General features: G+C 44.7%; 3 protein-coding genes across 3 annotated transcripts; 2 read left to right on the top strand and 1 right to left on the bottom strand.

The window, feature by feature from the left end:
* Positions 1–20,976: 20,976 nt before the first annotated feature.
* On the bottom strand, positions 20,977–31,979 carry LOC149862665 (olfactory receptor 5BS1-like). Its single transcript, XM_090054038.1, has 2 exons — positions 31,969–31,979; positions 20,977–21,949 (listed from the first exon to the last, which is right to left on the bottom strand). Exons 1-2 carry the CDS (start codon positions 31,977–31,979, stop codon positions 20,977–20,979), a joined length of 984 nt encoding a protein of 327 aa, XP_089910164.1.
* A 6,723-nt stretch (positions 31,980–38,702) lies between these two features.
* Positions 38,703–39,656, top strand: LOC149862664 (olfactory receptor 6B1-like). The gene has a single exon (XM_090054037.1). The coding sequence runs from the start codon at positions 38,703–38,705 to the stop codon at positions 39,654–39,656; it is 954 nt and encodes a 317-aa protein (XP_089910163.1).
* A 21,812-nt stretch (positions 39,657–61,468) lies between these two features.
* Positions 61,469–62,726, top strand: LOC149862663 (olfactory receptor 6B1-like). The gene is made up of 2 exons (XM_090054036.1): positions 61,469–62,397; positions 62,525–62,726. The coding sequence occupies exons 1-2, from the start codon at positions 61,469–61,471 to the stop codon at positions 62,724–62,726; spliced, it is 1,131 nt and encodes a 376-aa protein (XP_089910162.1).
* Positions 62,727–72,089: the final 9,363 nt, after the last annotated feature.

The raw sequence follows: 72,089 nt of genomic DNA, 5'->3' as shown, positions 1-72,089 counted from the left end.
CCATAGAAGCCCTTCTGAATTCTATGACCCTGATATAGGTGTTCCTTCAACTTCTGATTAAATGCAATTTTTATGTGATTAGTTACTGTATTGCCTTGTTTAATCTATTTATATACAGTATACTTTAGAAAGCTTTGTACTGTACAGTGTATATAATTTATAGTTGATTAAATAGTTGATTTAAATATGGTGTTTATGGTCATTTCTATAAAAAGTTGGGCATTAGGCCCTTGGTCAGGAGTGTAACCCCCTATTATAACATTGTTTCTATGGGAAAATCAGATTCAACTTGCATCATTTTGACTTACGGCACCTTTTCTAGGATTGTAACCTGCCGTAAGTGTGAGGACTACCTGTAATTGCATTGGCAATGTGGCAACTATTTGAAATCCATGCTTTCAAGGTCCTCTAGAACAGAGAATCTGGGGGGAATAACACCCAAATTCCAGTGACATTCAGACAAAAGCAGAATTTCCAACCCTTCTGTGGACTCTGTGGCACTGCACAGATTAGATTTTAAGGATTATAGGGCCAGAGAGAAGAAAAGGGAACATGACTCACCTGGGAGGAGGGAATCCTTGATTATGGCCTCTTCCCCAAAAAAAGCCTTTCTAGTCTATGTCAAATGTACTTGGGGTGGCAGGGAACAAAGTAACAGAGATGAGAAGCAAATTTGAGGAGACACCTATAAGGTGAATGCCCTTAACAATACGCTTCCGGTTGCTTACTTTGCTGGTTCGGCACTCTCCTAGGATGTGTGAATCTTTGCTGCTTCATGCCCAGGAGGGAATTGAAAATCAGTATCATATAACCTGGATAAATGTTCTAAAAACTGAGCTATTGATTGAAAGAAAAGTGGCATGACCTCCACCACTGGATATGTTTCATAGATTTCATAAACATTAGAGCTGGAAGTGACCTTGTGAGATCATTGGGTCCAGCCCCCCGCCATAGGCAGGAAGTCATCTGGGGTCAAGATGACTTCCTGCAAGATAAGCATCCAAAAATGTCTTGAAGGTATCCAGAGTAGGTGCTTGCACCACTTCTTGGGCGGAGTCTATACCATAGTCTGGAGACTCGGATAGTAAAGATGTTTTTCCTTATGTTCAGTCTAAAATGGTCTTCCAGCAGTTTGTGACTATTAGACCTTGTATTCGCTTGGGATGCCCTAGTGAACAGACAATCTCCAAGATCCTGATGCACACCCCTTATGTACCTCTAATCATGTGTGTGGCTCTCCTCTGGACACTCTCAAGCTTCTTCACATCCTTTCTAAAGGATGTAGTACTCCAGCTGTGGCCTCACCAAGGCCAAGTAAAGTGGGAGGAGAACTTCTTGGGTCTTGCTTGAGATGAATTGGTAGACGCAAGCCAGAATTTTATTTGCTTTGCTGGCTGCACCATTGCATTAGTGGCTATTTGGTGGCGGCTATGTTTAAAAAGATGGGGGACAATATTGCTCATTTTGAGAGACAAAAGTGTGTGTGTGTGTGTGTGTGTGTGTGTGTGTGTGAGTGAATGAAGCAACACTCGGCAAACCACCAGTTGTAGTTCCCCAGAAGCCTTAAGTAGAAAAATACACCATTTATGAATCCTTGCAGGGTTCAGGCATGGGCTAGGTGCAGAGATGATTGTCACTACCGAAGCTGGGGCTGTCAGGGACAGCACATCCTCAAAGTACTCATCATACATCTGTACCAAACATATGGAATTGCATTTTTGTCCCCAGCATAGCTAGACATACAGACAGTCTCAGGAGTTCTTGCTCTTGCTAGGATTCTGCACTACCTAACTTGAAGAGTGAACAAAGTAAACTCTCAAGTAAACTCTCAAGACTGATCATGTGCTCCTCCTAATAACACTTTGTATCTGAGATGGTTTTTAATTTTTCGCTTGAAGACTGGTAACCAGAATTGTACATATTGTTCTACCTGAGGTCTTTTCAATGTGCTAAGCTACATTTTCATAGTTCCATAGTTAGTAGGGTCGGAAGGGACCTGAGCAGATCATCAAGTCCGACCCCCTGCCATGGCAGGAAAGAGTACTGGGGTCAAATGACACCAGCAAGGTGATTGTCTAGCCTTGTCTTAAAGACCCTCAGGGTAGGAGCCCGCACCACTTCGCTTGGAAGCTGGTTCTAGTTCCTAGCTGCCCTGACAGTGAAGTAGCGTCTCCTAATGTCTAGTCTGAATTTACCTTCTGCCAGCTTGTGACTGTTATTTTTAGTCACTCCTGATAGTGCTCGGGGGAACAGGGACCAATGCCTGCTGGTTCCCTCTGACTAGTTTGTAACAGGCCACTAGATCCCCCCTCAGCCTTCTCTTGTGGAGGCTGAACAAGTTCAGGTTCCATGAGCCTCTCCTCGTAGGGGCTGCCCTGATACCCCCTGATCATGCGAGTGACCCGGCTCTGGACCCTCTCTATGTTGTCCACATCCCTCTTGAAGTGTGGCACCCAGAACTGGATGAAGTACTCCAGCTTCGGCCTGACCAGTGCCGTATAGAGGGGGAGGATCACCTCCTTGGATGCATGATAAGCTGCGGTTGGCCTTCCCGACTGCATCCCCACACTGCCGGCCCATGTTCATCTTGGGATCAATGATGACTCAAAGATCCTTTTCTGCCTCTGCACTGACGAGAAGGGAGTTCCCCAGCCTGTAGGTATGCTGCTGGTTCTTCCTCCCCAGGTGCATCATCTTGCACGTGTCAGTGTTGAAGCCCATCCTATTCTCATCTGCCCACTCCTGTTACCTGTCTAGGTCCGATTGTAGCCTATTCCTCCCTTCTAGCGTGCCCACATCCCCCCACATCTTAGTGGCATCAGCAAATTTGAACAGGGTGCTTTTCACCCCCTCGTCCAAGTCACTGATGAAGATGTTGAACAGTGCAGGCACAAGGACCGAGCACTTTGACTACTTTAAATATATTTTTAAATATATCTATTTTTTTTTAAACATACACACACATACTCTTATCATTCCCACAAACATAAAATAAAGAATAAAATAATAATCCACTCACCATGCATCCATACAGAAAACATGGAAATTATGTTTTTGTCCCCAGCATAGACAGAAAGGATTCCTTGCTCTTAGTGGTGTTCTGTACTACCTAATTTCAAGTCTGAACTGCTGATCCTGAGAGAAATGTTAGGATGGAATTTGTCAAAAGGAACAAGAGAATCATGTTATACCTTCAGCAAAACATTGGTCGGATCATCTCTCTGCCTTGCACTCCCTTTCACTTGTAAGCTTCTTTTTTTTCTTTCTGTCTCACTAATAAAGCATATAAAAATATATGCTTGTCTTGTCCCTGAAAAAAAGTCTTTCCATGTGCTGGAGATATCACTTGTAGATACAATATAAATACCTCCCCTGATTGCCCCTCCCCTCTTGGAAACAAAGAATCAGTATCCTTCTGACTGACGCTGAGAGATAATGTGGAAGACCAAATATGTTCCAACTACCTTGGGGATAAGGAGCCCTTCCATAACAAGCTAACAGTGCTGGCTCGACAACAGTTAAAGCATAGACCTAGATTTGCATAGTGAATATCCAGAACTGTATTAGGAGATTTATGTAATATCTTTTTAATGCAGAAGTATCTCTGCATTATGCCTTTTGCCCTTTGATGTCCTTCCAGCAGATGGGAATAAATCTGTTTAGTGTGTAAATGTTCATGTGTGTATTCACAAGTGCACAGATATGCCCCCTCCTGTCCAGGAAATGACTCAATTCAATGTGTGCATGCTTCTTTCCCTCATGCTTTATGTTCATGTACGGGTAATAGAGAATAGAACATGTTATGTGAAGATTTGAGAAAATGTGGACTTATCCCAGCCTTTTCCAGTCAGTTCTACATCTATTGGATGGGATTCAATAATTATTCTAAGCTGAAGGATGGCTAGTAAGGGCCATGCTTAATGTAGTGCTACAGGTTGCTCCCAAAGCTGTCCACAGTCCCTGGAATGGACCAAAACAGTGTTCAAGCCACAACTGTAGTGAATCAGTTCAGGGGCTGGCAGCTTTGTAAGCTGTGAGCTATAACAGCCTGGCACCTGTCTAGTGCAGAGCAATTGGCTTTGTTAGTCTATCAACAGTGATGAGAGGATGGGGGAATGTCTGTGCTCATGGCAGTACTGGAACCTGCCACTGCTTCTCCCAGGGACCTTGTCCCCTGACCACTCCTTGGCTGGGGTGCAGGTATAACTGTGCCCACACAGGAGCTGAGGGAAAGGGGATTATGGAGAAGCTGTGGTGGTTGACTGGCCCAAGCACATCTCCTTGTGGCCCAACCCTTACCATGGGCATTAGCAGCAGGAAAATCCTCCAGATCTCTGAGCCAAACCCAGTGGCTCTGTGGGATGGATCCAGTCACAGGCTGTGTTGCTGACCGCTGTATTAATGCACTGAAAGAGGTGAAGAGGTGTGTGTGTGTGTGTGAATATTGGACATAGTGTGGGCAAGACAGGCTGCAGGTGAAGACATTGGACGTTGCCAGCCCAGGGAAGAGAGGTCGTGAGTAGGCAGTGCAACAGAGTACCTATAGTGTGGAGACCTCTTAGTGCTTTGTTCAGAATAAGACAGCTATGTAGTGACATGGATGACACTCAGAGCACAGGGGCAGCTGAGACTTGCACATAGTTTCATAGTTGTCTCATAGTTGGTCAGGTCAGAAGAGACCTGAGCAGATCATCAAGTCTGACCCCCTGCCATGGGGGGTTGGACTTGATGAACATGCTGCCTCACAGCCATTGACAACTGTTTATTCATCAACCCCCAAACTGGCACCCAATTGTTCCAGTCTCCCCACCTTAGTTCATCCACTGTAGAGCCTTTGTACAGGCCACATTTTTCGCCCTTTCCTGAGCCGCAATTGCATGACTGTTTGCATGAACAGGCTTTCCAGATGCTTTAAAAATCTTTCTGTCCCATTAAACTAAAACTCCTCAGATGTAGTTTAGTATGGCTCACCAGGAATGAAACCATTGCAAGCGCGGATTCATTGCGTGCCATCACAAAGGCACTCAAAGACATGTAATGAGCCCTTTGTCCATTAGATGGTGCTGCAATTTTATTTTATTTGATTTTTTTGTAGTTCATTCCTTCAAATTGCTTTTGCTTTGGAATTGCTTCCACTTTTTTTTCTTCTTCTTCTGTGGTTTGCCTGCTCCCTGCTTCTACAGCTGCATAGCAGGGCACAGGCATGTGGTGGGTGGCGCCCCCTGGCTGCGAGGGCAGTGCTGGACTGTCCTGCATTCCTGTAGCATGAGCCAGGGATACAACTTAATTGATTTGAAAACCTATTGTGTGTAAACACAGATGTGACGTTCCAAAATAAACAAGTTTAAATTTTATAAACCTATTTAATTTAATGAGAATTAAAACCCATGGTGAGTACAGGTGCCCATAGACAGCAATTACAGAGTGATCTGTGTCCCCTGCTACACACTACCTATATTATGATACTGGTAAATGCACAATAAATTTAGACTGGCCACAAGTGCAAAGTAATTATCACATGGTAAAAATGACTGCAGCAATAAAAAGAGCCAAGCAGCTATAAAGTTATTCCTTGAAAGCGTGTAATAGCTCTACACCTGGTTTCTCCCCAGCTTTAGTTTGAACATGTAGGAGGGCCCTCTGACTCATTGCTGCAATATATTGGCACAGCTGGGAAGCAACTGTAGCCAGCAGTGAAGGTATCAGCTAGGCTGGGATGGAAGACAGGCTATAAGAGTAAGAATCTGTGATTTGGGGGGGTAGAGAGGTATCAGCCTGTGAGGCTCCATGACATGACACAGCAGGAAGATGTCATCTAGGATTAACGCATACCAGCAGAGCAGAAAGTACAGGTTGGAAGATCAGGGCTAGGATAACAGGGGGGGCATACATCAGGATCAATTAGCACTAGCCAAACTGTAGGGTAGGGGGGCCATGACTGAGATTTGAAGGCAAACAAAACCTCTGTGTTGGAAACAAGAGATGGCTAAGGGGCTGGAGATGAGGACTTACGACACTGGCAGTGCAGGGAGGCAAGATCATAGGTAGGACAGGAGTGCTTGTCATAAGGAATGGGCACTGGCTGATCTTCATCACTGAGGCCTAGACACCAGGAAAATGCCTGAAGATCACACCATCTCAGCATGAAAACCAGTCTTGTGGGAACCTAGATTTTGTTTGTATGTCAAAGTCACTGCATTCAACCCCTGTACATTCCTTCCTTACATATGAACTAGATGAAATTTATGAAGGAAGGGATGTCCTTTCACAGGTCTAGGAATAACCACTTGCCTTGTGGGAGCCTGGGCTTTTTTTTTTAATGTCAAGGTCACTGCACTGCACCCTTGTACATTTTTTTTTTCCATTACACAAGAGCTGGAAGGAATTTAGGAAGAAAGGTCCCCTTTCACTTCCCACATCAGAAACTCCTTGACATACAAGCCATTCATGTTTTTCCTTTGCCTCATTGTAATCTTTGTTTCTTGACTTTATTGGCAGTCCCAGTGGGACTGCAGTTATACCTTTATTTCACAACCAAGCTTCTAGTCTGATGACCCTCAGTGGGAACCATTAAAATAACAAGTAATTTTCTTTCTATCTCTAACCTTAATCCCTTGAGAGGTGTGTCAAAACTCCCCATAGGGTCAAGTTTTCAAGAACTCGTTCTGATAGTCCTCAGGGTTCTTCTTAGAACTAATGAAGTTGGAATGAGTGATGCGACCTGTTGTAAATCTCTTTAGAGCTACATGTGTTGCATGGATTATTGAAAAGTTTTGTTGTTTTTTTCTTGTAGGTGTGTTGCTAAGCAGTAGGAATTTAATGAGCCCAGAATATAATTTTTTATGTATTAATTTCACTTCTTACTTAAGATAAAATAAATATGAATCAAATGAAATGGGCCTTTCCTGGCACAGCCCTGTCATTCCAATCTTGCACCAGGCATCAGCAGACATAGGGCCAAGCAACTTATGGACAGACCCTTCCTTGCAACTTCTCAAATCAGTCACTAGGGGCAAGGCAACATGGCAGAATTGTAGTGGGGCAGTTAACCAGACAGCTCATTAGAAAGGAATTAAGCAATGGAAAGACAGATAGCAAAATGACTGTTTAAGCAGCTGGGCAGATGATTATACAAATGGATGATTCCAGAAAGGTGGAGAGCCAGGTTATTGAATACAAGCATATGCATGTCTTAAGATGCACAACTTTATGAGCACTCGTGGTGCTCTGGTGAGGTACCGGAGGACTGGAAGAGGGCCAGCGTGGTCCCCATCTTCAAAAAAGGCAGGCAGGAGGACCCAGGAAACTATAGGCCGGTTAGTCTCACCTCGATCCTAGGCAAGCTGTTCGAGAAAATTATGCTGGCACACATCCAGGAGGGGCCAGCAAGAGACTGCATGCTTAGGGGCAACCAACATGGGTTCATCAGTGGAAGGTCCTGTCAGACCAACCTGGTGGCCTTTTATGATCAGATCACCAGATCATTAGACGCAGGGGTAGCAGTGGATATAATCTTCCTGGACTTCTGGAAGGCTTTTGACACTGTCTCTCACCCTGTTCTCATTAAGAAACTGGGGGGCTGTGGTGTAGACATCCACACAGTCAAATGGGTCGCCAACTGGTTGGAGGGCCGCACCCAGAGGGTGGTAGTGGATGGGTCCTTCTCAACCTGGAAGGACGTGGGCAGTGGGGTTCCGCAGGGCTCGGTCCTCGGGCCCGCACTGTTCAACATCTTCATCAGCGATTTGGATGAGGGGGTAAAAACCACCCTGTTCAAATTTGCTGATGACACTAAGATGTGGGGGGACGTGGGTACATTGGAAGGATGCAACAGGCTACAATCAGACCTCGACAGGTTACAAGGGTGGGCAGACGATAATAGGATGGGTTTCAACACGGACAAGTGCAAGGTGATGCACCTCGGGAGAAACAACCGACACCATACCTACAGGTTGGGGAACTCCCCTCTTGTCAGCACGGAGGCGGAAAGGGATCTGGGGGTCATCATTGCCTCTCCACACTGCCGGCCCATGTTCTTGTTGGAGTCAGTCAGGGAGGCCAACCGCACCTTGGCATGCATCCACAGATGCATCTCGAGCAGGTCCAAGGAGGTCATCCTCCCCCTCTATGCGGCACTGGTCAGGCCGCAGCTGGAGTATTGCGTCCAATTCTGGGCACCGCACTTCAAGAGGGATGTCGACAGCATGGAGAGGGTCCAGAGGAGGGCCACTTGTATGATCAGGGGACAACAGAGCAGGCCCTATGAGGACAGGCTGCGGGACCTGAACCTGTTCAGCCTCCAAAAGAGAAGGCTGAGGGGGGATCTTGTGGCCTGTTATAAACTAGTCAGGGGGGATCAGCAGGCATTGGGGAAGTCACTGTTTCCCCGAGCACCGCCAGGAGTGACCAGGAATAACGGTCACAAGCTGGCAGAGGGTAGATTTAGGTTAGATATCAGGAGGCGCTACTTCACAGTCAGGGCGGCTAGGGTCTGGAACCAGCTTCCAAGAGAAGTGGTGCAGGCTCCTACCCTGGGGGTCTTTAAGAGGAGGTTAGATGAACATCTTGCTGGGGTCATTTGACCCCAGTATTCTTTCCTGCCATGGCAGGGGGTCGGACTAGATGATCTGCTCAGGTCTCTTCCGACCCTACAAACTATGAAACTATGCCTGAACATCCACTCCAAACCTTTCACCCACTCTTTCCCAAAAGAGTACATTTTTTGAAATAGGGAGTTGTGGATGTTCTGATTCAGCATTCAGTTCACATCCCCTTCTGCTTATCTTCTGAGAGTACAAAGGGTTTGGGGGTGGGAAAAATGGGGAATAAGGAAGATTCAGTATCCCATATGGCACTGAGGTTTCCATAGAGCTGCCAGTTCACCATTAACTAAGGAGAGGGCGAGAGCACAAAACTCATTTTTGGCTCTGGAGACCTGTAAACATTGCCAGCATGAGCAAGTGATGTACCAATCTCAGCTAGCTTATCCAACCATCAATGCATTTCTTCAGCTGCAGTGACTTCCTTGCAAGCATCAATCTCCCTGAAGTTCATTAGTACAGTGTATGAATCAGGTAAATGCTTGGAGAGAGTGGTCTGATCCTTAGCTGATGGAACCAGAGTTTATTAATTTGCCTTCACTGGAAAGGTAGTAAGTCATCCCAGTTGATGACTAGCCCTAATTTCCCCTATTCTACAAAGGCTCTAAAATGCACAAGTTTCAGCCAATAAGTTACATGCCTTCACCACCAAAGAGTAAGCAATTATTTAGGGCTGTGTGAAATGGCATCATTCCATTTTAACTTGTGTTGTGACGTTTCAATGGAACAGCATTTCATTTTTTAATTTTGTTTCAATTCAAAACTGCTGTTCTGTTTCATTTTATTGAAACAGTTTCGCTGTTTTGAGGCTGTTTCAAAGCTCTCCGTTTCATTTTGATTTCGCTGTTTTGAGTTCAAAACGAGTCAAAACAGCATCAAAATGAAACTGCTGGTGAAATTTTGCACAGCCCTATTGTTCATCACTTAACACACAAACATGGAGAGGACTACAGATGGATATACTCAAAAGAAGGCACATAAATATATGCACACGAGAAAACACAAATGGATGCTGTGACCTACTCCCAACACTCAGGTATAACCCTGTTTATATCACATGTGTTCTGTCATGATAATTTGTATTCTTTCTCTGCATAATCTCATGAGTATGAATATTCACAGTGTTGGGGACTACTTGGACCTGTTTTTAGCCATTTGCAGGAAGTGTTTTAGGATAAAGGGCAGGGCAGCCCAAATCTTTGTAGCCAAAGGCCCTCCTGTTGAAATTGTAAAGTTTATAGAGGTGCAGATACTCTAAGAGAGAATTGGGTAAAGGTCAGGTCACTCAGGGGCCACCACACACTTTGGGCTATAAGGAAGTCTGCAGTGGAGGGGCCTCCAAATCTAGTTACAAATGTGTCATGAAGGGCAGGGGGGATCCCAGGTGAGAGCTGTCCCTTGAAAGGCATTGCAGAGGCTGCCCTCAGCCCTCAAAGAACAAAAAAACCCCAATGTGTAAGCATAAATCTCTATGCTTGGCTCAGACTGAAGCTTGTTATCCATGGGTTATCAAAGGAATAAGTAGAATTACAAAACCTAAGTCTGCTGGTGGGTAGTTCAAGTTCCAAAAGATCTGGGTTGTGTAAGTTCAGGCAGATGCAGGATTCTGGAAAGTGGGGAGTGAGGCAGATACCACAGGCTCCGTAGGAAGGGATGCAATGCCTAACTCCCAGTGATCCCCACACAACTTGCTTCAGGGCACAGCTTCTCCATCTTGAGCTGTTCCAGTAGGCACTTCATGTTGGGCAGTTCAAACTGCAGTTAGAAGACGTGCCACCACTGCACTTCTCCATGGCCCCACACACTCAAATCACTTGCAGAATCTTGGAGGCAGAAACTGAACTTAAACTATGGAGGACATGAGGGTGAGGTGCTGCTAGAGCCCCTCAGCCTGTGAGAGATGCTAAGATTCCTGCTGTGCAACCAGAGTACCCAAATCAGGTTATAAAGCTCAATCAAACTCCTAGCCATTAGATCCATTTAACAACTAATCAAAGCCAGTTGACCCCCTTCCCCACCTCTGCTCTGATTGGTTCTTGGGCTGCTTTTAAGGAACTCCTCCAGCATCAAAGCCTTGATTTGTCCTGGTAAAGTCTCTCTGTATTTTAGCCTTGGTTTTCCCTACAGTTCAGTTTTGAGGCTTTTCGGCTCAGGTTGGCTCTATTCTTTAACCTCACCATGTGCATGACCTCCTAGATTTAGTAACTAGGTCTCTGATTCTTGGATCTTGGCCCAGGCTTTCTATTGGGATCGTGTTTCTGGTCTTTTGTCCCCTACCCCTGCTCTTACTCCAGATTTTCTCTACTATGCTGGACATCCCAGTGGATTGTAAGAGACACCCTGGAGTAGCTAGTTGTTTCTGAACTATAGATAGCAAGCTGGGGTAGGGAAAATCTCTTGCTGAGTGCAGGTGATAGGGGTGGGACAGATTAACAGCATATTAACTGCAGGTCATGGTTTTATAAGGCTTACTTAGGAAGTGGTAGAAGGCTAATGGAATAGGATGTGGCTGTACAGTAGAGGGAAGGGAGGAGGATGAGAGCAATTCTGCCTGGGGCCTGCCCAGATAAAGCTCACCGAGTCTGGGTGAACCTGTGTTGAAAACAGCCCCCTTACCATCACTATGATGCCCCCTTCCCCCATTCTAGCACTTCTGCCCAAGCACAGTGCCCAGGGCTTGTGCTCCAGACACCCACCCCTCACTGTGTTATTATCTGGGGAGCAGGAAGACTGAAGGGAGACACAGGATCCACCATCTGGCCTCAGAGATACCCCTGCACTGCTTTAACTGACAGCTGCATGGAACTGCTATGTCAGATGCCTGGCTGGCCGAGGCTTGTTGCGCCTGTCCCCCTCCTTGCCATGCTACATGGAAGAATCATGTTGTCATTGCACCACTGTCCTCCTTCTCTACCCCTATCTCCAGGATCTCACCTGTGTGTAAGTGTAGTGGAGGAGCTGTGGACCTTGCGGGTGAGAAGTGGTGGTAGTGGTGATCCTTGATGGTGGCAGCAACAGTCCTGGAAGCCAAGAGTAGTTATTACTTCTGTTACAGGCCTTTTTCTCCAGCACTTGCCACTGTGGCTGCTGTAAGTGACAGAGCTATCAGACTGGCCTTTGCTTCCTTCTGGTAGTTGGGCTATAAAGCAGAGTTCCCTAGGAGTCTTGTGTCTGCTGCAGGTCTAGCACCCTTCTCTGAAGGGATATCTGTGCCTTCCCGCAAGGACATGGAAGAGGTCAGGACTAGAAGCTATAGCAGCCTGACTTGTCACCCCCTTCACCCTGTGTGCAGCTAAGAACTATGCCACCCATTTAAACTTAATTTCACTTCAGATTTACTAAGCTAGAATGGCTTTAAACAAAGTGCAACAAGGCATGGAGGCAAACACCTGGAGGCAAGTAAGGATTTAGGTGACCCAGATAAAAGCTATAAAGAAGAACCACATGGGGAATCTTAAAAGTATTCTCAGAAGGAAAATTGAAGGACAGCTGGTTAATCAGTTACGATGATTATACTAACATGAGATGCAAGGGTAATATGCAGGAAGAATTGAATCCTACTACAATTATGGGTGTATCTGGGACAACTGAGACTTGGTTGGATAGTTAAGAAGACTGGAATACCATGATGGATAGTAGGGCTGTACAGAATGGCTGTTTTGGATTCAGCTGTTTTGGAGGACAGCAATTCATTTTGGTGTTTTGGATTACTGTCCTGTTTCATTTCAGCCAACGCTGTTTTGGAAATTTGGCTGTCCTCCAAATCAGTTTTGAATGGGCTGCAATCTTTGTGCAGCCCTACCCAGCCAAGCAGAGCTTGGGGCCAAGGACTGCAGGGCCCCAGAGGGGAGTAGGATGGGGCCCTGGGTGGCTCATTCAGGGGAGGGGGAGGGCCACTGCCCTCCATGCAGGCAAGGAGACCCCTGCACAGATCTCTGATCCCTGTCACACTGGGTCATGAAGCAGGGAAGCCGAGCAGAGCAGGGAGCAAGCCTGCTGGTCCTTACCATGTGACTCGGCTCCACAGGGAGCAGAAATCTGCACCGGGGGTCTCCTGGGGGTCTCCTCACTGCTGCTGCCCTCCCTGTGCTGCCCTGGATCTCTGCTCCTTGTAGAGTCACGTGACAGGAACCATCCCTGCCCTGCTGTGTCACCTGGCTCCACAGGGAGCAGAGATCTGTGCTGGGGTCATCGGGGCAGCGCAAGGTGGGCAGTGGCAGTAAGGAGAACCCCAGCACAAGGATCTCTTCTCCTTGTGGAGCTGAGTCACATGACAGGGCAGAAGTGTACAGCTGTTTCCCTGAAAGCCCAGCTCCGAAACTCTGACATTTTCTGAAAAATTTCCAAAATATTTAGGATGCCTCATTTCATTTCAGAGATGTTTCTGAGCCTTCTGTTTCAATTTGGATTTAGTTTTTCAGGCACCAAAATGGCTTGAAACACCTCTTAAATGAAATAGATGCTGAAATTTTGCATAGCCCTAATGCATGGCTATAATTTAGGGGTGCGCTAATAGAGATTTTGGGGGGCCAATACTGATAGCCAATTTTTAAGGAGGCATACCAGCTGATACCAATCCTATTTCTGATATCAGCCTGGCAACTTGAAGAGCAGTGTCCAACTGGTAGGTCTGGTGTGGTGGAAGGGGAGGGGGGAGGAAAGGGGCATGGGGGGCCAGATCAAGGCCTCCATGATGAGGGAAGAGTGGGACAGAGGCTGGGGCAAGTGCTGCTCAGCCAGGGTGAGGTGGACACAGGACGGACCTGTGGTTCCTCAGAGGGAGGGGATGGGGAAATAGGGCTATGCCAAGCTCTTCCCAGAGGAGGGACTGGAATGAGATGCACTTGGGATAGGTGGTGGCTGTGCTAGGAGAGGGCTGCAGCCACCCCAAAAATTTCCATAGCCTCCCCCACCCCAACCTCCCCTCACAGTGCTGCCGCTTCTGCTGCTGCCACCTACCTGAGCACAGCCTGGACCACCCACCCCCACCCCACCAGGAAGAGCTCAGGTATGGGGGCACCCCACCATGACCTCCCAGATGAGCAGTGGCAGCAGCAGCAGGAGCCGCTGGGTGGGCCTCCAAGTGCTGGATGAGTGGCACATGACAGGGGGAGCTGACCCCCATCCCTGTGTCCTCTGGATAAGTTGTGACTCCATCCTGTGCTACCTTGTCCCAGTGGGGCAGCACTTGCCCCAGCCCCTGCCCCAGCCCTTGACCTCCATCTAACCCAGTGCAGGACCTCCATCTAACCCAGGAGGTGCACAGCCCCACCAGGGGAGATGCCTTGTTGGACCTGGTGCTGGCCACGGGTGACGACCTGGTGAGGGGGCTGCGGGTGATGGGCCACCTGGGAGACAGTGATCATTGCTTGCTGGAATTCACCATCCAGCGTAAGGTGGCAAAGGGCTGCAGCAAGGCAACAGCCCTAGACTTTAGGAGGGCTGATTTCAACAAGCTAAGGAGGATCGTTGGGGAAGCACTGAGGACCCAGAGGGGAAGGGAGCCAGATGTCCAAGGTGAGTGGTTGCTCCTTAAGGAGACGATCATCCATGCCCAAAGGGAGGTAATCCCAACAAGGGTCAAAGGGAGCAGGAGGGCACATAAACCCCCATGGCTCACTAGGAGCATCCGGGAATGTCTCCTTGCTAAAAGGGAGGCATACACCCAATGGAGGGATGGGGTCATCACCAAGAAGGACTATGTTACAGTTGCCCGAGGATGTAGAGGGGCAGTCAGGAAGGCCAAGGCAGAGATGGAGATAGGACTAGCTTCCTGGATTAAGGACAATAAGAAGTCCTTCTTCAAATACATAGGGGGTAAAAAGAGGGTCCCGGGTAATGTGGGGCCCCTGCAGGACACGATGGGCAACTTAGTCGTCATGCCAGATGACAAAGCTAACATATTTAACAATTTCTTTGCCTCTGTCTTCCTAAGTAGGGACCAGTTCAGCCACCTCCCTGCTGGGCCCCCCTCGGGCCCCGGGAGAGACACGCCTGGGCCAGGGGTTAGCGAGGAGTTAGTTAGGGTACTTCTGGAGAGGCTGGACGTGTTCAAGTCCGCTGGTCCGGACGATCTTCACCCTAGGGTTCTACAGGAACTGGCCGAGGTCATTGCGGGACCCCTGGCGCGGCTCTATGAGCACTCGTGGTGCTCTGGTGAGGTGCCGGAGGACTGGAAGAGGGCCAATGTGGTCCCTATCTTCAAAAAGGGAAAAAAAGAGGACCCGGGAAATTACAGGCCAGTTAGTCTTACCTCAATCCCGGGTAAGCTCTTTGAAAAAATTATCCTGGCACACATCCAGGAGGGCCTTGCGGGGGAATGCATGCTCAGGGGCAACCAACATGGGTTCATCAGTGGCAGGTCTTGTCAGACCAACCTGGTGGCCTTTTACAATCAGGTCACCAAATCATTAGACGCAGGGGTTGCTGTGGATGTAGTCTTTCCGGACTTCCAGAAGGCTTTTGACACTGTCTCTCACCCTGTCCTCATCAAAAAGCTGGGAGACTGTGGTGTCAATGCCCACACAGTCAAATGGGTCGCTAACTGGTTGGAGGGCCGCACCCAGAGGGTGGTAGTGGATGGGTTCTTCTCGACCTGGAAGGACGTGGGCAGTGGGGTTCTGCAGGGCTCGGTCCTCGGGCCCGCACTGTTCAACATCTTCATCAGTGACTTGGATGAGGGGGTAGAAAGCACCCTGTTCAAGTTTGCTGATGACACTAAGATGTGGGGGGATGTGGGTGCACTAGAAGGGTGCAATAGGCTACAAGCTGACCTTGACAGGTTGCAACGGTGGGCGGATGAGAATAGGATGGGGTTTAACACTGATAAGTGCACGGTGTTGCACATGGGGAGGAAGAACCGGCACCACACTTACAGGTTGGGGAACTCCCCTCTTGCCAGCACGGAGACAGAAAAGGATCTTGGAGTCGTCATTGACTCCACGATGAACATGGGCCAGCAGTGTGGGGAGGCAGTTAGGAAGGCCAACCGTACCCTGTCATGCATCCACAGATGCATCTCGAGCAGGTCCAGGGAGGTGATCCTCCCCCTCTATGCGGCACTGGTCAGGCCGCAGCTGGAGTACTGCATCCAGTTCTGGGCGCCACACTTCAAGAGGGACGTGGACGATATGGAAAGAGTCCAGAGGAGGGCCACTCGTATGATCAGGGGTCAGCAGGGCAAGCCTTATGAGGAGAGGCTACGGGACCTGAACCTGTTTAGCCTCCACAAGAGAAGGTTAAGGGGGGACCTTGTGGCCTGCTACAAACTGGTCAGGGGGGATCAGCAGGTATTGGGGGAGTCCCTGTTCCCCCGTGTGCTGCCAGGAGTGACCAGGAATAACGGTCACAAGCTGGCGGAGGTTTAGGTTTAGATTAGATATTAGGAGGTGCTACTTCACAGTCAGGCCGGCTAGGGCCTGGAACCGGCTTCCAGGGGAAGTGGTGCAGGCTCCTAGCCTGGGGATTTTTAAAAGGAAGTTAGATGAGCATCTTGCCGGGGTCATCTGACCCCGGTGCTCTTTCCTGCCAAGGCAGGGGGTCGGACTAGATGATCTACCTAGGTCCCTTCCGACTCTAGCTACTATGAAACTATGAAACTATGAAACCCACTCCGCCCTCACCATAGGGGCCTTGATCTGCCCCCCAAGCCCTTTCCCTCCTTCCTCCCTCTCCACCACACCAGACTTACGAGTTGGACAATGCCCTTCAAGCTGCTAGGCTGTGCTCCTCGCTGCCTATGTGCTGCACTGTGGCTGCATGTGCGCCTAGGCCATTTATTACCCAAATTATCGGTCATTTCAGACCAATTTCTAATGCAAACAATTTTCTTCATATCAATGCAGATCCAATATCACAGACGTTCCCAACCACCAAGCCGTGGCCCAGTACCAGGCCATGGTGGGTTGGCTGTGGGGTCGTGGCATGAACCCCCACTCGAAACCTCATCTGTTCACCTGGGCGAGTGGCTTCCCCGGTCACAGCTGAGCTTCTGGGGTTAATACTGGGTGATGAGGGAGCCCCAGGACAGAGGCATCCATTTCTGTGCGTGCCATCCCGCTTCTGATGGGCCACAGTAAAAAAAAAAAGGTTGGGAACCACTGCAGTATCAGACTGATGTATTGGTGCACCTCTACTATAATTTGTTCAAGAATGAAAGGAGGTGGCATTACTTTCTATGTACAAAACTTGTGAAGTTGTTTGGAGGTGTGGTATGAAAAAGCAGTTAGAACAACCAAAAGTCTCAGGGACAAGAAAAAAGGGGACAATATCAGGGACCAATCAGGAGGGAAATAGCACAGCTGTACCCCCATTTCTGACCAGATGGCTGGTGAGGCAGCTGTGGACTTAAATCCCTGAAGAAAGTCTGAATTACCTCCTCTGCTTCCAGTCTGTGCTGTGCCTGTTTCCCCCATATCTGCCATTTTTCTCCACTGTCCTGGGGGTGAAGGCAATTCCTGTCCTCTTTCAGACATGTCACCTGTTGACTGGGTTGGTACAAGGGAGGAAGAGAAAAAAAAAGCAGACCTTTTTTTCTTCTGTCTCTTTCTCTCTCTCTGTCATATATATTTTTTAAATTTAATTTAAATCTATTACCCCATATCCCCGAACATTCACCCCAAAGGCTACTGGTGTCATAGTATCACAATATACCATATATGCCAGGTTCCTGACTTTAGGAAGGCTAACTTCAGTGTGCTTAGGAGTCTAGTCAACGATGCACTGCAGGAGAAGAGTATTGGTGAGATGGCAGTCCAGGAAGAGTGGTCGTTCCTAAAGGAAGCAATCCTTTGGGCACAGAGGGAGACTATTGCAGTATGAGGGAAAAGGGGGAAAGGAGCCAAAAAACTTCCTTGGCTAAACAGGAAAATCCAGGGGAATCTAAGGGCAAAAAAGAAGGCATATATGTGGTGGAAGCAGGGGTAAGCTACCAAGGAGGAGTATACCTACTTGACTTGCACTTGCTGGGAGGCAGTTAGAAAGGACAAAGCAACTACAGAGCTAAGGCTGGAAACAGAAATTAAAGACAACAAGAAGTCTTTTTTTTAGGTATGTAGGGAGTAAAAAGAAGGTGAAGGGCAGCATAGGACCTCTACTGAACAAGGACAAGCAATTAGTAACAGGGAGGGGAGACAAGGCTGAGCTATTCAATGAGTTTTTTGCCTCAGTGTTCCTGAACAAGGGTCAAAACAAGTCTCCTAATGGGTTCTTAGATGGGCATCAGAGGGACACCAGCCTACCAACTGTTGACACTGACTTGGTGCAGTTACTTTGATGGAATGGATGTGATCAAGTCTGCAGGTCCAGGTGAGTTACATCCAAGGGTACTGAAGAAATTGGCCAGTGTCATAGCAAAACCACAGGCATGGTTGTTTGAGCACTTGTGGTGCTCGGGTCAGGTCCCAGAGGACTGGAAAAGGGCCAATGTGGTCCGTATTTTCAAGAAGGGGAGGACAGAGGATCTGAGTAATTGTAGGCCAGTCAGTCTCACTTATATCCTTGGAAAGGTCTTTGAAAAGATTATGAAGGATCGTATTTGTGGGAGTCCAATGGGAAAAATAATGCAGCAGAGAAATCAGCATGGATTTGTAGCAGGTAGATCATGCCTGACCAATCTGGTTTCATTTTATGACAGGGTCACAAAATGTTTAGATGCAGGAGTAGAGGTGGATGTCATTTTCTTGGACTTTAGCAAGGCCTTTCATATGGTATCTCATCCTAATTTAATAAATAAATGAAGAGGCTGTAACATAGATGTTTGCATGGTCCAGGGGTGGAAAATAGACTTAGTGGTCACACCCAAAGAGTGGTAGTAGATGAGTTGGTATCGGCCTGGAAGGTTGTGGGTAGTGGGGTCCCACAGGGTTTGGTCCTTGGACCTGTCCTCTTCAATATCTTCATCAGTGACTTGGATGTGGATGTGGAATGCACTCTGTCCAAGTTTGCAGATGATACTAAATTGTGGGGTGAAGTGCACACTCTGGAGGGTAGGGATCAATTGCAGGCAGACCTGGACAGGTTAGAAAAGTGGGCGGTACACAATAGGATGCAACAACAAGGACAAGTGCAGAGTGCTGCAGCTAGGGAAAAAAATATCCAGCACACCTACTAGCTGGGAAATGACACTCTCAGCAGCACAGAAGCAGAAAGGGATCTCAGAGTCATAGTGGACTCCAAGATGAACATGAGTCATCAGCATGACGAAATCATTAGCAAAGCTAATTGCACTCTATCATGCATCAGTAGATGCATAACAAATAGATCCAAGGAGGTGATACTTCTTGTCTATGCGGCATTGATCAGACCACAGTTGGAGTACTGCATCCAGTTTTGGGCACCGTACTTCAAGAAGGATGTTGATAGACTCAAGAGGGTCCAGAGGAGGGCCACTTGTATGGTAAGGGGCTTACAGGACAAGCCCTATGAGGAGAGACTGAGGGACCTGGACCTCTTCATCCTCTGCAAGCGAAGGCTGAAAGATGATGTTGTGGCTCTCTACAAATTCATTTGGAGGATGCAGAAAGGGACCAGAGATGCTCTGTTCACTCTTGGGGTAACAAGGAACAATGGCCAGAAACTGACAGAGAGCAGATTTAGCCTAGATATCAGGAAAAGCTTCTTCAGAGAAAGGGTGGCCAAAATTTGGAATGGGCTTCCAAGGGAGGTGGTGCTCTCCCCTATCTTGGGGGTATTTAAGAGAAGGCTGGATAGGCATCTGGCTGGGGTTATCTGACCCCAGCACTCTTTCCTGCCTAGGCAGGGGGTCAGACTCAATGATCTGTTGAGGTCTCTATCAACCCTTAGCATCTATGAATCATTGCTTATCTGACAGTGTAAAAGGGGGACAGCAACTCCTGTTACGCACAAGAAGAAGACTCACCAGAATGACTGCTGTGACAGTAAAGCAGCAGCTGAGGTGAGGATTGCAAACCTAAGATTAAGATGCCTCAGTAGGGTGGGGCAACAGATCAGCTTCAAACAAGAAAAAGAAACCCCTGCAGGTGTTGGTGAGTCACTGGAGACAGGTGATAATTAAAGGACCTGAATAAGGGTTTGCACAAGTGTATGGTCAGCTGCCAGGGGGGAAACTGCTCCGAAAAGAACTGTGATGGGAGGAAACTCCATGGGGACCCCAACCCATTACATGGAGGGAGTAACTTCTGGGGGATGCAGGCAATAGAGAGAACCCACTGGAGCAGTGTGAGAGATGCGAGTTCGGTAGTGCCATGACAGATATTAGTTCCCTCCGAGTGAGCAGGATTGTGTGTGTGTGTTAAAGCAATGGCTCTTTTTATTCTTGTCTGTGTCGATGCCCAGGTCAGGCTGCCTCTTTCAAGTGCTGGGCTGACTTCCCATCCCCAGTCTGATCTAGCACTGGGGAGGGGAACTGAGCAATCAGGCTCAGTTCCTTTCCCTAGTCCCAGGTGGCAGCACCAGCTTCCCTCCCTCATCTTGCAGGCAGATCAGGGATCCACAGCCCCAGTCTGCCTGCCAGATGAGAGAGGCTGTTTTGAGTTTCCCCATTATAGCTAATGGGCATAACATCTAAGCAGCTGTTCCATTTTTCTTTGTCAAAACAGTGAGGCTGTTTCAAATCAAAATGAAATTCAAAACGAAACACTGTTCCATTGAAACCTCAGAATGGTGTCATTTCACACAGCCTTACTAGGCACTAGACAAGATGTTCACCGAGGGGTCCTGATCATCCTCCCAACATTTATTCCTCCAAACATAACATCAAAAGTATGGGAGGCAGCAGAAGGAGAAAGACCCTATGACCAAGCAAGCAGGAGTTGATGGGCTCTAGGTGCTGCTATTATGTCTTTTGTCCTCCTTATGCTAGTTGGCTTCCACGTACTGTAGTCTGTGCTACCTCCCATGATATGATATCCAATATGGTTCCTCAAGGATCTCAGGAATGAGGTGCTAAGAATCAATTTTAAGTCAAGAGAATTTCATCTCCTAAATCTCTGAGTCCCATTTAGGGAGGACAGTTTATTACTAAACAACTGCATACATATATTTTGGGGTCTATACTCAGCCAGTTTTACTATGACAGGTGTTTCATATGGTGATACACATTGAATTAATTATTATTTGGACTGCTAGCAAAATAGGCTAATATTCAAAATAAAGTCAGGCTTAACAGAGAGACCTTGATCTACACAAAGTTTTAAAGTCTAGCTAAAACACTTCTGTAGGTTCTCTTCATGTGATATTTTCTGGATTCAATGGGATATATAAACAAGGATATTTCTACAAAAAAATAAAATAAAAAAAGTAATTGCCATTTATGTTCTATCATCATCCAGGTACCTGTTTGCCATACCTCTTTATTTTCAAAAGTATTTTTTGACAATAAAAATGTTGATTATTACTATTTATAATTGCATGTTTTACATAAGAAGGAAACTTGATTTTTTTTTTTTTTAATTCTGCCCAAAGCCATTTTCACATCCTTATTTTTCAAACTATAGATGATGGGATTTAACATTGGGGTCAAGATGCTGTACTGGATGGAGAAAACTTGATCTATGATCACTGAAGAAATGGAACTCGGTTTCATATACTGAAAACCAGCTGTTGCATATAATAAACCCACCACAATGAGGTGGGAGCTGCAGGTGGAGAAGGCTTTACGTCTCCCCTCAGAAGAGCTTATCCTCAGGAGGGCAAAGATGATATGGATGTAGGAAACCAACATAAGGAGGAAATTTCCAAAAGCAATGACCACAAGGGAAGAAAGAAGAGCTATTTTGTTGATCAATGCCCTAGAGCAGGACAGTTTTAGTAGTCGGGGAAGCTCACAGCTAAAATGCCCAATTTCATTGGGCCCACAGAAGTTCACCTTTAATAAAGGAACTGTATTTACCAGTGAATCTATGAAACTCATTGTCCAGGAGACCCCCACTAGCATCCTACACACTCTTATATTCATAGCCCCCGCATAATGCAGGGGGGTACATATGGCAGCATAACGGTCATAAGCCATTGCTGAGAGAATGAATAATTCACATGTACCTGAGAGAAGGAAGAAGAAGATCTGGGTAAAGCAAGCATTGACAGAAATAGTTTTATGCTCTGCTAGTAAATTCACCAGCATCTGGGGGACAGTGACTGAAGAATAGCAGATATCAACAAAGGATAGATGAGACAGGAAGAAATACATGGGGGTATGAAGGTTAGAATCAGCTCTTATCACCAACATGATGACTGCATTCCCCACTAGGGTGATGAGGTATATCACCAAAAACACAAAAAACATAAAAATTTGGAGCTGTGGGTCATTGAAAAGTCCCAAGAGAATGAACTCAGTCACAGTGGTTTGGTTTTCATTCCTAGGTAGTGACCTGTAAGAAGAGCAAAACATTCAGAATTAATATAACAACAGTGAAAGGAATTTCTGAAAGACAGAAAAAAGTATAGACAGAGACAGATTGGCTACATGAAATTTTCAGAGACAGCTCATGGGTTTGAATAACCAAACTGACTGAGAAGCAGGTTTCCAGTTCCTAGGAAATTTCACATTTTAGAAATGTGGTTTTGGTGAAAGTCATAATATTTTTCCATGAAACTTCTCAATACCAACATGATGCCCACCATCCAACATGATGCTAAAGGACCATGGTGCTTCACCTTTGTTTTCCAGAAATCAAGTGTCTTTTCTGTGGCAGGGAACCTAGAAGCTCTAAGTGACATGGCTGTGACCATATATACATTTTGCTTTGGACCAGAGAGCTAAGCTTCATGCAGAACCAGACCCTTCACAGTTATCAGGATTGTGGGTTTATACCAAGGAACATACGAGACATTTCCTGATGATGGTCAAGAAATGGCACCTTAGAATACCTGGACCACAGACAGTTCATCTGATGGCAATTTCTTCACATCAAGGCTTATGTGCAGACCCACTGGGAGTACAGTTCTTGGAGATGGACACAGGTATGCTAATGCCCCCTGGCTCACAAGGAAGCTGCCTATCTCATGGTAGGGAAGCATGGAAATATTTATTTTCCCACACAAGGTCGATTGACCATCTGGAATTTGTCTTGGATCCATGAGGAACTTGTCTTGGATTCCAGAAAGAGAAATCAACCCTGAGATCATCTTTATAAGTGTTGAGCTGCAATGGACAAGGATTTTCCTGTAGAACAGTTTACCAGAAAAATGAAGACAACTCTTTGCCAGTTCATATATTAATTTTTACACTCCAAGTAACTGAACAAAATAGAGCAAATTCATTTCATTCTAGTATTTGCTGCAACTAACCAGGTGCCACAACTTGCCCAATGAGTTTTCACATATTCAACCTCTTGTGAGCAATCCAAAAAGAAAGCTTTTGGAAACATTGCCCACACAACCATTCCCAGAACACAATCCCGTAGTATCTACTCCAAAACCATTGGAAGGGATTGCAAGTGGAGGGTGGGGGGAAGGGGTTATGGAAGAAGCTAGATTCAAAATAATCTTCCAATTAGTGTGATTATACATGAGATGACTTCCTAACCATGGCAGAATCAGTGCCTATGTCTCTTCTCTTTTAGTGGGTGGTATCAATAAATATGGGTCATTGTATCATTACTGCAGCTTTACAGCAGTACAACTCCTGTGATTTGAGTGGAATTATCCCAGAACAAAAGTGGTTTTAAAGCTGAGGTGCATGAAGCTTTGTGTATAAAAGGTCTGCAATTTTCAAAACAAAGAATAACCAATTCACTGTTTTTTTTCTGAATGAATCTCAAGTGACCCTGTATTTATTTATTTATTGGCTATCTCTCCATTCTTTTTTTCTGTAAGCTTAGCAGGCCACATTTGTGATGAATTAAAGTAACTTGGAAGCTTAAATAGCAAATATTTTTTTCATGTGAATACAATTCAGAATGGAACAGCTTTAAAAAGCCCAGATCAGTGACCTGGATCTTCTCAGAGAGCCCCTTGTACACACTGGTTGACCTATCAAATTGAAGGCAGCTATTTGTGTGGATTATGCTGCAAGTTTGGGAACAATTGTGGTTCAACCCACACTGATTTTTCCCCTAACTTTTTGCTTTGAACACATATCTATAATATCATTATTTGTCAAGCTCCATCGTAAAAGGCAAATCTTTATTTAAAGCTAGAATGCATTTTTCTTAATTTGTTCTTCAGTTTCATTCCTATTTTCTGACTGTAACCTTCATTATATTTTAGCTCAGTCTATAAATCCAGCTCATAAAACTATACAACTAGGGTTAATGTATTTAAAATTATTAAGTAAAACCATGTAAATGTTTCCCTGAAGTTGGGAAAAGAAGATAAAACTATGGGGTAGTTCTGTAGGGTAAGAGATTCTTCTTTTACAGGTTGGCTGATCTCATATGCCGGGCTTTAAACTAGGTTCATCGTGGGATGGGGATGTTGATGACAGGGAGAGGCCAGGGATGATGAATCTCAAGCCAGGTGCTGGAACAGTCCAGGTAAGTTACAAGGGTCCTGCTAAGCATCACAATGGGGAAGTAGTAAAGGCACCTATCAGGGGGATTAGATGCTTCTGTACTAATGTTAGGAGCATGGGGAACAAGAACAAGGAACTTGCACTCCTGCTTGCAAATAAAAAATTCTACCTGGTAGGGCTAACAGAAACCTGGTGGGATCCTACCCACGACTGGGCATTGGGCATCAAGGATACAGGTTGTACAGACAGGACAGAGCGGGGGGAAAAAAAGGCAGGGGGGGCATTGCTCTCTATGTTAAGGAGCAATATACATCTTCTGTACTTAAATTGGGCCAAGAAGAAGGGTAAATTGAAGGTACTATGGGTCAGATTACAGGAGGGTTGGGGAGAAAGGAACTTGGTGGTGGGGGATCTATTACAGACTCCCTCACCAGGGGGATGAGTTAGACCTAGAATTCTCGAGACAGCTCTCAGAGGCTGTGCACTCAAAGGACCTGGTTGTCATGGGTGACTTAAACTTCTCAGACATCTGCCTGTTCACAAAAGTTTCTAACCTCCTTACAGGACCTTCACCTATCACAAGATGTACATGTTCCCACTAGGGGAAATGCCTTACTACACTTAGTACTGGCCACAGGGGATGACTTGGTGGGGGATCTGCAGGTATAAGGCGACTTAGGGGATAGTGGCCACCTCTTGATAGGGTTCACTATCTGGAGAAAGGTGGGAAAGACAATTAGTAGGGCAGAAGTGCTAGACTTCAGGAAGGCAAACTTTGACAAGCTCAAGAGATTGGTTAGGGAAGGACTGACTGGTAAAAGCCTCAGAGAGATGGGAGTCCAGGAAGGGTAGGTGTTTCTCAAGGGACTAATCCTGCAGGCACAGAAAAGGACCATCCCAGTGCACATAAAAGGGGGCAAAGAAGCAAAGAAACCCTCTTGGTTGAGCAGGAAAATTCAGGAGAGCCTGGAGGGGAAAAAAAAGAGGCCCACAGGTTGTGGAAGCAGTGGGAAGCCACCAAAGAGGAGTATACCTGCTTGGCTTGAACTTGCAGGGAAACAGTGAGGAGAGACAAAGCAGAAATGGAGCTTAGGCTGGCAGCAAAATTAAGGGTAACAAAAAGTAATTATTTAAATACATCGGAAGCAAAAAGAAGGTGCAGGGTAACTTAGGGCCCCTTCAGGATGAACTTGGGCAACTGGTAACAGATAGGATGGCCAAAGCAGAGTTTCTAAATGCTTTCTTTGCATCCATGTTCCTGGACATGAATACAAATATGCATCCCATTGGGACTTTAGGTAAGCCAATAGATATCGACCCACCACCTGTTCATGCTGCCCTAGTAAAGGGGCGCCTGGAGGGGTTGAATGTATTTAAGTCAACAGGCCCTGATGATCTTCATCCTAGGGTACTTACAGAATTAGCTGGAGTCATAGTGGAGCTGGTGGCACAACTGTTTGAGCTCTCGTGGAACTCAGGAAAGGTCCCAGAGGATTGGAAAAGGGCCAATGTGATCCCTATTTTCAAGAAGGGGAGGAAAGAGGAAGTGGGTAGGTATAAGCCAGTTAGCTTCACCTCTATCCTTGGCAAGACCTTTGAGAAAATTGTTAAGGATCACATTTGTGGGGGACAACTGTTAAAATAATGCTAAGGGGCAATGAGCATGGGTCCAAATAGAGGTAGATGTTATTTACTTAGATTTAAAAAAGGCCTTTGACACGGTGTAGCATCAAATTCTTATAAGTAAACTAAAGATTTGCAATGTAGATTATTACGTAGTCTGGTGGGTAGAAAATTGGCTTATGGGATGCACCCAGAAAGTGGTGGTAGATGGGTCTGTCTCTACCTGGAGAAATGGAAGCAGTGGAGTCCCCCAAAGCTCTGTCCTGGGACCAGTACTATTCAATATCTTCATTAGTGACTTGGATGAAGGAGTAGAAAGCAGTCTGTCCAAGTTTGCTGATGACACCAAACTATGGGGGGAAGTAAACAAACTAGAGGGTAGGGAGTGAATCCAAGCGGATTTGGACAGGCTGGGGAAGTGCGTGGAACAGAATAGGATGCAGTTTAACAAGGATAAGTGTCATGTGTTGCACCTAGGGAGGAAGAATCAACAATCCTATAGCCTGGGTGGTACCACTCTAAGTAGCACAACTGTGGAAAGGGATTTCGGAGTCATAGTTGACTCCAAAATGAACATGAGTCACCAGTGTGATGAGGTAATAAGTAAAGCTAACTGCACCCTTTCTTGCATAAGTAGGTCCATCACAAATGTCTAGGGAGGTGATGCTTCCCTTCTATGTGGCATTGGCCAGGCCGCAGCTTGAGTACTGTGTCCAGTTTTGGACACCGTACTTCAGGAGGGATGTAGATGGCCTGGAGAGGGTTCATAGGAGGGCCACTCATCTGGTTTAAAGCCTACAGAAAAAACCCTATGTTGATCGATTGGGAGAACGGAACTTCTTCATTCTCCACAAGAGGAGGCTGAGAGGTGATCTAGTGGCCACCTACAAACTCATCAGGGGGGTCAGCAAGAAGTAGGGGACACAATGCTTAACTAGGTTAACTAGGAATGGCCACAAACTAAAAGAGAAAAAATTCAGACCAGACATCAGGAAAAAATTATTTACAGCGAGGTTTGCCAAAATATGCAATATGCTTCCAAGGGTTGTGGTGCTGTCTCCTTCCTTGGAGGTATTTAAAAGGAGATTAGAAAGACACCTGGCTGGGGTCATCTGACCCCAGCACTCTTTCCTTCTCAGGGCAGGGGGTCAGACTTAGATGATCTAATAGGTCCCTTCTGATCCTAACATATATGAAACTATGAACTAAGTAAACAAAACCATACTTTAAAAATCCTATTCTTTATATGCTCTAAGGCAGAATATGAGATCACAGAGATTTCTGTAGCTCTCTAATTTTCAGTTGTGAAAACCAGAATTTTTTTTGAAGGTCTGAGTGTAGTTAAAACAATCAAACAAAGCAAAAATGATAGAAGGTTCAAACAAAAAAAATCTCAGAAATAGCAAAACTTTATTGGAAGAATAAATGGCTTTCTTTGGTGAGAACCAACTAGCAGTGAGTTGTTAGCTTTAGCTATTTTTCTTTTGTTTTTCAATCCATGGTTTCAAGTTCCCTCACAACAGAGACTTGCTAGGATAAAGGACTACACTCTTCATGGTATTTAAACCAACAGCAGAATTTCCATCTCTTCTGTTTAGTCTCTGCCACTAAACAGGACAGAATTCAGAGCTAAAAAGAGACCAGAGAGAGCAAAAGAGAGACGGAAAAAGGGAGTGTGACTCTATAAAGGCATGCTATGAGGTTCACCTAGGAGGAGGGAATCCTTGTTTCTGGGGCCTGAACAAGGGAGTGCTTCTGTGTTTTCCATGAAATGGTCATTGGGAAGGAAAAAAGACAGATCAGTCCTGACTGTTCAGTCCAAAACTGAGGAGACACCTACAGCAGACTAATGCTTTAAATGCAAGAGTGGAACTGTGTTCTTTTATGAGCTCCTAGATAAACAGATTTTGTCATCTAAGTTCCAGAAATGCCACTTCTGCCTAGGTGGTAACTATTTCTCTTGTGAGCATCCCTATGCACATGGATGGCTACCTATCTCCTGAGAAGTAGAATGACACAGCACTGCATAACTGATACTTTTACAACTGATATAGTCATGGACACAACCCAATCTAGGCATCCAGAAAAGAATGAAATGTCACCCTAAGCTTCAGAACTCATGACTCGAGTGGTTTGAGTGGTCTCTAGTGGAGTGTGAGTTTGAGCCCCTTCAGGAAGATAAGGCAATTTAGTATTGGTGTCCCATTTCCTGGGCAAGTATGCTAAACACAAAGCTACTGATTAAAAGGAAGGTGGTACCAGTACCACCTTTGGTTATATTTTAAACAAGATTGTGGACACCACTGGGTTTTGTGAGTTTTCTGTGTGTGTGTTCAATGTTTTCTGAACACCCAGTAGATTAGACTTTGCTGGACTTCTCAGCAGAATAACATCGCATTTCAGTCCTGACTGGATTCAGGCATAACTGAGCTGAAAACTGCACCTAGCCTAAGGCTGTCTGGACCTAGCACAGAGGTTCAATTCTAGGTACTTGGGAAGCCTTAAATTCAAACATAAAAATGCCCCTAGGGTCTAGGCAAATCCAGACTTAGGTAGCACCTAATGGAAGCTTTAATGGAAGTTTTCACTCTTGCACCTACACTGCACCTTAGTTCTAATTAAGGCACAAAAGCTCTTTTGTGGATCTGGCCCAGAGGACATAGGCCTGGAAGGAAATCTGGGATAATCAAGTCCAGCTCAATGTATTTTGGACACACCTTTTTTGGTTCATATTCAGACACTATCCTTCCATGTCACAAACTCTTTTAACTCCCTTGGTTTTAACCCCTCTCCCCAGTATAGTTGCAGAAAGCCTCTTTTCACTATTATACTGTTTTTTTTACCCTAGGATAGACAAGCAAAATGTTTTAGACCATCCCCATGGTCATCCTGATTTATTTGTGTCTCTTGCCATTTGAATTCATTTTTCTTTAAGATCAGTAGCCAAAATTGTATACATCCTTCCACATGAGGTCTTTGAAATACCTTATGTTACATTTTCCTTCTAAAATGTGTTCTCTCTCTCTCTCTCTCACACACACACACACATTAATATATCTATAAACTTACGTATATTTTTATGTTAGTCTCGCTGAGGCTTCCACCCACTACATTAAAGAATAAAATAAAACTGCACTCACCGAACATCCATGTAGAAAACAGTCAGGGATGTATGTCTCCTAGCAGAAAGAGAAGAGGAACAGATTCTGATGCTCTCACTGAAGTTTTACACTTTTTTACTTAAGGAAAGGGGATGCTGGTGTTAAAGGACCTCTTTTAAGAGGGAAATAGAAGGAGCAAGAGTAACAATTTGTAGACTCAGTGGTTACTTAGTCTCTCTATCTTCCTACCTCTTGCCCCATCCTTCCTTTCTCCCTATCTCTCTTTCTGTCTCAAAAAAAAAAAGAACAAAAGAAGACATGCTGCTCTTTAACCTCAAAAAACTAAAGACAATGGAGAATTATTTATTATATTATCCAATATAAGCATGCCTTTTATGGCACTTCCCCTCTAGGAAACAAAGAGCCAATATCTTTCAAGCTCTAAGATTAAACATTGATTGATGAATAAATATTTTTGAGTGCCTCTGGGATAAAGCATCGCTTGTGTAATTAATTAACAGTGTTTTCCTCAGCAAAGGGCCAATTTACAAGCCAGAATATGAGATACATAGATTGATGTATCTGTTTTGACTCACTTAAAAAAAAAATCATTTTATCTGTAAATAATTGGCAAGTGATCATTTTTTTTTTAAACCCCATGGTGTTTCACCACTTTTGCCAGTTTCCTAAAAGCAAGTGTTGATCAGTCAACTCCATTAACACATGCAGATCCTTGTTTAAAGAGACAAACAGTCAAAGTACTTCAAATTTCCAGTACTGAACAAATGTGCAAGGCTCTCCCAGCTGCACTGATTCACAATGCCCTGTGATGCTGCATGGCTACGTGGCTAATGGACAGGCATTCCAATATGCCTCTTGGCCATAATCCCCTAGAGGCTTCTGAAGATAGATGAATGGCAGCAGCAGAGCTTTACAGCTCCGTACCACTAGGTGACAGGTCATTTTCACAACAGAAGGGCTGGTCTTATACTTTTCCTTCACCACATATGCACACAAGTGACCTATACCATTTCCTTACTCTCCAGGCTCTCACAGAGCAGAGCTGTAAGGTACTGACTCTTACCTCCCGTTCACAGTGGAACATCTTGCCACACCTGGCCATGCTTTGTTTCAGCCTATCTGTTGGCTGGTATGTTGTGGCCTGGAAGCAGGAGACATTTGAGGGAAGATTTCTCAGGCTGTTCTATGCTTCCTCTGTCAGGGAGCTACATTCTGGTGGGACAAGAACTAAGGGAAGGTGCCATTTTTGTGACCAGCTCCAGTCTATGACTATCCGTTTTAGGGCCAGAAAAATAAGCAGTGACAGGTAAGTCCAGAGGATCGGAAACAATGATCAGCAGCCCAAGAAATTCAGGATGCCAATGATAAGATGCGTGTGATGACACAAAGCGCTAACATGAGGATGGCCATGAACATGAGTACTGGATGCCTATTTCCATTGGGAAGCTGGGATCTCATATACCCTCCACTGCATTGTCACCCAGGTTGTGATGGGGAATTGCTTACCCCCTCTCCCCCAACATATAGTATGAACTTCTGTTTAACACAGGATCCAGAGCTTCTTCACTTTAATTGTGATTAAAGTCCAATAGATGCATGTAACAGAGAGCCTAGAGCTTTCTGTTTCTTTAGGAAAGTAGCAGCCCAGCAAAGGAGCACTGCAGGGCACACAGGGCACAACAGCTGCAGGCCACCATGACAATGAGGCAATGAAGCCAATCAGGAGCACCTGCAGACAGTCCAGGCAGTCTGCTGACCTGAAGTGAGTAGGACTCTGGGAGGATATAATCATAAAGCTTATGCTAGTGAGCTAGTTTCTCTTGACAGCCACAAGCTGAAGAGCTCCTGGCTGCAGGGCTCCTGGTTTAAGTTAGTTTTACTCCAGCAGATTAGTTTGGGACTCTAGGAGTTGTATATGGAGGTCCCATTAGTGCCAAGGGGCAATTGTCTTGAGCCCTGCCCATGAAGACTCAAGGCTTGAGCAACTATTGAGCCCAGAGAGGAACAAAGGGCAAAGCCTCAGAGCCTGAGGGGGACCAGGAGCCTGGCATACAGTGGCCAGGCACCCAGTGCCCAAAAAGGCCAAACCAGAGTTAGTGTCTCAAAGCCAGGTTGGATACAGTGGCCCCAGGCTTTAGAACTAGCTAGTCCACAGGACCTCCTGCTCTGAAACCATAGATCCTGAGAGGCTGGCACTCTTGAAATATCACAAAATCCTTATTAGAGGTGATTCTGGGAAGCCTTCTACCCCGGAATTCTTAATCCCCATGGCTGTGGGATTGTCCTCATGGCTAGCTGCCTACAGGTGTGGAGACTGGGTTCCCAGCCTCTCCAAAGAATATCATATAGCTGATTTCCATGGGAAAGAAGACCTTGAAAGCTTGCCACTTAGTGTGGATGCCTCAGATCTACAAAACATAGGTGACAGGACAACTGCATAGGAGGATTTCTGCAAAGAGAACTCCTTGGGTTCCCAGGACAGTCCACATAGCTTGGTTGCCCCAGAGATATATTGACCTTGAATAGAATGAGGTCATTAACTCAAAGGAAGTCTACAGAGTGGGGCTTTCTAATTGCTGTTGACCATGGAATGAGGACGTATAGGATTCCTTCTTCAGAAAATGGAGTGCTTGGCTGAAGACCTTGAGCATCCATGGTACCTTGCCATGGGGCAGTCTGCAAAGGGTGAATGGTCCAAGACCATCTACTCTGGAAGTCTGTCTCCTTTCTTTCATGAACCACATAACTGTGGCTGTGGTTCATTGTAACACTAACCCTGGAACGTCTGGGTCTCCTGGTCACAGTTAGTGTGCCTGCCTGACTGCTATGGAGTCACCTATCCTAAAAGCCAAGGATTCTTTGTGCTAGTCAATGTGCATGGCAGGATTGCTCCTAAGCTATGTACATGAGCTCTGATAATGGAACCATTAACACATACAGAAAACTTGGATCCCTGGGTATGGAGTAGTATGCATAGTTAGGTGCTTTGGAGCCACGTATCTTGTGGGTGTTTGGTCCCAGACCCTGGGACAGTATTCTAGTGGCCGAGACCTTCAGCTCTTAGAAGCCCAAGAAATCTGGCCATGCTACAGCCCGTATAACAGCACAGTCCCAGTGACCTGTATCTTGAAAGCCTTGTAAGCCCTTTCCTGAGCTAGTCCGCATTGTAAGCCTTCCCCAGAGCACTTACCTTAGACACATGTCTTCTATGGATCTAGAACAAGCTACAAATCGAAGCACCCTTGGAACCACAGACCTTGGAAATATTTTATTGCATTTCATGGCTCTTGGACCTGTATGTAAAGACCCTAGAAACCTGTTCCAGTATAATTTAGACAGCTTCAGAGCCACTGGCTGCCAGCAGAACTTTATTCCAGACAACTGTCGTATCTGCACACATTTCTAGAAATGATTGAAACTTAGCAAAATGAGAAAGAACATCTTATAATTGTACCATTATTGTGAGCTACATGAGGCAGAGCTATTCCATGCTGGCCTATAGGGTATTTTGTGTTCCTTTTTACTGTGCAAACTAAACTAATCTACAAAGAAATGGTAGGTTGTGGTTAGTTTTGCAATGCAGGTTCTTTCAAGGGGAGCTTTTGCAAACACAAAGGGAATTTTTTCTCTGTAACAGAAGTGAGTTTGGGTGTCAGAGTTTCTCCAAATATTTGGTGCTAACATTTCTGGAAGAAGTGTTTTCCTGCATAATGTTTGTGGCCACCTCTCTTCTAGGATGTAAAAATATTGCTTAGGTAGGCTGGTTACATTAAGGCAGTGTGCATATACATCAGTGGCTTTTCCTGCAATGAGAAGTCAGTTTACAAGGCTCTGATTTTTTTTACAGTTAGAGAGAGCTGAACATGGATTAAATAAATATACTTTGGTATTAAACAGAAATTCAAAAGATATGTTTCACTGAGTTTGGGTGTATGCATGAGAGGAGGGAGTGTACATGAGAGAAAGAGACTTGCTGTCATTTGTTTCTATCATTTTCTTTGAATTTGCATTCAGTTTCTTGCATGTTTATTAAACCACATGGTTGTATTTCTGAACTTGCTTGTCACCTCTTACAAATTATTACTCAATGAGATAACTGATGTCATTAAAATAATTTAGAAAAAATCAGTCTATGTTTGACTAGACATCAAATGAATGTTGTATTAAATTGGTCCCATGAATAGCAACAAGCCAATACAAAAGGTATATAGATCCCATACATATGTCCTCTGGGTCCTTTGGCTATTTATATTCTCTTCACACAAAACACTTTAATCACTCCCTAGACTTAGCCCCATCAGAAATGGAAGCAGGGGAGGTGGTAACCTTCCACGGTGAAGGATACACATCTGAAGGGACCACTGTGCTTTTTAAATAGAAGGGGAAGAGCACATTCCAAGCAAGATTGTAGTACCAGCTCATCTCTTCAGGGAGGGACAGGTGTATTTACTGGGTGCATCCAAAGTCAGAATTAGGAGAGATAAGCTCTGGCGAGGAAGCAGAACACTGATTAAGTAATTGAAGCCGATCAAATGACATCTGCAGTATTCTGTGGTTACTGGTAGGTGCTAGCTCTGTAATTGCATTCCTGTACCATCTTCCAGAGAGGGGAAGGGAATTTATTTGTGCATATTAGCAATTTTCAGTCTCACTTCCCCACAGCCTGAAAGTGTTACTATCCCCATTCAATGGTGTGTACAGAAAACTGAACAGTGGTTAGGGTGTATTGAGACCTCTGCAATTCCACTGGGCAGTGTCCTGTCTCTCTCTCCTTGTACTTGCTCTTCTGCTTCCACTGACAGTCTCTTGACTTAACTTACAGTTACCATCCTTTCACTAATATTAATGAAGAGGCTGTCTTTTCCTTTTTGTGTTTGCATAGTGCCAGTTGGTCTATAATTAAAGCTTTAAGGATCAATAATAGTAACAATAGTGGCTCTACTAGTATATGTTAAAAGAAAACTGATCAAACCATAGTTTCACAGGGCTTAGCAGGTAGTGTTTTGGTTCACAGAAACTCAATCATAAAGTGTAATTTTCTGTTGGGGAAGGAAACTGAGGATGTCCTAAATGATTTTATTTTTGTATGGAAAGTGTGTTTACAGATCAAAAAGGCACTTGCAAGTTTTGGGAATCTCAGACCTCTGTGTGTCAGAATCCATATTGAGATCTGGCAAGCACTGTCCTAGCAGTAGCAGTATTAGCTCTTTGGAGCAATTTGGGGTGGGGAAATCAAGACATTATCTCTCAGTCAGATTCAGTAGGGCCCTTAGACAGATCTGAGATGGCTTACTGATTTCTGGCAGACAAGGTTCTTTGGGTGAATCAGATATCTTTTATTAGAACAACTTAAATAGTTGGGAAGAAATTAGCAAGCTTGCGGGTTTAAAAACCCTTCGTCAGAATTTTTGCTCACTTATTTTCAGGTTCCTGTCTGCAGAGACCTGCCCAGGGAATATCCCAGGAAGAGATTTCCCAGGTCTGTGTATTACATTGCCATGGCTTGACTCAGGGCACACCTTGGCATTGTGGATTCCCAGGGGACATGTATCTGAAAGCAAGGAATCAGGGATTGCACTGTTTTCAGTTGTTCTGAAAGACTGGGCCCCTGAAACCCTGGGTGCAGCAGGGATCTGACCTAACAGGATGACAGGCAATGTCATCCTGCATCTCCCAGTGAAGCAGATCAGCTGTGCCAGAACACAGCATGGGGCAGTTGAGCCAGTTAATTAGGAGACATCTTTTTACAGCACTGGTGTCATCTGCACATTTGCTAAAATGTGTACTCTATCCCATTGTCCATATCACTAACAATGGTGTTAAAAGCTGCTGAGCTGCTGGACCCAGAAAGGACCGTGGGGATCTCCACTTGTTACCTCCTGCCAACTTGACTTTTAGCCTTTGATGACTACTTGTTGAGTACAATGATTCAACTGTGTATTCAGTTTACAGTATTTTCATGTATTTCCTTAGCCCGTTACCAAGAATGTCATGGTTGAGTGTCAAAAGCCTTGCTGATGTCAAGGTATAGCACATCCAATGTTCCTGCCCCCATACACAGAGCCTGTCACATTATTATAGAAGGAATCAGTTTGCTCAGATGTGACCCGCTTTGGGAAAATCCATGCTGGTTGCTACTGATCACCTTGTTCTCCTCCAGGTGCTTCACGATAGAGCCCTTGAGGATCTGATGCATGACCTTCCCAGGTATTTAGGTCAGACTAACTGGTCTCTAATTCCCCAGATCCTCCTTCTTACCTTTCTTAAAGATGGGAAAATCTGCTAACAGTCTTTAGTCTCCCTTTTCCAATAATCTAAGAATGAGTAGTGCCTGTTACCAGTCATCTAGGACCTCACCTGACTTCCAGAAGTTCTCAAAGAGGATAACCAATTACCTTAGCCAATTCCTTCAGTACACTAGGATGTATCCCACCCTGGCCTTGCTGACTTGAAGATTTGAAAAGGGGCTTTGAAGTCTGTGGTGGCTTCCAAGACAAGACAAGTTGATGATTTTCCTTGCCACAGGATTTACACTGATTGTACATTAGATCACATTCTTCAAGCAATAAGAATTCGAATTTCTCCAGGAATGAAGGTTTAGGCCCCAAAGTCAAACTGAATTGAAGAATACAGGGTGTGTCTACATATTGCCATACACTGATATTTTGTTACTGAACCGTATTTTAATAATTGCTATGATGAAGTAGTAAAACATGACACAGTAACCACCTGTACTGCAGCATATGGGTAGCTAATGCAAAGATTCACTGGCTATATCACTGTAGTGGCTCACTATAGTCAGGAAGTGCACCACTATACTGATGTAACTGGTGATCACACGTGGACACATGTGATTGCTATGTTGCCATTGTGTGTCACCATAGGGTGACATGTAGATACACCCACTGTTAAACATGAGTATAAACTGATCTTTGGACCTTTATTTCTATCTCTATTCAGTAAATAATTTAAGAATAAACTAACTTTTATAATATTAAATAGAAGATTCCGATCTGAACTACCAGCATAGAAAATCTAAGTATTGTGGCCAGAGGTAACTGACTTAGGCAAACTGGAGCTAACCTATTGCTTAACTTTATATGCTCTCTGATCATCACCACATGCATGAGAGTTTATTGCTAAAGTAAGATAGAGAGGAGTTTGAATATGCAAAAAATATAAAATAACATTATTGTTCAAATCTGCTGAGTCCATAGCACCTAAAACTACCATTTCTGACACTTAGGGGAAAAAATAACATTTTGCTTTCAGGATATATGTAGTCATCTCTTTGTTACTCATTTCCCTTTTGAGATTAGAAGTTTGATGTTATTAACTTATTTTTTCTGTTACTTCTTTAAGGAGTGCCATTAACTTTTCTTTCATATTGATCACAAATGGCACTAACAGACTTGCCAAGGGAGAACTCATCTTCTATGAAGAACAGGCACTGAATCAAGAGAGACATTCATCTTTTAATAAAGTCACAGGCACAATGAATGAACCAAAGGATCAGAATGAGGGCATCCTAACAGGAGTGAACAAGTCTCTTTATAAACAGAGGAAGAATAGATGGGCAGCAGCACTTGTATTCTAGTATCTGAAAAACTTGGTGAAATTCACATTGGATATTCCAGGTTCCAGGACATACAGTTATTTGACAGGTAAAGGGGGGAAAAAAGAAAAGGAACCCATTATTTTACTTGATCTACACCCCCCCATTAATCCAACATATAGTTTGGGAAATGTTACATAGCCCAAAATGATTATTGGTAAAACCAGTATATGAAATATACAGTTTTCATAGTGCTAAATGCAAGGTATACAAAGACTTCACAAGCACAAGAGCAGGTAACTCTTAATTGCATTAGATATATAACTTTAAATGTATCTAAAATTGTGAGAGTTGATAATTAAATCTTTACGAGAAATATTAATTTACTATCTATCTATACTCTATATATTGCCTACTTAGTTTTTTCAATATATACATATATGTATTTTGTCAGGAGTTTTTAAAGTTCAGTGGTAAAAAAAGCTCAATTCCTTTATCCCCTTTGGGAAAAATAGGGTCTTTATTCTTGAGAAATATTTTCAACCTCTTTTCAGTGCACATTTAAAACCTGCCAAGTTTATGTCTTCAACATAAGAAACCAGCATCCAGTTTTTCAAACAAAATATTGTACTTGGGAGCCAAGGTCCCTTTCCAGATTTTACAAAAAAAGACTCAGCATGAATTGAACAGGTGCAGACTTCACTTTTAAGGGGACTGATCCTATGTTAATGTCTGGGGGAAAAAAAAACCTCTGTATAATGCAAGGTGTAATGATCCCAGTCAAACACCACTAATATCAACAAGACTTTTGCAGTTCATTTAATTAGGAGATCAGGTTTTATTTCATCCTCAGTTATTGCCATTCCTTGAAAATACTCTCTTACAGAGACAACGTAATAAGCATGAATTGTTCTCTTGAATGTATTGATACTGTTGTTGGTATTCTGGAACTATTTACCCCATAAATGCAGTGTTACTTATTTTCATTTTAGTTATCATGTTAGAAAAGGGATTTTAACAGTGTTTGCAGGACTGAGCCCATAAACTCAAAGTTCAATTAGGTTTTAATGGCAGAGGAACAAGCTAGTAAAAAGCTTCTTTGACCAAAGCAGGATTTACATTTCTTTTTCAGAGCTGAATTTTGACACCCTTGCTATGACTGGATTGTACCACCGCTGCTTTCACTAAGTTAATTTACATTAATCAAAGGATAGAAGAATGCAGTGCTGGGTTAGATAAAGCCTCTTGATACAGCCTCAGATGTAGCTAATTTGAGTCATGTTTTGGACTTTTCCAGCTTACGAGTCAGAGATAACTGGATGGGATGCCAACTCCCTTCTCTTCTACTGGCTAAGAAAATTGACAGAAATTCACCTGGGTAGTGCAAGAGATTGCTAGGCTTAGGTGGATCTTTGACCTTTTCTGACTCAGGGTGGCTTATCAAAGTTTTCAAAATCTGTAAAGAGAGCAATACATTATCCCTTTGCACTTTAAAAATTTCACAGTCAAGGGATGGCATGATAATTTTTGATGGCACTACAAAGTATAAGCAGCTTTCCCAAAATAGAAAGACAAATTCTCAAAACTAGATTTTTCAAAGGTATTTTAAAACACCTAAGGATTCAGTGTGAGATTTCAGAAATGTTCATATACTTTAGGTGGCTAACTCCCTGTTGATTTGAACTGGAATTAAGTAAATTAATCTGTGCACTTTTGAAATGTCCTATTAATCATATAACTATGTGTTTTTAAACATAATGTCCACCTTATCAATAACTGTGTATTTATTAACTATTTCTCGATACAGATGAGAAAAAGAGAAAGAAGTCTTGAATCTTAGACAAAATAGTAGTTAGCAGTTTAAATGCTAGTATTGCTTAGTATGCATAAAAAGTTAGGTAGGGCATCTGGGGCCCTTTTCCCCCCAAGAATAGAGCACCTGAAGCCAGAGCACTTTCTGTCTGGGATGGCTGGAGAGCATGGGCTCCCATGTTATATTTATTTATTTATTTATTTATTGTGGCACAAAGAAAACCTTATGTCACAAGGAAGCTACCTGGCCAGATCACAACCTTACTGAGCATATTCAGTGTGTTGGTGGTCTTGCGTATCCAGACCTAAATCAGAAAATGTGTATAAGTATCAAAACCTTCCCTTACATAGATGTCCATAAGGAAAATAAAATTATATTAATGCAAAAGCTTAAATCCTAAAGTATTACTTTAAAATTACGGATATCTATCTATCTATCTATGTGTGTGTTTTCAAAATGTATGCAAATTAATAACACCGAATTAAAATTAGAATTTTAACTTTAAGCCTTAAAAATTACATTTTGCAGTCTGTGTGTTTCTCCTTGGATACCTCCCATGGCAAGCCTAGAACAGGGGAATCAAACATCCATCATGAAATTCATCCTTCTGGGATTTGGGAATCTCCATGAACTTCCAATTCTTTTTTTCTTGCTATCTGTAACAATCTATATTGCAACCATGGCTGGAAATTTCCTCATTATTCTGTTAGTTGTGACTGATCAGCAGCTTCACACACCCATGTACTTCTTTCTGGGGAACCTGTCCTTCCTGGAGACCTGCTACACGTCCACCCTTCTGCCGAGAATGCTGGCCACTTTCCTGACAGGTGACAGAACGATTTCTGTTACTGGTTGCCTTACACAATTCTATTTTTTTGGTTTTCTGGTGACCTCTGAATGCCTCCTCTTGTCATCAATGTCTTTTGATAGGTATTTAGCCATATGCAAACCACTGCATTATGCAACTCTAATGAATCACAAGTTGTGCATAATTCTAGCAGCTGGCTCTTGGATAACTGCACTTCTGGTAAGCACAATTATCACCCTTTTCATGGCACAATCAATTTTCTGTGGACCCAATGAAATTAATCATTTCTTTTGTGATTTCACTCCAGTTATAAAGCTCTCCTGCAGTGACACTTACTTGGTAGAATTTGTAACTACCCTCCTGGCTTCTCTATGCACATTTCCTTCCTCCCTATTAACCCTGATGTCATATGCTTGCATCATCATCACTATCCTAGGAATTCCTTCAACCACTGGGAAGAAAAAGGCATTTTCCACCTGCTCCTCTCACCTTATTGTGGTGACAGTTTACTATGGGACCTTAATGGTTGTATATATTTCACCCAGAAATGACAAACTAAAGAACTTGAACAAAGTTCTCTCTCTCTTCTACACTATACTGACTCCCCTGGCCAATCCCCTTATCTACAGTCTGCGGAACAAAGAAGTTAAGGAAGCCTTGAAAAAGACAGTCATTAAGTCTTTGGCTTTCACAGGAACTTAAGGAATTTAAACATCCAGTCTCCACTGGATATCAAAGGGAGTTGGGTAGCTAACCCTCTTAGACTCCTTGGAATTCAGCCTTGAGTATTTTACTTTCACAAACATTCAAGCTCATAGATTTAAAGACTGTGACTGTCAAAATATTTTCATCCTCAAACATGAAAAATCATGAATGAGGACTTTGAAATCATGAGACAATGACAAAGACTATGATAGGTCTTTGTTTTCCTTCTGGTTTTGGACCCTTTAGAATGCACTCATTTTATTTTTCAAATGTTTTCTTGACTAGGAGAGCAATTAATTACATTTTCCCTTTTGCTTTAATGAAATCCAGGAGTTTTCTTTGATCAATACCTTCATGATGTGTGATGACTTTAAGGCATTAAACAGAGGGGAGAAATTTTAAGTATAAAAATAGAGACTTAAGGTGATATAAAGACTGAGAGAAAGAGAAAATGTACACAAAGCAGTGAAGAGACTACAGAAGGCCTAGATGTATGACAAAATAGTATCACTTTAATTTGCACCAGTTTTGTACATTAGGATCTAGGAGGAAGTGAGTTCCACTTATCTCTGGGGACTTGTCACAGAAGATTCTGTAACAGTACTTCATCACCAGGTGGTTGGGGAGCAAGCTTTGATTATACAAATAGTTACTCCTGAATAACTGAGGAAATCTGACTTTTATATCACTGTAAATTATACCAGTATGTATCCACAGTTTGTTAGTATTTAATTATTGTTAGTGTTGTTATTTGCATTCATTCAATAGGACCATTGTCCCACTATCCTATAGAAACACCAAGTAGAGAATACTTGTCTCAATGATGCTTTGGTACCAGCTCATGTGGGGATCATGTTGAAAGATACAAGCACTCAAGAGTTTTCTTTAAGTCCCTTATTAATGCCTTTTGAGACATTTTCCTTCCCCTCTGCTCTCTCTAGTTCAGTAACCAACCCAGATACCAAAGTTTAAGGTTACAAGGGACCCTTTAGTCATCTACCATCCAGCACAGGATGACAAAGGCCTGCAGCAAACAGCATCCCTGGACTTCAGGAGGGCAGATTTCATTGAGCTAAGGAGACTTGTTGGAGAGGCACTGAGGTCCCAAAGGGGTGGGGAATTGGGAGTCCAAGAAGAGTGGTTGTTCCTGAAGGAGACAATCCTCCAAGCCCAAAGGGTGACAATCCCAACATGGATCAACGGCGGCAAGAATGCTCAAAAACCCCCATGGCTCACCAAAAACTTCCAGGAACATCTCAAAGCTAAGAAGGCGGTGTACAGCCAACGGAAGCCACAGGTTAGCGAGGATTTAGTTAGGGAGCTTCTGGAGGGGTTGGACATATTCAAGTCAGCCGGCCCGGATGATCTCCACCCTAGAGTTCTAAAGGAACTGGCCGAGGTCATTGCAAGTCCCCTGGAACAACTTTACGAGCACTCGTGGTGCTCTGGTGAGGTACCGGAGGACTGGAAGAGGGCCAGTGTGGTCCCCATCTTCAAAAAAGGCAGGAAGGAGGACCTGGGAAACTACAGGCCAGTTAGTCTTACCTCGATCCTAGGCAAGCTGTTCGAGAAAATTATGCTGGCACACATCCAGGAGGGGCCAGCAGGGGACTGCATGCTTAGGGGCAACCAACACGGGTTCATCAGTGGCAGGTCCTGTCAGACCAACCTGGTGGCCTTTTACGATCAGATCACCAGATCATTAGACGCAGGGGTAGCAGTGGATATAATCTTCCTGGACTTCTGGAAGGCTTTTGACACTGTCTCTCACCCTGTTCTCATTAAGAAACTGGGGGGCTGTGGTGTAGACACCCACACAGTCAAATGGGTCGCCAACTGGCTGGTGGGCCGCACCCAGAGGGTGGTAGTGGATGGGTCCTTCTCAACCTGGAAGGACGTGGGCAGTGGGGTCCCCCAGGGCTCAGTCCTCCGGCCCGCACTGTTCAACATCTTCATCAGCGATTTGGATGAGGGGGTAAAAACCACCCTGTTCAAATTTGCTGATGACACTAAGATGTGGGGGGATGTGGGCACACTGGAAGGATGCAACAGGCTACAATCAGACCTAGACAGGTTACAAGGATGGGCGGACGAGAATAGGATGGGTTTCAACACAGACAAGTGCAAGCTGATGCACCTTGGGAGGAACAACCGACACCATACCTACAGGTTAGCGAACTCTCCTATTGTCAGCATGGAGGTGGAAAAGGATCTGGGGGTCATCATTGATTCCAAGATCAACATGGGCCGGCAGTGTGGAGAGGCAGTAAGGAAGGCCAGCCGCACCTTGGCATGTATCCACAGATGCATCTCGAGCAGGTCCAAGGAGGTGATCCTCCCCCTCTATGCGGCATTGGTCAGGCCGCAGGTGGAGTATTACGTCCAGTTCTGGGCGCCACACTTCAAGAGGGATGTTGACAGCATGGAGAGGGTCCAGAGGAGGGCCACTCGTATGATCAGGGGACAACAGGGCAGGCCCTATGAGGACAGGCTACGGGACTTGAACCTGTTCAGCCTCCAAAAGAGAAGGCTGAGGGGGGATCTTGTGGCCTGTTATAAACTAGTCAGGGGGGATCAGCAGGCATTGGGGGAGTCACTGTTCCCCCGAGCACTGCCAGGAGTGACCAGGAATAATGGTTCACAAGCTGGCAGAGGGTAGGTTTAGGTTAGATATCAGGAGGCGCTACTTCTACGGTCAGGGCGGCTAGGGTCTGGAACCAGCTTCCAAGAGAAGTGGTGCAGGCTTCTACCCTGGGGGTTTTTAAGAGGAGGTTAGATGAACATCTTGCTGGGGTCATTTGACCCCAGTATTCTTTCCTGCCATGGCAGGGGGTCGGACTAGATGATCTGCTCAGGTCCCTTCTGACCCTACAAACTATGAAACTATGAAACTATGGAAGGTAGGGGCCATCACCAGGGACGACTATACCTCTGTTGCTTGGGATTGTAAGGGGGTTGTTAGGAAGGCCAAGGAGAAGATGGAACTGAGATTAGCAACCCAGATCAAGGATAACAAGAAGTCCTTTTTTAAATACATAGGGGGTAAAAAGAAGGTTCCAGGTAATGTGGGGACTCTGCAGGACACATTTGGAAATCTGGTGGTTTCACCAGATGACAAAGCTAACCTATTTAACAATTTCTTTGCTTCCATTTTTCTGAGCAGCGACCAGGTCATCCTTCCCCCACTGGGATCCCTGATGGTCCCAGGGGAGGCACAGCCAGGCCCTGGGTCAGAGAGGACCTAGTTAGGGAACTTTTGGTGGGACTGAACATGTTCAAATCAGCAGGTCCTGATGACCTCCACCCGAGAGTGCTGAGGGAATTAGCAGAGGTCATTGCGGGACCCCGGCACAGCTTTATGAGCACTTGTGGTGCTCTGGTGGGGTGCCAGAGGACTAGAAAAGGGCCATTGTGGTCCCCACTTTCAAAAAAGGGAGGAAGGAGGACCAAGGAAATTATAGGCCTGTTAGTCATAGCTTGGTGCTGGGGAAGCTCTTTGAGAAAATTATCCAGGTGCACATCTGCAAGGGGCAAGTGGGAGAGTGTATGCTTAGGGGCAACCAACGTGGGTTCATTAGAGGCAGGTCCTGTCAGACCCACCTCGTGGGCTTCTATGACCAGGTCACAAAATCCTTGGATGTAGGTGTCACGGTGGACATAGACTTTCTGAACTTTAGGAAGGCCTTTGATACTGTCTCTCACCCCATTCTTCTTAAAAAATTAGGAGGTTGTGGTGTAAATACCTACAGAGTCAGATGGGTCTCCAATTGGCTGGAGGGCTGCAACCAGAGAGTGGTGGTGGACGGGTCTTTTTCAACCTGGAGGGATGTGGGCAGTGGGGTCCCGCAGGGCTCGGTCCTTGAGCCCACGCTGTTCAACATCTTCATCAGTGACTTGGATGAGGGGCTGAATAGCACCTTGTTCAAATTCTCAGATGACACTAAGATGTGGGGTGAGGTGGGCATGCTAGAAGGGAGGAACAGGCTGCAATTGGATATGGACAGGTTACAGGGGTGGGTGGAGAAGAATAAGATAGGATTCAATACTGACAAGTGCAGGGTACTACACCTAAGGAAAAAGAACCAGAAGCATACCTACAGGCTGGGGAACTCCCTTCTCATCAGTACAGAGGCAGAAAAGGATTTTGGAGTCATTATAGACTCCAAGATGAACATGGGCCGCCAATGTGGGGATGCAGTCAGGAAGGCCAACCGCACCTTGTGATGCATCCACAGATGCATCACAAGGAGGTCCTAGGAGGTGATCCTCTCCCTCTGTGGGACACTGGTCAGATTGCAGCTGGAGTACTGCGTCCAGTTCTGGGTGCTGCACTTCAGGAGGGGTGTGGACAGCATGGAGAGGGTCCAGAGGAGAGCCACTCACATGATCAAGGGGCAGCAGAGCAGGCCCTATGAAGAGAGGCTATGGGACCTGTTTGTCTTAGGGCAGTTAATTGTCTGTATTGATTCTTTCGTTTCCTTAGTCTGGTTTTGTAGGTGCTAACTGATGGCAATTAACTGGCTAGGTTAGCTAGGTCCTGTGTATTGAGCTGGTCCCTGAGTAAATCATGATTGATTGGTAACTGGTAACACAGTAGCTTAGCAGCCAGGCCTGCAGTAGTGTCTCCCACACCCTAAGACAGACACAGTGCATCCCATCTGGCCCCATGGATTTTCACTCCTGGCCTGGTGATCTATAGCAGCCCCCCACCAAGACATCACCCTTGTTGCTCTCCCCTCTGACCCTAACCCGGGTAATCTCAACAGACCTATCTTCAGCTTCATACTGGAGCTGTGAGCAAGCACATGGCTCTTTTACATAAATTCTGGATTCCCAGCCTCCCCAGAGAATACCAAATAGTTGATTTCCATGGGAAAGAAAACCTGAAACCCTGCTACCTAGTGTGGATGCCTCAGATCTACAGAACCTGGATGTTAGGAGAACTACATGAGAGGACTTCTCCAAAGAGAACTCCTTGGGTTTCTAGGTCAGTCCACACAGCTAGGTTGCCCCAGAGATATAATGAGCTTGAATACAATGAGGTAGTTAACTCAAAGGAAGTCTACAGAGGGGGGATTCCTCATTGCTGTTGACCGTGGAATGAGGACTTGTATTATTCCTTCTTCAGAATATGGAGTGCTTGGCTGAAGAGCTTGAGCACCCATGGTACCTTGCCATTGGGCAGTCTGCAAGGGTACCTTGCTATTGGCTATTAGCATTGATAAATTCACCATTAACACATACAGAAAAGTCCTGGAAGCCCAGACTAGCTGGCCATGCTACAGCCTATATAGCAGCACAGTCCCAGTGACCTGGATCCTGGAAGCCTTGTGTAACCTGGGTGTTATGTGGAACATGCCCCTCTTCAAATGGAAGGGATGTTAGCGGGAGTGTGTATGCTGTGGAAAGTGTGGCTGTGTAGCTATAGGTCAGCTCACCTTCTTCTCTACAGAGCAGAGCAGACTAGGAGTCACAGTAATTCTTCACTATGTACAGATATAATGTTACACATAAATAACTTACAGCCATAAACTAATTCACCCAAACAAAAAGGCTCCAAACAACTCTGAACTCAAGCATAGGCCTATCCTCTGGCCTTCAGATCAGTCTGTAACCCAGACCCTTGACAGGGCCCCTTAGCTAGCAGGTAAAGGAGCACTTAATGATAAAGTATCAGGTTAATCCACAGAATGATGACACAAACAACAGACAATCATGGGTCAATAATTAAACATATGCAATAAAGTCACTTCAAATAAAACATACATACCTAAAGATAACCATTATAAACCAATGGCAGGAAAAAACCTAACGATGATAGGACAATATATAAACATTTATAATGAGGTTACATCAAATAGTACACACCTACATAAAATAATCAGTGCAATAAATGCCAACACAGGGCAGCTTATATTCCTCTTATAATACAAAAATAAAGGTGCAGAATTACAACAGGAATTCCAGTAGCATGGAAGAACAGAACACAAGAGTGGCACAGCAGCTGTGCCTAGCAAAGAAATGACAACCCAGGCAGGGACCCTGTCACATCTTACCATCACTTAGGTTCCTCAGCTGGTGGGGTCCTTAACCCAGGAACCCCAGCAACAAGCAGGAGCCATGGGTCCCTTTCTACATCCCAGGGTGAATTGTCCCATCCCATCAGGGGCTTCCCTTCAGCTACCTGTAGCATGAAGGGGCCCTCCTCCCCTGTGGGAGTCCCGTTCCTGGGTGACTCATGACTCCTGCAGGCTTGAAGGGGTTGCACTTATCTCTAGTGGTGTCTGTTGGATGGGTGAAGCTTTTTCTCTCTCTGCATGAAGGCCCAACCTCCCTCTCCACCTCATGTGCTGCCCTGTGCACCTAAGGGGCACCTGCCCCATGCAAGTGGGGGTAGGAAACAAAGTTGCCAAAGCAGCCTTTGGCATCCTGTCTGCTCTACTTCCCTGTGCATCACTTCCTGCTCTGCTCCTGCCTTGTGCAAGGTTGAAGACGCACATTACCCCATGCAGCTGCCATGGCCTCATCAGCTCTTGGACCTTCTATGCACCATCCTGTGAACAGGGCACTCCAGCCCCTGTGCACCAGTCCCTGCACTGAATGGGGCTCGTCTCCTGCCTCATGCAGGTTTGGAGACCCAAACTGCCTCATGCAGTTGATGAGGCCCTGTCCACTCCCAGACCCTCTGTGCACTGATCAGTGCACTGATGCCATGGCTCCCTCAATGGTGGGGTTGGGATGAAGCCACTTGCTGCTTCCCCCTTGGCACAGGTGTCTTCTGGGCACTTCTGGGGCAACTCTCTGCCCCACTGGTCAGCTTTACTAGCTCTTCTGCAGCCCTCGTCATCATCCCTAGTCAAAGCTCCCATGTGCTGGGCACATTGGCTTTTTATTCCTTTTGGAGGCTCTTCCCCCAGACTGAGAACAGACCAAACAGGGAGTTCAAGCACTTACTTCCCTTTCAGGCCCTCTTTCCCACTTTGCCCCTGATAGGACTCTCTTCTTCCTGCCATTCCCTGATTGGTGGAGAAGGGAAACTACCTCCACCAATGGGAACCTGAGCCCATCAGGCTCAAGCTAACAATTACAGCTGCCAGTGGACCTGACAGCTGGCCTGCCACACTTGTAAGCCCTTTTTTGAGATAGTCCACATTGTAAGCCTTCCCTAAAGCACTTGGCACTAGACATATGTGTTCTGTGGCTCTGGATCAAGCTACAAATTGAAGGATCCTTGGAACTGCAGACCTTGGAAATATGTGAATTAATTTTATGATCCAGTTTCATGGCTCTTGGACCCATATGTGAAGACCCTAGAAACATGGCCCAGTATAATTCAGATGACTGACAGCTTCAGAGTCACTGGCTGCTAGTAGAACTTTATTCAAGCAATGCATCATGCTTGTATCTGCACACATTCCTAGAAACAATTGAAAATTAGGGAAGTGAGTAAGAACATCGTATAATTGTACCTTTATTGTGAGTTACACCAGGTAGAGTTATTCCACACTGGCCTATAGGGTATTTTATGTTCCTTTTTACTGTGCATACTAAACTACTCAATGAAAAAATGGTAGGTTGTGGTTAGTTTTGCAATGTAGGCTCTTTCAAGGGGAGCTCTTGCAAGCACAAAGAGAATTTTCTTTCTGGCTGAACCTCTGTAACCAGAACCAATTTGAGGGAGTTGCCACAAATATTTAGTGCTACAATTTCTGAAAGGGTTGTTTTCCTGCATGCCGTTTGTAACCACCACTGTTCCAAGCTGTAAAAATATTGCTTAGGTTGGCTGGTTACATTGAGACATAGTACATATCAGTGGCTTTTCCTCTAATGAGAAACCAACTTACAAGGCCCTGCTTTTTATTATTATTATTATTATTTTTTTTTTACAGTTAGAAAGAGATGAACAGCAATTAAATAAATAAGCATTGACATTAAACAGTAATTCAAAAGATATATTTCATTGAGTTTGGGTGTTTGCATGAGCGGGAGAGAGAGAGTACAAGACAGAGATACTTTCATCTGTTACTTTCATTTGAATGAATTTGCATTCAGTTTCTTGTGTGTTTGTTAAACCATGTGGTTTAACTTCTGATCTTGCCTCTCATTTCTTACAAATTATTACTGAGATTACTAAGATTACTGATGTAATTAAAATAATTTAGAAAAATCATTCTGACTATATGTTAAATTAATGTTGTAGTAAATTGGTTCCATGCATAGCAATGAGACAATACAAGAGGTGCATAGGTCCCATACAGATGTCCTCTGGATCCTTTGGCTGTTTATATTCTCTGCACACAAAATAATTCAATCATTCCCTAGGCTCAGCCCCATCAGAAATGGAAGGAGGGTGGGGCTGATAACCTTCCATGGTGAAGGATACAAGTCTGAGGGGACCGCTGCATTTTGTAAATAGAAGGGGAAGAGCAAATTCCTAGCAAGATTCTAGCACCAGCTCATCTCTTCAGGGAGGGGCAGGTCTGTTTACTGGGTGCATCCAAATTCAGAATTAGGAAAGATAAGAAACTCTGGTGAGGAAGCAGATCCATTTCTCATTAAAAAATAAAAGCCAATCATTTGAAGTTTGTGATATCCTGTGGTTGCAGGTAGGTGCTAGGTCTCTAATTGTATTCCTGTACCTTCTTCCAGACAGGGACAGAGAATTTCTTTGTGCACATTAGCAATTTTCAATCTAACATTCTCACAGTCTGAAAGTGTTAATATCCCCATTCAGTGGTGCATACAGAAAACTGAACAGTGGTTAGATTGTAGATATATTGAGACAGGTGCAATCACACTGGGCAGCGTCTCGTCTGTCTCTCCTTGTACTCACTCTTCTACTTGTCTGCTTCCACTCACTGTCTCTTGACCTAACTTATATTTACCATCCTTTTACTAATATTAATGAAAATGCTGTCTTTTCTTTTTTCTGTTTGCATAGTGCCTTGATCATTCTGTCTATAATTAAAGCTTTAAAGATCAATAATAGTAACAATAGTGGAGGTAGCACTATTAGTATGTAATGTCAAAAGAAAACTGATCAAATCTCACTTTCACAGGGCTTAGCTGGTGGGGTTTTGACTCTCAGAAACTCATTAAATGTGTTATTTTTTGTTGGGGAAGAACAACAATTTCATCGTAAACATCATAAACAATTTCATTTTTGTATAGAAAGTGTTACATTTACAGATCAAAAAAGCACTTGCTAGTGTTGTTAATCTCAGACCTTGGTGTGTCAGAATCCTCATGGGGATCTGGCATACACTGTCCCAGCAAACAGTGTTAGCTTTTTGGAGCAATTTGGGGTTGGAGAAATCAATGTTTTATCTCTTCTTGGTCAGTATGGGCCTTAGACAGATCTGAGATGGCTTGCAAATTTTCAGATTTTCATTAAAGGCCACTATGTGAGTACCCTCACTCCAGTCTGTGTTTCCAACCCACTGTTTGTGCAGGTAAGCTGATGGAGAGGGAGTGTTAATATATAACAGAAAGAGGGTATGGTCTGCTGCAATAAAAATAAGAATGAATTAAGATCTATGTTATACAGGAGGGCAGATGAACTGATAGCAGTATTCCATTCCAGCCTTGCAGTCTGCAGCTCCACAACCCTGTGATTTTAACTGTTAATGGACTTGAATTGTGACTGCGATGCAGCTGTGATAAAAAATGTTCTCATCCTATTGTAACATTTGCTTTTTTCAGCAACAGATGTCATCTCTATGGTTAACACCAGCAGCAAAAATTAAACTTCTGTCACAGAATTCATCCTCCTGGGAGTTAGCAATACATCTGAACTGCAGGCTCTTCTCTTCCTGCTTTTTCTCCTGATCTACATTTTGACTGTGGCTGGAGACATGCTTATCATTGTGCTGATTGTGGCTGATCAACACCTGCACACCCCTGTGTTTTTTCTTCCTGAGGAACATGGCTTTCCTGGAGACCTGCTACAGTTACACCATCTTGATCAGATTACTAATGCATATTTTGACACATGAAGAACATATTTCCTTCACAAGCTGTATCTCCCAATTATATTTCTTTGGTTGCCTGAGAGACTCAGAATGTTTTCTCTTCTCTGTTATGTCTTATGCTCATTATTTAGTGGTATATAATCCTCTGCATTATGCAGCTATTACAGATGGCAAGTTCTGCTTGCAACTAGCAGCTAGCTCTTGGATAACTGGCTTTCTGAGTGCTTCCATAACAACTCTTTTCATAACACAGGTGACTTTTTGTGGTCCCAATATAGTTGATCATTTTATCTGGGACTTCATCCCAGGGATATGGTTTTCCTGCAGTGATCTCCAACTGCTGTACACTTTGGTTTTTATCTTCTCCATACTATTCACACTGATGCCATTTTTCTTCATCTTGACATCCTATATTTGCATCATCACCAGTGTCTTGAGAATCCCTTCCACTACTCGGAGGCAAAAGGCCTTCTGTACATGCTCCTCTCACCTGCTTGTGGTGACAATTTTTTAATGGATGATGATTTTGTCTAAATGTTTCCAAGACCTAAACAAAATGTTCTCAATCTACTACACTGTTCTGACTCCCATGGTTAACCCCCTCATCTATAGCCTGAGAAATACAGTAATGAAGAAGGCCCCAGAAAAGATGCCTCTAAATGTGCAGATTTTGCACCTCAGAAATTTCAGGGTTTTTTTTTAAATAAGATGGTATACTGAAAAGTAAATTTTTATTTTTCATGGAGTAACATCTGTTGCTTTACCTAGCTGGTGAGTTGCCTTAGTCTTTGGTAATCTGTAGCTCTGGTATTTGAGGATCTGAAAATATTGGCAAGATTTTAATCAAATAGAATCAGGATCTTTATATTCCAGCTATAATTCAATTGTGTTATATCAATTGCGTGTATGAAGGGAATATCATGTTGATAACATCTGTGTTCTAGCCTTGGGCTATGATTTGCAAAGGATACTAAGAATGTTATTTTGTTAGGATTCAGGTGCCAGTCTCCTATAAGTAACCCTCAACATTTTAAGCTGAGGGCTAAAATATTCAAAAGTGTGTGTGTGTGTGTGTGTGTGTGTGTATACGGTTCATCTCTAATGATTTAGGCATAGCTATTCCTATATCCTGCTATGGGTATTTTCCATGCTTATTAGACCTGTGCAAAAAGGCTAGTATTTGCTTCAGATTCAGATTCAGACAATTCTGGAGACAGTGATTCGATTTGGTGATTTGAATCACTGTCCCAAATCAATTTGGTCAAATCTGATTTGGAGATTCAGCTGCTATGAAATCGGCTGAATCTCCAAAATGGCCCCATCTCCCACCTGCTTCCCTGCCTGCTCTCACAGATCTTTAAAAAAAAAAAAAAAAAAGCCCCCATTCACTGGCTGCTGCCAGGCAGGGGGAACAGGATGATCCCTGCTGCCTCCTGTTGCCCCACGCGGTGTGGGGGGTTCGGCCATTAGCCCCCTGGCCCCCACCCACTCTCTCAGACATGCCTGGCTCCAGCTCCCAGCCCTTTAGAAAAAAAAGCCATGAGCCGCTAGATGCCCTGAGTCCACTGCAGCAGTTGCTGAAACCAGGGGGCTTTTATTTATTTTTTTTAAGAGCTGGGAGTTGGGCAGGTGGGGTAGCCATGGAGGGAGGCTGGGAGAGTGGGGGAAATCAGGGAGCTCATGGCAGAGGCCCCCCATGCAGTGTGGGGTGAAGTAGGGGTCAGGAGGGATCTGCCTGGCAGCAGCTGGTAAGTGAGGGGCTTTTTTTTAAGGACTGAGAGCTGTGGGGGGGCACGGTGGCTGACACAGTAGGCAGGGGACGGGGACCCGCTTCAGCCATTTTAAGGCACAATTAGAAGATGTATGGGGAGCAGGGGAGAGATGGAGAGTGGGGGGGAGGGGGAGGGGGAGGGAGAGGGAGTTGGCAGGGGGAAGACTGACATCCCTAGGTAGCCAGTAAGAAGGATTTCTCCCTGGCTACTTTTCTAATGGCAGCATCTGTGGGGTGGGATTAGAAACAGCATAAAAGCCTCTGTTTGCAGCCCTTCTGTGCCTTTTTCAGCTCATTCCCCATCAGCTCATTCCCTGTGTGAGAGGAACGCTCAGACTGAGACTTGCATGCTCCTTTTTCTAGTTATGAAAGAGTGGTTAGGATTTATCTTAGCTTAGCTTAGTTTAGCTATTCTATTAAATTATTAGTGGTATTACAATTCAATTTATTTCTTTGAATTTATATTTGCTTTTTTTTTTTTTTGGAAACTGAAAAAAGAAAGGTGTGTTTTCCCAGCCAGTGTTATCTATCACTGTGCAGGCAGGCACATATTGCTTGCATGCATGCACACACTCATACATGCACATACTCACACACAGACCAACAATATAGAAAAAAAAATCATAGTAGAAGACAGATAGATATTCACAGCAAAACAAGACACACAGATATTCACAGCAGAACAAGACAAACAGATATACAAAAGGATTCACGAACACACAGAGACCTTATTGCAGCACAGGAAAGATCAATATGAAGCGTGCTGGAAAGGCAGGTGTCAGGTCTTCTGGCAGGGGAGGGAGAGGGGGTACGGGGAGAGCTAGAGATGCAAGTTCCTCCACCTTCCCAAACACAGATGCATTCTCATCCCAAGCAGCCATGACATTGGTGCTGCCAGTGGAAGCCAGGCGTGGGAGCAGTGTCTGCACCTGACGTCCCTGCACCTGCACCACCTCTGGACCGCTCAGTCCAGAAGTGGGTACCAGAAGTGGAATCACTGCCTCCTCCACCCCAATTCCAGCTCTCAGTGTGAGCCTCTCACTGCCAGAGGAGGAGCTGGAACCAGGGATGCTGAGTGCGCTGGCTCAAGCAATTCTGGGGACTGAGGGAGAATCGGAGTTTGTGCTCCACACCCCTCACATTTCCCCTAGACCCAGGTCTCCTCTGGAAAGCAGCACCTTGGAGGAGGCTGAGGTTTTGGAAGTAAGTGGCTCAGCTGAGGCAGATCCTCCTGCTGTTGAGCCTCAGCCTGCCGAGAAGAGGGAAAGGGCAGAATCCTCACCCTCAATCCAGAAGTGGGGGAGTAGTGTAGTGTGGGATCATTTTGAGGTGGCAGATGATCCCAGGTTTGCCATTTGCCAGCACTGCTGAAGGCACATGAGCTGCAGCAAGGATGTGAGACACTTCTCCACCATAGTGATGCTGCTGCATCTGAAGAGGTACCACCCCCTTGCTCTTCTTCCTGCTGCTCAACCTGGCACCAGTGCGAGCGTGCCGAAAGACAAATCCCCTGCTCACTCTAAAGTCCCCTTAACCCCAAAGCAGAGGCAGGCCATCCTGGACAAGTGGGGGAAAGGTGGACAGAAAGGGGGGCGCATTCCCAAGGCGTGTGAGATCACCCAGAGTACTGGAGAGAAGCTTGCTCTGGATAGCCAGCCCTTTTTCCTATTTGAGCACCCAGGGTTCAGGCAGTTCATAGCACTTCTTTCCCCATTTTACAAAGTGCCCACAAACACCACCTTTAGCAGGGCAGTGGAGCCCTCCTGTATGAACCATGCACGGAGTACATGAGGGAGGAGCTGCACAAGGCAGGGCCTCAGGTAGCTCTGCACTTCACCTCCAACATCTGGAGCAGCTGGGGTGGCGATCACACCTGCCTGTCCCTCACAGGGCACTGGTGCGATCAGTCAGGCCATGGGTGGGCTCTACTGCAAGCCGAGGTGCTAGATGAGTCCCATACAGCAAGGGGGATCATGGGGCCCATGAACCGCACAGGGGTGGCTCGTTGGGCTGGCTGAGCTCACCCACGGGTTCATGGTCACCGACAATGGGGCCAATAAGTTGAAGACTGTCCGTGATGCCAACTTTGTTGGCATCTGCTGTGTGGCACACAGGCTGCACCTAATAATGAGGCATGCCTTGGAGTGGGACAGGGCTTCTGGTGATGGCATTGCCACCAGTACTGCTACAAGCCAGCTGATTTCAAAATGCAGTAAGGTGGTGGGCTGCTTCCACCACAGCATCAAGACAGGCAAGATGCTGTGGGAGAAACGGGCAGAGCTGAGCATCCCGCAGCACAAAATCATGCAGGATGTGGAGATTTGGTGGAACTCCACATACCTGATGCTCAAGAGCCTGGTGGAGCAACAGAAGGCCATCCATGAGATGGCCTTGCTTGAGGATATTGGGATCAGATTGCTGAACAGAGCTGAGTGGTACACCATCTCCCAGATCTTGCTGGTCCTCAAACTGTTCCTCAAGGCCACTGAGACCCTTAGCGCTGGCAATGCTCTCCTCAGGCAGGTGATCCCCCTAGTAAGGAAACTGGAGAACCAAATGGGGAAGTTCCAGGGGATCAATGCTACTGGCTGGGGCAGGCTGCTGTCACCAGACATGCAGGCACTAGTGAGGCAGCTGAAGGAGGGCATCAGAAGACAGCTGGACCCCTTGTGGTCCAGTACTGTCTACAAGATGGCGGGCATGTGCAACCCGAGGGTGAAGGGGAGCATGTGCACTGGCAGCCCCAGAACCTGTAATCACTGGATGCAGGTGCTGGTGAACAGTCAGGGAGGTGGAAGTGCAGAGGCGAGGGGATGTGGAAGAGGGGGATCCACTTTCCCATGCCAGCACTCCCGGCACCAGCACCAGCACCAGCCAGTCTCCTCCATGCTAGCCACTGCCAATGTGGGCCATGGTCATGGGTTCAATCTTGTGGTCCAAATGCACCAGACCCCTGCTTTGGGCAGGTAGCACTGAGGCTTCAGTGGCTACCTCTCTTGCTTCAGATGTGGAGCCGCTGGACTGTGACCCTTTAGCCTACTGGGAAAACCACAGGCAGATGTGGCAGAATCTGGTCACAGTTGCCCGACAACACCTGTCCTGTCCACCGACCAGTGTTCCAAGCAAGAGGATGTTCAGCATTGCCGGGGATGTTGTGACACTCCACCACGCCTGCTTGGATCCTACGTTGGTGGAGCAGCTGGTGTTCCTAAAGGTGAACCTCCCCTGCTGGGGTTCCTCAAGCTGCACCTGCAGATGGACTGGGTGCCACCCTCCTCGCTCCATCTGCACCAATTTCCTTTCCTGAGGTTTTGAAAAGCTGAGTAATGCTCTGCTCTCAGCTGGGGGCCACTAACTGCATCACCAGCCAACAGGGGAAGAACATGTCCCTGCTGAGCTTATTCCCCTGCTGGGATGCACTTGGAGGTATGGGACTGGGGGTATGGGGAAGGAAGAGGCCCCATGTCCTGGGCATGACCACTAAAACTGCACCCTGCCAGGGTAGGGAGACCTGGGGGGGGGGACTGCTGGTGGCACGGCAGCCCCGTAAATGCCAGGACCAACGATCCCCTGGTGAAAGGCAGGTAGGAGGCAGCATAACCTGCAGCTAACATCCGCACGCAGAAAGTCCTGGCTAGGGAACCCCCAGACCTGTCACGTCTTTGACAGGCCTGATGCTTGCTGGTTGCAGTGCAGTTGTGAGGCTCACAGTGAGCTCAACTTAGCTGCCCTGGATGCCAGCTTTAGGGTTGAAAACCCGTTTGTCAGGCTGAGGAAGTACCTGCAGGTGGTACTGAATGGAAGGAATAGTAGAAAAGCCAGAGGCTGGCCTGGCCCGCAATGCAGGCAAGAAAACCAGTCAGTGAAAATGGAAATGGAGGAGTCGGGGGTGAGAGCAGGGGAGGGACAGTCTAGGTGGAGAGTAGGGAGAAAAGGGGATGTAGCATTGCAGGTAAAAGGTACACACTGCGACCTGCCAGATATCTGACTCCCCAGGCACCTGTGCATTTTTATCTTGCACGTGCCTGAAGCCTTAAGGGTTTTGTTGAATGTTTTGTCCTACCTTATTGTTTAAAACATTGTGGAAGAAATGTTGCCCAGACTTAGATAGAATCCAAACTTCTATCTGAAAAAATATAACCCTTCAGCATGAAAGCTCAGTGAGAAACTATTTCCTATTCTCAGTAAAGTCTTACTTAATAATTAAGTAAAACTGATTATTAAAACTGTTTCTGCTGTAAACATATACACCAATCTTGCAACTATAGAGTTTTAATTTCTATGCAGGGTCCAAAATAAGATATTTTGGGTGCAAGATTCCATGTCTCTGAGTGACAGCTTGGACTAGCAATCTGCTCAAGTAAAGGAAATGACAGATTACTCTTCATTGTCTTTGCAGACTGAACGCACATTAGAAATGGAGAGAAATAATTTTACTATAACACCTGGATTCATCCTCTAGTGATTTTCAGATCTCCTAAACCTGCAGGGTTGGCTCTTCATTTGTGTTTTGGTTGTCATGACCTATTTTTGCTATATTGCCATGTGTAACCCTTTAAATTACATGATCATCATAAATACAGAGGTTTTTATTAAGCTTATAGCCTGGTCATGGACTGTCAGCACAGTAGAACAATGTAGGCATACATATTTTGTGCTTTCTTTGCCATTTTGTGAGTTTCATTAAATTGATAATTTCTTCTGTAATACCTCACCTCTTCTGGTGTTCTCCTGCATAGACACTTCCTTCAACAAAGTACCCATTATAGACAAAATATCTATATAGACAAAATATCTATAGGGCTGTACTATTAATAATCATTCCATTTTTTCTTAATAGTCATTTCTTATATTAAAAAATGTTGGCTCTATTCTGAAGATGCCATGATGCAGACTTAAAGCCTTTTTCATCACACCTTGCCCTCATACCTCTGTGTCAACACTGTTCTATGGTTCTGGAATTATTGCATATTTAAGGTCCAAGTCAAGGTATTCAAAAGATACTGACAAATTGCTGTTTCTGAAACCAATGTTTATCCCCATCATACGTAGTCTTAGGAAGAGGGAAGTGAATTTGCCTTGCTATGAGGAAGTACTAAAATATGGCACAGTAACTGCCCATACTCTGGTGTACGGGAGGTGCCCATAAAGATTTACTGGGTATGTCATCAGAGAGTGTGCCACTAAGGCAATGTAACTGGTAATCAAGTGTAGACACATGTGATCGCTTCATTGCTGTAGACCATTGTACAGAGACATACTGCGTTGCTACAATGCCATAAGGCTATGTGTAGACATGCCCACTGTTAAACACTTGAGTATATGCTGAATTTTGAACCTTTATTTCGGTCCCTATCAAGTAAAGAATTTAGGAATAAAATTACTTTAATAATATTAACTAGAAGATTCCTGTCTCTCAGCTACCAGCATAGAAAATCTAATTACTGTGGCCAGAGGGAACCGACTTCGGCAAACTGGAGCTAACCTACTGCCGAACTTTTTATGCTCGCCTATTGTTATCACATGCATGTGAGTTTATTGCTAACGAAAGAGAGAGAGGTTTGAATGTGCAAAAAATATAAAATTACATTATTGCTCATATCTCCTGAGTCCATGGACTCTAAAGTATGGCCCCTTTTCTAAGTTCTTGACACTTAGAAAAAATAATAATTTTATTTCAGGATAGATGTTGTCATCTCATTCTTACCTGTTTCCCTGTTGAAATTAGAAGTTTGATATTATTAACTTGCTTTTTTTCTGTTACTCCTTTAAGGAGTGCTGTTAACTTTTCTTTCATGTTGATCACAAATGACACTAACAGAACTGCCAAGGGAGAACTCATCTTCTATGATAAACAGGCACTGAATCAGGAGAGACATTCATCTTTTAATAAAGTCACAGGCTCAATGAATGAACCAAAGGAGCAGAATGAGGGCATCCTAACAGGCATGAACAAGTCTCTTTATAGATATAGGAAGAATAGATGGGCAGTAGAACTTGTATTCTAGTCTCTGAAAACCTTGGTAAAATTCACTTTGGATATTCCAGGTTCCAGAAGATCCAGTCATTTGACAGGTAAAGAAAAAAAAGAACCCATTGTTTTACTTGGTTTATACACCCACCTTAATGCAATATATAGTTTGTGAAATGTTAAATGGCACACTATGATTAGTGCTAAAATGACTGTACACAATATACATTTTGTATAATGCTCGATGCACAGTGTACAAAGAATTCATGAACACAGAAGATCAGGTAACTCATAATTTTAATAGATGTATAACTTTCAATGCATCTAAAATTCTGAGAGTTAATAATACAAATTTCAAGAGAAATATTAACTTAATATCTATATAGTGCCTACTTAGTTTTTTCAATATGCACATTTATGTATTGTGTCAGGAATGTTTAAAGTTTAGTGATAGTAGCAAGCTCAATTTCTTTGTCTGCTGGGGGGGGGCGTTCTTCAGGCTTGAGAAATACTTTCAGCCTCTTCTCAGTGCACTTTTTAAATCTGTCAAGTTTGTATCTTCAACATAATAAACCAGCATCCTGTTTTTAAAACAATGTTTTCTTAACTAAATGTTGTTCTTCCGATCAAGGCCCCTTTCCAGATTAGAAAAATGAGTCAGCATGAAATGAAGCAGCACAGACTTCACTTTTAAGGGGATGGGTCCTGTGTTAATGTCAGGGGGGGATGACTTTGAAGAATGCAAGGTGCGACAAGCCCAATCAGACACCACTAATGTGAACAGGACTTTTACAATTCATTTAATTAAGAAATCAGGTTGTATGTCCCCCACAATTATTACCGTTCCTTGAAACTATTTATAGGGACAATAGGCAGGAAAGGTTCTTTGGGTAGATATGATACCTTTTATTAGACCAACTGAGTAGTTGGGAAAAAGGTCTTTGCAAATTTTTGGGCACAAGCACCCTTTTCTGGGCATTGGGAGACTCTGCAATAAGCATCAATTATTCTCTTGAATATACTAATACTGGTGTTGGTATCCTGGAAATATTTACCCCATAAATGCAGTGTTACTTCTTTTAATTTCAGTTGTCATGTTAGAAAAGCAGTTATATGAGTGTTTGCTGGACTGAACCCATAAACTCAACAAAGTTCAATAAAGTGTTAATGGCAGAGGATCAAGCTAAATCATGATATCCTTGCTATGACTGGATTGTACCACAGATGCTTCTACTAAATTCAATTACATCTCTCACAGGATACAGGAATGCAGTGCTGGGATAGACAATCAGGACTCATAGTAGAGATAATATCTTTTATTTCAAGATTTTTGCAAAACAAAAAGTCTTTAATTGCAAGCTTTTGGTCACAAACACTTTTCATCAAGCATTGGACAAAGACTGTAAAAGTTGTCCTGGGTAGAAATGAAAGTTCATATATCATAGTATTTCACAGAGGGGTCAATGAATGAAAAACTCCTCTGGGCAGTCAATTCATAGCTGGGATACATAAATCCTTTGATACAGCCTCAGATGTAGCTACTTTGAGTCATGTTCATGGACTTGTCCTGCTGAGGAATCAAAGGTAACTGGATGGGATTCTTACCACATGACTCCCTTCTCTTCGAGTGCCTCAGGAAATTGCCCCAACTTCACCCTGCTAGTCAGATTGCTAGTTTTAGGTGGATCTTTGATCTTTTATGACTCAGGGTGGTTTATGAAAGAAGGTTTCAAAATCTGCCCTATGGTGAATATATAAGTAATGCATTATCTCATAGCACTTTAAACATTTGAAAGTCAAGGAATGACATGATAAACTTTTGAAGGCACCATAAAATATAAGCACCTTTCCCAAAACAGGAAGACAGATTACCAAAATTAGATTTTCACAGGTATTTTAAATCCTAAGGATTCAGAATGGTACAATGTAAGATTTAATGAATATTAATATAATTTAACTGGTTAACTCCCTGTTGATTAAGCAAACTCACCTATGCAGTGCTTAAATATTCTAGTATTAATATAAGTATGTATCTTTAAGCATAATGTCCATATTATCCGTATTATCTGTATTTGTCAATCATTTCTTGGTACAAGATGAGAAGGAAATCTTGCGTCTTAGATAACATAGTAGTTAAAAGTTTAAATGTCAGTATTGTTTAATTTGCAGAAAAAGTGGATGTAACTATACTAGTAAAAAATCCAGTCATGCTGAAAATTAATCAAATTGTAAGTGAGTTGATTATTGTGGTTGTTTCTGTTACCATTTCTCTCCATTATCAAAGCTAATATTTTCAATGAATTTAAAAGAAGTTAAGTATCTGACATTCCCTGACAATCACTGAAGTCTGGGCATTTAAATCTCCTCAGACTTTTTGAAATTTCCATCCTAAATTATGACTATGGTTAGGATTAGTGCTCACTAGAAAATGAAGCTTCCAAGTTGAGAAATCCTGACACGATTTAATTGTTTTGTTTTGTTTTGTTTCATTTCAAAATGAACAGAAGTCAAAAAGTGGAAATGCCTTATGTATCAAAGGGAAAAAAATTAGGTTGGAGTAATAATGCATACTTTTGTTTTTGAAAATATTGAAAAATTTAGTTTTGATCAAGTGAAAGCATTATGGGATGAATCTCATGTTTGTTTAGTGCCTAGTTCACTGGATGCAGGTGCATAACTGCAGATTTTGGAACTCAGGATCAGTTTGGGCTTCTGTTTTGCCTTGTGGTAAATAGAATTGCTATGCTGGAAGTGAAATAGGGGAGATGGAGCAGCAGCTTCAGCCATTCACACTCTTTAGTTTAATAGTCTAGTTCATAGGTACCCAGGCTTTTTCTTAGTGCTTACCCCCTTCCAGATTTACCAGCTATCCATGTACCCCTACCAGCATACATTTTCTATCTTAACCCCTTAAATGCCACTTATTATTATAATGAAAATTAAATCTGCCATTCCACCATTTCTCCTGCATAACCCCCAGAGAAGTCTCCATATCCCCAGGATACGCATACCACAGTTTGGGAACCCCTAGTCTAACTGGTATAGCACTTGCCCAGATAACAGACAACCTGGGTTGTAGACCCCCCCTGCTCAGATCCTGGTTCTTTGCAAAGTTTTTTAACTGCCATGGGCTACCATCCCCTGAACCCCACCTAAGTGCTAAAACTGCTAGGCTAACAAGCATATATTTGTGTGTTTTTAGGTTGTGGGGAGCTAGGACATGGGGAAGATCAGGGAAGCCCACTCCTTCTTGCACATTCACTTCTGGCTAATTTTGTGATTTCTGACTAAAATGTCAAGGCTTGACCAGTCTCTCAGGTATATCTGAGCAATCTTAGGAAGGAAATGTCCTCTTTAAAGCACAATCAATTGTGCAGTGATATGTTGCAGCAGAGCTGATCTTCTACATGGACATCTAAGAGACATTGCCAGGGCTGTTGTCTCCCAGGGACTGTTCCCTGCCCCTCCCAGGGCTTCAGGGCCTACTCCTGGGAGAAATGGCCCCAGAGTCTCTGGCCCAATGTGAGGCTGCATCAGCAAGCATCTGGAAAGTGAGAGTTTCCCTGCTTGCAAGCTCACCCCCCAAGGTGGGCAAGGCATCTGGGGCCCTTTATCCACCAGGATTGGGTACCTGAAGCCAGGGTACTTTATGTCTGGGGTGACATTATTGTCTAGGTCATGACATTATTGAGCATATTTAGTGTGTGGGTGGTCTTGCACATGCAGACTAAAACCAGAAAATGTGTATGAGTGTCAAAAACTTCTCTTACATGGCTATATAAATGTCCATACGGAAAATAGAATTCTAGTAATGCAAAGGCTTAAATCTTAAACTACACTTTCAAATTGAATATATATATATGTGTATGTATGTGCATGTGCGTGTGTGCGCACGTGTGTATATGTATATATGTATATGTTTGTATATATATGTATATGTGTGTGTATGTGTATATATAGATATGTATATGTGTGTGTGTGTGTCTTTTCAAAATGCATGAAAAATAATGATAACACTGAATTAAAATTAGAATTTTAACTTTACATTTTAACAATTATATTTTGCAGTCTGTATATTTCTCCTTGGATATCTCCCATGGCAAACCTAGAACAGGGGAATGAAACATGCATCATGCAATTCATCATTATGGGATTTGGAAATCTCCATGAACTTCCAATTCTTCTCTTCCTGCTGTCTGTAGCAATCTATATTACAACCATGGCTGCCAATCTCCTCATTATTGTGCTAGTTGTGACCAATCAGCACTTTCACACACCCATGTACTTTTTTCTGGGGAACCTATCCTTCCTGGAGACCTGTTACACCTCCACCCTCCTGCCTAGGATGCTGGCTACTGTCCTGACAGGTGACAGAACCATTTCTGTTACTGGCTGCCTTACACAATTTTATTTTTTTTGTTTTCTGGTGGCCTCTGAATGCTTCCTCTTGTCATCAATGTCTTATGATAGGTATTTAGCCATATGCAAACCACTGCATTATGTAACTCTAATGCATCACAAGCTGTGCATAATGCTAGCAGCTAGCTCTTGGATAGGTGGACTTCTGGCTAGTACAATTATAATACTTTTCATGTCACAGTTAACTTTTTGTGGACCCAATGAAATTAATCATTTCTTTTGTGATTTCACTCCAATTATAACACTCTCCTGCAGTGACACTTACTTGGCAGAATTTGTAACTACCCTCCTGGCCTGTCTATGTACATTTTCTTCCTCCCTATTAACCTTGATGTCATATACTTGCATCATCATCACTATCCTGGAAATTCCTTCAACCACTGGGAAGAAAAAGGCATTTTCCACCTGTTCCTCTCACCTTATTGTGGTGACAATTTACTATGGAACCTTAATGGTTGTATACATTTCACCCAGAAATGACAAACTAAAGAACTTGAACAAAGTTCTCTCTCTCTTCTACACTGTACTGACTCCCCTGGCCAATCCCCTTATCTACAGTCTGCGGAACAAAGAAGTTAAGGAAGCCTTGAAAAAGACAGTCATTAAATCTTTGGCTTTTATAGGAACTTAAGGAATTTAAACATCCAGTCTCCACTGGATATCAAAGGGAGTTGGGTAGCTAACCCTCTTAGACTCCTTGGAATCCAGCCTTGAGTATTTTACTTTCACAAACATTCAGGCTCATAGATTTAAAGACTGTGACCATCAAAATATTGTCATCCTCAAACATGAAAAATCATGAATTGAAACTCTCAGATCCTGAGACAATGACACAGACTTTGATGGGCCCTTGTTTTCTTTCTGGTTTTAGACTATTTAGAATGCACTCATTTTATTTTTCCAATGTTTTCTTGACCAGGAAAGTGAATAATTAATTTTTTGTTTGTTTTAATGGTATCCAAGAGTCTCATAGGATCAATACCTTGATGATGTGGTAGATTAAAAAAAAATTAAATAAAGGGGATAAAAGTCAAATATAAAAATAGAGAGATAAATTGATATAAACACAGATGAGAGAAAGAGAAAATGTATACAGGAGTGAAGAGACTACAAATGGCCTATGCATATAATGAAATAGTACCACTATATTTTGCACTATTTTTGTACATTAGGTTCTAGGAGAAAGTGTCATCCACTTATCTCTGGGGACTTGTCACGGAAGGTTTTGTAACAGTACTTCATCACCAGGCAGCTGGCGAGCAAGCTTGGATTGAACAAATAGTTACTCCTGAATAACTGTGGACATAAGACATCTACACTACTGTAAATTATACCAGTATATATTCACAGCTTGTTAGTATTGTAATTGGTGGTGGTGGTGTTATTTGCATTCATTCAGTTGGAACATTGCCCCACTTTACTATAGAAATACCAAGTAGAAAACCCTTGTCTCAATGATGGTTTTGCACCAATAAGTGAGATATATAATAACCAGATCAGATAGGGATCATCTTGAAAGATGCAAGCATGCAAGAGTTTTTTTTAAGTCCCTTATTAATGTCCTTTGAAACATCTTTCTTTCCCCTCTGACCCCTCTTTTTCAGTGACCAAACCAGATATTGGTTTCAATACTGACAAGTGCAAGGTATTGCACCTGGGGAGAAAGAACCAGCAGCATACCTACAGGATGGGGAACTCCCTTCTCATTAGCACAGAGGAAGAAAAGGATTTTGGAGTCATTATTGACTCCAAGATGAACATGGGCTGACAGTGTGGGGACATGGTCAGGAAGGCTAAACACACCTTGTCATGCATCCATAGATTTCATAGATTTCATAGACATTAAGGCTGGAAGGGACCTCAGAAGATCATCGAGTCCAGCCTCCCACCCGAAGGGCAGGACGTCAGGTGGGTTCATAGGATCCCAGCAAGATAAGCATCCAATTTACTCTTGAAGGTGTTTAATGTAGGTGCTTGAACCACCTCCAATGGCAGGCTGTTCCACACCTTGGGGGCTCGGACAGTAAAGAAATCATTCCTTATGTCTGGCCTGAAACGGTCTTGCAGTAATTTATAACAGTTCAACCTCATCATCCCTTGGGGCGTTCTAGTGAACAAACATTCCCCCAGATACTGGTGGTCACCCCTGATAAACTTATAGGTGGCCATCAGATCACCCCGGAGCCTGTGCTTTTCCAGGCTAAAGAGCCCCATGGCTCTCAGCCTGTCGTCATAAGGTCTGTTTTCCTGACCTCTGATCATGCACATGGCTCTTCTCTGGACTCTCTCAAGCTTCTCCACATCCTTTTTGAATTGTGGAGACCAAAACTTGATGCAGTACTCCAGCTGCAGCCTCACCAAGGCCGAGTACAAGGGGAGAATGATGTCCCAGGATTTCTTGAGAAACATCTATGGATGCAAGCCAGCGTTTTGGTCACATTACTAGCCGCAGCATCGCATTGGAGGCTCATGTTCATCTTGTGGTCAATGATGACCCCCAAGTCTCTTTCTTTCATAGTGCTAGCCAGCATAGCACTGTCGAGCCTATAAAGATGCTGCAGGTTTTTCCTCCCAATGTGAAGAACCTTGTATTTTTCAGTGTTAAACACCATCATGTTCTCATCTGCCCATTTGCTGAGCCTGTCCAGGTCATCTTGGATCACCCACCTGTCTTCTGGTGTGGATGCTTTGCCCCAAAGTCTGGTGTCATTGGCAAACTTGGCCAGTCTGCTCCTGACTCCAATGTCCACATCATTAATGAAGATGTTGGACAATATGGGTCCAAGGACAGAGCCTTTGGGGACCCTGCTGGTCATAGGGAACCATGATGATTGACTTCCATTAATTACTACCATCTGGGTGCAACTACAGAGCCAATTTCCCAGCCAGAGGATCATGGTTGACCCAAGGCCACAATTGGCCAGTTTTGCCAAGAGGTGATCATGGGATACCAGAGTGAAGGCTTTTTGAAGTCAAGATATATAACATCAATCTCTTTTCCCTTGTCCAGATGATAGGTCACCTGGTTGTAGAAGGAAATGAGATTGGTCAAGCAAGAGCTACCCACAACAAACCTGTGCTGGCTATCCCTCAGGATTTTGGCATCGGCCAGTCCATTAAGGATGGCCTCTTTAATAAACTTTTCTAAGATCTTCCCCTGGATAGAAGTCAGGCTGATGTGCCTATAGTTTGCCAGATCCACTTTCCTCTCTTTCTTGAAGATAGGCACCACATTGGCCTTCTTCCAGTCTTTGGGCACTACACCAGAGTGCCAGGGGTTTTCAAAAATCCATGCCAGAGGCTGGGTTATGATGCTCGTCAGCTCCTTGAGTACCCTGGGGTGTAGATTGTTGGGGCTGGCTGACTTAAAAGTATTCAGCCTCTCAAGGTGTTCCTTCATCAGGTCAGCATTGATGGAGGATAGGGGATCTCCCTTACCCAGACCTCCTTGTCCTGTAGGAGGCATGGGCATCCCATGGGACTGATGAAAGACCCAATGCAAAGTACCCATTTAATAGGTTGGCTTTTTCCTGGGTGTCAGTTGTCAGTTGTCCCATCTGGTTCAGCAGGGTTCCAGTGTTGCCCTTGCTTTTCCTCTGGCTCCCCACATACCTGAAAAAGGACTTTTTATTGTCCTTGATGCTCAATGCTTGAAGTTGGAGTTCAGTTGCAGCCTTGGCATGACCAAGGAGGTTATCCTTCCCCTCTATGCAACACTGGTCGGGCCACAGTTGGAGTACTACATCCAGTTCTGGGCGCACTTCAGGAGGGGTGTGGATAGCATTGAGAGGGTATGGAGGAGGGCCACTCGCATGATCAGGGGGCAGCAAGGCAGGCCCTACAAGGAGACGCTATGGGACCTGAGCCTGTTCAGCCTCCACAAGAGAAGGTTGAGAGGGGATCTGGTGGCCATCTATAAACTGACCAAGGGGGACCAGTAGGCAATGGGAGAGTCCCTGTTTCCCTGAACAGGAATAATGGCCATAAATTGATGGAGAGTAGATTCAGTCTAGATATCAGGAGGCACTACTTCTCAGTCAGGGTGGCTAGGATCTGGAACCAAGTTCTAAAGGAAGTGGTGCTCGCTCCTACCCTGGGAGACTTCAAAAGGAGGCTAGATAGACACTTGGCCAGGGTCATTTCACTCCAGCATTCATTCCCGTCCATGGCAAGGGGTCAGACTTGATGATCTGCTCAGGTCCCTTCCTATCCTACCAACTCTGAAACTATGAAATTATGAACTTAATGAAGACCCAGTCCCTCTGCTACAATCCCCTGCTTAATATTTGTGGGAAACGTAGAATGCATTTCCATGGGGTTGAACTTTAACTAGAGCTGGTTGAAAAAATCTAGCGCTTTTGCCTAAACCCTATTTAAGTTTACATATCTAAATGGCATGTAACTTTCAGTGTAACTGCAGTTTTTGGTACTTGCACACTGTTTGGAATTCTGTTCATTCCTGTGACAAATTGAATGCTTCTGCAATGCAACCTGCTGGAACGAAAAGTGAAAAATAAGGGGGATAACCTCCTACCTTTAAGCCAAAGACTTCCTACATTTAGGTTGGTACACTTCCTCAGACAGCAAAGGATCTGGGTTGCAAACCCCCTTCAACCAGTGGGAGTTGGAATCTACATCTGCCTCCTGGCCAAGTGCTCAAACCACTTGGTTTGCCCACTGCCCCATAGTGTCAGGCTCCTGCCACTCCCAATCTGCACAGACATGCCAGAAGTTGGGGCAAGGTAATGCAATGTTCACTCAAGAAAGACCCTGCCATTGGATTCATGGGTGCACCTCTGAAACTGGGGAACATGGGCAGGCACTCCTAGGGCTTCAAGAGCCTGCTCCTGCATGTCCCAGGAATTTATCTGTAAGGGAATTCCTAATATTGGATCACTGAAGCTCAAGGAGTACTTGCCTAGGATAGCTCAAGAGTGTGGGCAGCATCAGGCTGCTTGCATTCTCCCACCATAAAACAAAAATATGTCCACAATAACATTATTAGTAAATGTTAAAAGGAAGTTAGAAAGTTGAAGGGGTAAAAGGAGATATAGAGAGCTGGAGAAGGGCAACTATATCATATAAAGTAAGTGCAAGAAGGACAAAGCTAAGTTATATAGTAAGAATGTAACCTACTTAACCTGGGCGTGGGTTGGGCTGGGGTGGGGTGGGGAATAAGGGAGCTAAAGGTGCAATGCTTACAGAGAAGATAAGATAAAAAGGACCTATGCAAGGAAGTTGCATCATTACAGAGTTGTGCATTTTAAAGGATACATACAGATACATGTGAGACTTGTGGTCACCTTGGGGACAGTGACCATCAATCAATCAAATTCACCATATGGTGTAGGGTGGGAAAGATAATTAGTAGGGTGGAAGTGATTGATTTTAGGAAGGGTAACTTCAGTGTGCTCAGGAGCTTAGTCAATGGCATACTGCGGGATAGGAGTATTGGTGATATGGGAGTCCAGGAAGGGTGGTCGTTCTTAAAGGACATGATCATTTGGCCGCAGAGGGAGATGATCCCATTGTCAGGGAAAGCGGGGAAAGAGGCCAAAAAACCTCCTTGGCTCAACAGAGAAATTCAGGGAAGCCTAAGGGCAAAAAAGGAGTCAACTAGGCAGTGGAAGCAGAGGGAAGCTACCAAGAAGGAGTATACCTACTTGGCCTGCACTTGCAGGGAGGTAGTTAGAAAGGCCAGAACAACATGAAGCTGAGGCTGGTCACACACAGTTAAGATAACAAAAAGTCTTTTTCTTGGGTATGTAGGGAGTAAAAGGAAGGCACAGAGCAGCATAGGACCTCTAATGAACAAGCAAGAGCATTTAGTGACAGACGGGGGGACGAGGCTTATCTCTTCAATGAGTTTTTTGCCTCAGTGTTCCTGAACAAGGGTCAAGACAAGTCTCCTAATGGTATCAGAGGGACACCAGCCTACCAACTCTTGATGATGACTTGGTGCAGAGTCACTTGGATGGACTGGATGTGTTTAAGTCAGCAGTCTTGGATCAGCTACATCTAAGAGTAATGAAGGAATTGGACAGTGTCATAGCACAACCACTGGCATAGCTGTTTGATCAATCGTGGCACTCGGGTCAGGTCCCAGAGGACTAGAAAAGGGCCAATGTGGTCCCTATTTTCAAGGAGAAGAAGGAGGGTCTCATCAATTACAGGCCAGTTAATCTCACCTCTATTCTTGGAAGAGTCTTTGAATACATTATGAAGGATCATATTTGTGTGAGTCCAGTGGGATAAATAATACAGCAGGGCAATGAGCATGGATTTGTACCAAGTAGATCATACCTGACTAATCTGGTTTCTTTTTATGACCAAGTCACAAAATGCTTACACATAGGAGTAGAGGTAGATATAATTTATTTGAAATTCAGGAAGGCCTTCAATACAGTATCTCATCCCATTCGCATAAATAAATTAAGAGGCTGTGACTTAGATGATTACACAGCCCGTTGGGTGGCAAATTGGCTTGGGGGGGTCACACCCAGAGAGTGGTAGTGGGTGGGTTGGTATTGACCTGGAAGAGAGTGGGCAGTGGGGTCCCGCAGGGATCGGTCCTTGTACCGATATTCTTCAATGTCTTCATCAGTGACTTGTAGATGGGCGTGAAGTATACTCTCTCCAATTTTGTGGATGATACTAAATTGTGGGGTGAAGTGAACATGCCAGAGGGTAAGGAATGATTGCAGGCAGACCTGGACAGGCTGGAAAAATGGGCAGTACACAATAGGATGCAGTACAAGAAAACAAATGCAGAGTGTGGCACCTAGGGCATAAAAATATCCAGCACACCTATTGGCTGGGAAATGACCCTCTCAGCAGCATAGAAGTGGAAAGAGATCTCAGAGCCATAGTGGACTCCAAGATGAACATGAGTCATCAGTGTGATGAAATCATCATCAAAGCTAACCTCACTTTATCATGCATCAGCAGATGCATGACAAATAGAACCAAGAAGGTGATACTTTCCCTCTATGCGGCATTGGTTAGACCACAGTTGGAGTACTGTGCCCAGTTTTGGGCACTGTACTTTAAGAAGGATGTGGATAAGCTCAAGAGGGTCCACTCATATGGTTAAGGGTTTGCAGAACAAGCCCTATGAGGAGAGACAAAGGGACCTGGATCTCTTCAGCCTCCACAAGAGAAGGCTGAGGTGATACTGTAGCCACCTGTAAATTCATTAGGCACAGCAAGGAACCAGAAATGTTCTGTTCTCCAGGGTGCATCTTGGGGGAACAAGAAACAATGGTCACAAACTGACAGCGAGCAGATTTAGGCTGGACATTAGGAAGAACTTCTTCATGGTAAGGGTGGCTAGACTTTGGAATGGGTTTCCAAGGGAGGTGGTGCTCTCCCCTGTCTTGGGGGTCTTTAAGAGAATTCCAGGGTCATATGACCCCAGAACACTTTTCTGCCTAGGGCAGGGGGTCAGGCTCGATGATCTGTTGAGGTCCCATCTGACCCAAGCACCTATGAATCTATGTGGGGTACTACTGGGGTGAGGGAGAGTCCAGGTGGAAGTGATTGCAGGTCATGATCCATTGGAAGGAAGATTCAGGCCATCTCCTTTGAGTCACTTCTGGTGGGTGATCTGTTAGGGTCCACATACGCCACCACCTCAGAGCTGAAGTCCAGCATCCCATCCTCTTCACTGGCAAGGTGGACAAGGTTGTCAGCACAGGCCAGGATGCTCAGCTTATGTCTCTGGAATGGTGGAAGTCCCTCTGGGGCCTTCCACCATTGCTTGAAGAAGTTCAGTGAACAGGTTGAAGATGATAGGGCTGAGTGATCAGCCCTACTTGACTTGTATTTGGATTGGAATGTCATGTCTTGTCCTCTGATGACTGGATGGTGGTGGTGTAGCTACTGTAGAGCTCCTGGATGAGGTCAATGGTTCTGTCCAGCATGCCAAGTTCCTGGAGGGCGTTGAAGATGTGGCAGTGGAGCATGGAGACAAAGGCACTGGAAACGTTCAGCCATGCCACTGTGCACTCACTCTTCATTGGGGAGAAAACCTTTCTGGCCTTCCTCTTAACTGCCTTGTTGGTGATCTGTTCTTCCATGCAGCTGGCATACAGCTTGTACATACATGGTGGACTATAGGGCGATGGACCTCCAGTTGCTCAGGTTATGTTGTTCACACTCCTTGTGGATCAGTACCTTCATTGGCTCCTTCCAAAAGCTGGGTGTGTGGCCAAACTCCCTGCACTGGTTAAAGTTCAGCAGCAGAATGAATCACCTTGGGTATTGTTTGTTCATCAGGCTATACTTGATGCTGCCTTTGGGCACTGTGTCCCTTGTCCTACTCAGCTGGTCCTCCACTTTGGCATGAAGTCTGCTTTGATCCTCTCCATAGAGCCAATGAGTGCCAGGGGTCTGATGGGTGTGGGGTAACAGTTTCCACCTGGGGGCTGAAGATGCCATTGACGTAGGTGAACAATGTCTCCAGGGGGATCCAGCAGAAGGCTGAGAGTCCTTCCAAGATCTCTTGCATCACCATAGGGATGTTGGACCAGTACAGCTCTGAAAATCTGGAGGCTGCCACTTGGTCATATTGCTGTCGCTGAGCTCTTCTTCTGGGCCCATTTCTGTAGCAGTGCTGGTCTGGCTGCTTGGCTGCCTCTCCACTGGGGTTTCCTGAGTTGGGTGGCTGTTGAGAGCTCCTTGGACAGCTTGTTCGAGGTTTAAAAGGTCTGGAAGCTGGCAGACTCAGAGAGCTCCTCCATTCAAATGGCTTGCCAGGGTATGACCATCCCCTGTGGAGGGCTGGGCTCTCTCAGCTGCTTGCAGACATCCTGGGGAAGTGGGCTGGTGGTGCCAGGTGTCTCTGAGGCTAGGTAGTCTGGGCTGCTACAGTTGATCATGTCCTGTTGGGATGCAAAGGGTGGAGGTTTGCCTGGTGGGTAGCTGAGGCAAACCTTGCTGTGGGTGGATCCTTCATTACCTGGTCTGTGGCTGCTGGTGAGGCCACTTGGTTTGTGGACTCCCTACTGATAGGTTATACTACCTATTTTTGGATCTACAAAGTTGGGCATTTGTGGAATGACAAAGGGCATAGATGTCCATTTTCTTGGGCTTAAATGTTCTCTGAGATGGGGAGGAGGGGCACCTCCAACATAATGATGGGGGGAGTGCCACACAGTATCACTTTCCTTTTGGGGACACAAGAGGGAGAGAAAAGCCATATTAGTTTGTGCTAGAAGCTGGCCTCCCTGCTGGGTCCCAGCCTCTGTGTAGTAGGATATATGGGTCATATGGCGTGCTGGGTCATCAGTTTAACTTGCCTTACCATCTAAGCAGTGGTGCAACATTATAGCTTGGGACATCAGAGAACAACCTGCCTACTCCACTACCCTGACCTTTGTGCCAGGATGCCCAATATGGTGCATGTAGTTTCCCAGTTATCTGTGTGATGCATGCCATGTTCAGGTGCCAGTGTCCTTAGGTAAATCCAAGTCACAGTTTCTAGCACTTTGAGGGAGATGCCTAAGACAGTACATTGTTTGGTGAGTGCAGCACTGTGGAGGATGGTGGTGGGGTGGGGTGAGAGGAGAGAATATGAAGGGGCTAGAGCATATTCTTGTCACGAATATTCCTCTATGCATCTCATGAGAGCAGGCCCAGGCTTTGAGTTGCCTGCCCTTGTGTGGACTGATTGGAGGGGAATGAACAAGGGGGGTAAATGTCTGCTATTACCTGTGTGTGTAAAGCTAGACACATTAGATTTGTCCTTCTTGCATGACTAGCTGTGCCCTGAAAGGGGGTGTTGGCTATAGCCATGTTGGTCTAAGGGCATAGGCAGACAAGGTTTCATAGATTCCTAGATCCATAGATTGTTAGGGGTGGAAGAGACCTCACAGATCATTGGGTCCAGCCTCCCCACTTGAGGCAGGAAGACAACCCAAAGGTTTATAGATTCATATATACATAGATGTTAGGGTCAGAAAGGACCTCTATAGATCATCGAGTCTGACCCCCTGCATAGACAGGAATGAGTGCTGGGTTCAGACGACCTCATCCAGATGCCCATCCAATCTCCTTTTGAAGACCCCAGGGTAGGGGAGAGCACCACCTCTCTTAGAAGTCCATTCCAGATTTTGGCCACTCTAACTGTGAAGTTCCTCCTAATGTCCAGTCTAAATCTGCTCTCTGGTAGCTTTTGGCCATTATTTCTTGTTGTCCCCAGGGGCACCTGGTTGAGTAGGGCTTTGTCAATTCCCTTCTGCGCCCCCATGATGAATTTATAGGCAGCCACAAGGTCTCCTCTCGACCTTCTCTTGCAG

The sequence above is a fragment of the Crocodylus siamensis genome, chromosome 6 (genome assembly GCF_052110815.1).
Source record: "Crocodylus siamensis isolate JL-2025a chromosome 6, ASM5211081v1, whole genome shotgun sequence".
NCBI classification, from domain to species: Eukaryota; Metazoa; Chordata; order Crocodylia; family Crocodylidae; genus Crocodylus; species Crocodylus siamensis.
The sequence above is the reverse complement of the archived record's forward strand: the minus strand, read 5'-3'. Positions and strand labels throughout refer to the sequence as shown.

Bases quoted from the DNA above. Each gene is read 5' to 3' on its own strand.
- LOC149862664 (XM_090054037.1), top strand. From the start codon at position 38,703: ATGGCAAGCCTAGAACAGGGGAATCAAACATCCATCATGAAATTCATC.
- LOC149862663 (XM_090054036.1), top strand. From the start codon at position 61,469: ATGGCAAACCTAGAACAGGGGAATGAAACATGCATCATGCAATTCATC. The intron at 62,398-62,524 runs ATCTTTGGCTTT...ACTTTCACAAAC, and splicing joins TTGAAAAAGACAGTCATTAA to ATTCAGGCTCATAGATTTAA.